The sequence below is a fragment of the Atractosteus spatula genome, chromosome 27, assembly GCF_055471065.1.
Source record: "Atractosteus spatula isolate fAtrSpa1 chromosome 27, fAtrSpa1.hap1, whole genome shotgun sequence".
Lineage (NCBI taxonomy): Eukaryota > Metazoa > Chordata > Actinopteri > Semionotiformes > Lepisosteidae > Atractosteus > Atractosteus spatula.
Genome location: NC_142732.1, coordinates 9,323,333 through 9,394,953, shown reverse-complemented (window position 1 = coordinate 9,394,953; position 71,621 = coordinate 9,323,333). Strand labels below are relative to the sequence as shown.

General features: G+C 45.1%; 1 protein-coding gene across 1 annotated transcript; it reads right to left on the bottom strand.

Moving 5' to 3' along the window:
* Positions 1-18,281: 18,281 nt before the first annotated feature.
* On the bottom strand, positions 18,282-42,431 carry wscd1a (WSC domain sialate O sulfotransferase 1a). The gene is made up of 9 exons (XM_088906790.1): positions 41,551-42,431; positions 27,170-27,887; positions 26,929-27,043; positions 24,202-24,386; positions 22,180-22,301; positions 20,842-21,016; positions 20,336-20,500; positions 19,668-19,868; positions 18,282-19,022 (listed from the first exon to the last, which is right to left on the bottom strand). The coding sequence occupies exons 2-9, from the start codon at positions 27,567-27,569 to the stop codon at positions 18,670-18,672; spliced, it is 1,716 nt and encodes a 571-aa protein (XP_088762916.1). The 5' UTR covers positions 27,570-27,887; positions 41,551-42,431; the 3' UTR covers positions 18,282-18,669.
* Between the last annotated feature and the right edge of the window lie 29,190 nt (positions 42,432-71,621).

The window sequence follows — 71,621 nt, the reverse complement described above, 5'->3', positions numbered from 1 at the left end:
GCAGCTCTCGAATTGTGCCTTGAATAGTCATGCAAACATGATCAGAAAGATGCTTTTTTCCTGCATCCTGGAGCCTGGAGTCCATCAGCACAGGGTGCTGGAGGCGATTCTAGCCTAGATGAAATGCCAGTCCGACACAGTGCAAATGCACACATGTACAGCTCAGAAACACCAGCTGAGCAGCCTGTCTTTGAGAGGAGCCTGGAGCACCCGGTTAGAAACGTGTGTGAAACTTGGGAGACCATGCAGCTCCACACAGATGGAGCCGCAGTCTGGAATAGAGGACGGGCCATTGGGCTGCTGATGGGGTGACTCAGGAAATGCTTTTTTGTCCTAATTACCAGAGTAGTACAATTTAAATAAAATTGTGCAGTCTCTCTCTGAAGGTATCATACTGACGGAACTTTTTTCCAAGGAACTGTTTTCACTCTTTTTTGTCATGTTGCACAAATAGACACGCGCACTCACTAAGCAGAAATTATACATATTAAATACTTTGGAAGTGTAGTGCGATAAGAGGCCCCTTAATGTTAAGTGCTTCTCATTATTTTATATCACTCAGTCCATTGGAACCTCACATTAGCATTTATTTGGTAAGTAGTGCAGTGTGTGTGACTTGAATGTAAAAGCGGTTTCCATATAACCTCTTCCACTATGCAGTTACGGTGTAGCAACCTGCATTATAGTCTTTAACAGAAGATCAAGTCAAAGATGCTGAATGTCAGTGTTCCTTAAACCACCTACTGAGAAGTGCCTATAAGAAAGCTATTGTAACTGAACTCCGTGTGAACTCCATCCATATTTCAGCAGACACCGTTATCATAAAAATAGTCTACTTTATCCAGACATCCTTTACACAAAGTGACAATTAGTTTTGCCAGTACTGTACGGATTAACTAAGAATAAGCACCCCACTTCCCCATGATTTTTATGGTCATTACTCATTTGGCAATATTCATTTTTTGTATTATGTTATAGAAACAAAGTAGCAAAAGATGCAGTTCAGATTTTTTAGGTTGGTTTCCGTTCTTCAGTTTGTCCCGGTGTTTGTGTGAATGAAGCTGCTCTTGCACAGATATCAAGATGAGTTTGTCATGGAGAAGCCGGCTTTGCTTTAATGCGATGTTGCCTTGATCATCTCAGAGAGACTTTGCTTGTGGGGAGAGAGGAGCTATTATGGGGTGTTCTGAGGGCACGCGTACTGAAAGATTAATTAAACAGACATTCCTGCGTATGACTCTCAAATAGCGCAAGGGGCTTTTTTTTTTTCCTTTGCTACATGAAACTCATTAAAAACAGGCTCATAGCTATAATTTGCATCGCAGAGAAAAAAAAATACGCAAAGCTCTCCAAAAATAGTTTCAGTTGAGTTCCCTGCTTCCTCCAGCGCTCCCCTTCCTCAGTCCCAGCTCTGCCATCATCATCATCATCATCATCATCATCATCATCATCATCATCATCTTTCGGAGGGGACTTTGAAGAAAACCTTGCCAAACACTGCACATTAAATTTATTTTTTGACTAAAGTTATATCAGGGAGACACCTCTAGCCAAACCCAAGGGATGAAAGTAAAACTCCTGTTGCACTGCAGTTGGATCCTGCCGAGGTTTTATGAGCTACAGGTTCTTAGTAAATACTTCTGAGGAACAGTCAAGCAGGTCTGCCTATGTACAAATGTGTGGATACTGTGCAGTATATGGCAAGTATACTGAAAATACTGTAGAGCACCAAATGGTTTAATCTGCAGTGCAGTATGAGTTTGATCATCATTCTTGGCTTAACACATAACTGTCAGCTGTTAGGGCAGCTTGAAATAAATGCTCCTTTGCTGGTCTCCAGAAAATCAGGATCTGACCTAACAGTAAACTATGACGTTCAATGGACCAAACAACCAACTCTTGCTTACGATCTTTCACGTGTAACGTTTAGTTCAAATAAAAGTTGCAGTGACCAAAAAGTAAGAACAGATTTTGAAATGGCTGCGATAGAAATTTGACTTTACAGTTTTACGTATATTGACCCTCTGACTTCTGAATCACTCCCTGTGTCACCGTATTTTCTTTCAGAAGTCAAAGCATTCATCCTCTCCTCACAGCTGTCTGGCAGCTCAGAGCAGTGAAAATGAATAATGACTCCTTCTTCTTCCATATTAAAAAAACAACAAGCCTTTAAACGGTGCTAATAAAATGTTTTTTTGGATTCCGAGCCCAGTTCATTTGAGTCTTCCTGTTAATAGATCATGCTTTGATCTCTTTTATATCTGCCTCTTTCAGAAATGATGAAAAAAAAAGAAAAACATTTCGCTCTGCTTTAACTGAGGTATCATTAGGAAGCACAGCGCCGCAGTAACTCTCCTGCCACTTGAAAAGTGGAAGGAGCCGGGGAGTGGATTGATTTTTTTTGTTTCATGCTTGCACGCAGGGTGCTAAACTGACACTGGAGCTGGAGGAGTGCTCCTTCATGGAGCGTTTGCAGTTATGGGCAGGGATAATAAATGGACATTGATCGGTGGACTTTGGCAGGCACGTCCGCGTGAATCCCTCCAGTGCTGGCCTAATCCTGTTTGAGATGGTAAACACTGCAGTAAGTGGCCCTCTTTGTTTAAACAATGAAGCAAAGCTGAGCAGAACTCGGCGACAGCCAAGCCGTGGAAGTGGAAGACCCACACAGAGAGAGCTCTGAAGCACTGCCCTGCGTGAGCCACTTCAATAATGCACATGGCTCGGCCTTTCCTGCCCTTCAGCATGGCTTCTGAAAAAGCATCCTTGTGCAACAGCAGTTTATTTCATCTGGTTTGTTATTTGGAACTGATTTATTCTCATGCATGTACTGGAAAACGCTGAAAGCGTCAGTAGAAGTATGAATGTCATTTATTGGCATTAACTGTAACTTATACCTGCACGATGGGGAAAGTGTAGTTTTCAGTGAGGTGGCACTTCTGAAGTAAGACTTAAAAGGTTGGTTTTGATGGAGGGAGTTTGTGGTGCGGTCCTTCGGTGTGTCTAGCTTGTACAGACTGCCATAGATATTTTTTTTCACATCTGCCACCTTCACTCTTCACCTCTCCTCAACAATTAGCACATCCGTATATATACTGCGCTTTTCTTTGCAGCTCTGGAGTTCACGTGCACTCTGTTAATTATGACTTTTCTGTGAAGTCCTGTGAAGCATTCAGTATCTGGTACACCCTAGTTCAGTAATCCCAAGCAACACGAGCAAAGAATTAAATGCGTTTTTGTTCGGAATAAAAAGCAGCCAGATGTCGGCACCGGTGTTAAAAATAGGATTGTCATTTAAACGAAGAGCTCAAACTGTAACTCAAAACTCTTACCCTTGGAAGATTTGGGGAGACATGATCAGCGTGTTGAAACGTTCGAGAGCTAGGGATCACCATGATGTGGAGTGCAGGACCAGAGGGTTCTGCACTGGCAGTGTGGTGGAATTAACTGCTGAATCATGCTGTGCGTGCTGAGTCACTCAACACAGAGAGAGAGAAAGCAGCTTCTGACAGCTCTTCTCGTCTGTTATCTTTCTCACGTTCCATCGTCCCGTCAAATCAGGAATTTGATCTATTTTTACCTTTTTCCATTACGTTTATGTGCAGCATACATCATTTCCATTGTATTTTTTCCAGAGATAAAATCCATCAGTCTGATGATGCTGTACAGTACGACTCCAGTTTGTATGGATACACTCCAAGTCTAAGTCTAAGTAGCCTCTGAAATAAATGCATCTGTCTGAACCAATTATGACTAAGAAAAGTAAAAGCCTCTGACTTTTAGCCAGACAGACATGCAGTGATCTTAATAGCCATGTACTACTGTATTTCGTAATAAAAGCTTTTCTTAATGCAAGGGTGCTTTCCTGCTGGGAGCTTAAAGGAGTCCTGTGAGACTCCAGGCTCGTCTTGGTGGTGTCTCTTCATTCAGGTGCGCGAGAATCCGAGATTGCTGCCCTTGAGCTCCCACTCTTCTTGTTTGTGAGAGTGAAGAGGCCACTTACAGTACATCCCACTGCTCTGTGTTTCACTGCTGAGAACAGGAAAACTCTGGTGCAGATTAATGCCTGAGAACCCTAAAGGTCAGAGGAACTGGGTGGACTGTTAGCACAGTCATTCTGACCGCATCTCCCAGATCCTTAAGCATTTGAATTTACCCCCCTGGTGCTATGCATACATTGGTTTATTTGCAGGCGTAAGCCAAAAACTGAATTAGCTGGATTTCGGATCTTTTTAGGTATCATCTTTATTTAGGATGCGGGAAGACATGTTAATCGTTGAACAGTAAGTTGTTCTCACTGATAGATGATTGCGGGCCTGTTTAGGTCATACATGCGAAACAGATTGTACAGTCAGTCTAATTTAGCAAGTGTGTTTTAACATATTGTCCTTTTTTTATGGCCAGCCTTTAAAGATGCTGGGTTAGGCTAATCAGGAGACTCCCCAGAGGTTTCCGATTGTTAATTCTTATTGCTGGGAGCTGCCTGCCCTTTGTGAATGGGTGACGAGTTAACAATAATGCAGCGCTGAGCTGTTAGACCCAGGGAGGAGCCAACTCATTAATCCCACAGACGCAGGAGCCCGTAAGCGGGGAGCAAGGGGCCTGCCATTGCAAACACAGCGCAGGTCCCAGGAGGGGTAGAAGAGCCCTATTAAAAGAAAATCGCATTATTGTGGCTCAAATATTGTTTTTATTCATTTAAACCCTATTGATGACCATGGATCTCTGTTTTCTTGGGCCCGTGCTGTAAATGTTCAGCTTTTTTCACCCTACTCTGTCTAAAGCTGAAAATGACAGTTCTTGTGTTTTGCGTGTTGTAAAATGATTGTTCATGTTCTCATCCGTCAATCAAGTCAGCCAAGTCTCAATCAAGCCAAAAGAATGATGCAGTCTCAAAGCTGTCATCATCTAAAGCAGGAATATTTTTATGTGCTGCCACCAATTGTGATTATATATGTATGTCAAGTTTTGGTGTATGCATAGAAAAGGATTCTCCATACGCCGTTGACTTGAGCAGTTTGTAAATAATTAAAACAAAGGGAATTCAGTTCATTATTTTAATGGCTTTTTCAAAATTAATACTGGTGTCTGTTTTTGATGTATGGTATAGGCTAGGTGGAGAGGGATTAGCTGTCAGTGCAAAGGCAGTATACAGTTGACCTGGATTTAAAGCTAACTGTTATAAAAACCACACACTGTTTTTTCTGTCTGATTGACTGTAATGGACAATGAACACTGCTCGCTGCAAAGGACTTTTATCAAGAAGCTGGGGAGTTGAGTTGTGAAAGGCTAAGCCAGTGTGTATCTGCCACATTGTGGAAGGAAGCCGTCTTTAACATATCATTTGAAGCCTTTCTTTGGGTTTTCTCCTTCTCTTATTCTTCTTGTCTCTTCTCGTCTCTTAATTTTAGGTTTGCCGGGATGCAGATTGCTCTGCTGAAGGACGCTTTCAGATTGCTCTGTGAGCAGTCCTCTTGTGTTCTGTCTCGGGCTTCTTGGGGAAATGTGACAAGTGTTATCCCTCAAAAGACATTTTTTTATCAAGAGACACGAGATTTTAGATTCCCTGTCTCTTTTTGATTAAAGAAATCATTTCGTGTTACTCTGGAACCGGGTGTTATTAATGACTGTATGTGGACCATCTAAAACATGCCAGCCACGATGATGCGGTCTGCACATTGTTTGTACATTTGGAGTTGGCTACAGAGGATTAATGACTGATCCTGGCATATTGTTCCATGCATATGTGCTGGAAATCCACTTTAAGTATCGTACAGACAGTAAAAACAAGGTTCTACTGCAGATTTTTTGTGCTAAAATGACGTCTGGTACATTGCTTCCAGATGGTTTCAGAGCAGTTGTACTCAGCAAGACAGGGGGGAGGCAAAAAACATTTTTAAGAGCTAAGGTGCGAATCAAGAGAGATAAAATTGTAGTTTTTAGTTAGCCGAAAAACAAAACAGCAAATCCACACAGAAACGGACACCCAAACCCCTCTAGAGTCAAGTACATTGAAATAATAGGCGCAAATGCCCTGGTGCTAGAAGGTCCGTTTGGCACAGAAACACTATGAAGGAAAACTTCTAGGTGTGAAAACCTAATTAGAAAAGGCACAGTCTGCGTCTCCAGAACCTCTAAGCTCGGATGCACATACTGTATCTGCAGTTTCCAGGGTGATAGCACAGTTCCTGCAGCTGAGAAAGCAATCTGTTCTTTTCAAATGCAGAGTTAACCTCTAAAATGGCCTCTCCTCCCTCCTAAGCTCCCCCTCCCCAGTTCTTTTTGACTTTGCCCTTTTGACTTTGGCTTTTGCATTGCCTGGAAGTGCTGTGCATCACCCAGCAAAACCCTCTGAGTTATTTACAGTAGCCGTAACCTCTGTGTTCCTGTAATCCTCACCAGTGCTCTGGGCGAGGCAGAGATTTTGAGGACACTGAGGATTTTTGTATGGCGTTGTCCAAGTTTTGTTGCAAGCAGGCGTAAATATAATGGTGTCCATTTAAGGCTTTGAAGTTGCGCTCTTTGTTGTGTCTTGTTTGGAAATCTTTTTTTCATTAGAGCGCCCTCTCTCATGCCCACTGACATTAATACATCACCGTTCATCAGGTGTTGAAAATGACTTGCCCCATTCCTGTGTCTAAATCAATAATCAAATCAAAGTTTATTTATCAAACGCACAACAATACAGCATGCAGCAGTAGTTGCTGGCAATGAAATGTCTTTTCCGCGAGCTCACAAAAATCACACGAATCGCAAAAATCACAAAAACACAAAAAGCACAAAATTGAGGTTATGAAAATAAGGTTACATAATAATAAATGTAATAGAAATTGAATAAAACTCAATATGAGTAGAGCTGCTATGTGTCCATGGTGTATGCAATATACTGTATACAAGTAGTGCGGTTACGCTGAGTACAGTGTGCCCTCTCCTTCACTCATGAGCATTGAGGCTAGGGCCTTACATCTCTCTAAGCAAGAGCCTGAGCCCTAAGGAGATGGGTGCTGCAAGTACAGAGCCCTGAAATATAGCAACATCAGTCACTTTTGGCTTTTCTTTTGAGAAATGATATAAAATTCTCTTATCAGTTACAGTCCAGAGGTGTGAAAGCTACGTACTGTATATATACAGTAAGAATTAGTCTTATAGAGAATGATGGGTTTTAATTAATTACTGGATGGCCTGTTTGTTTTGTCCACATGGGTTTGATACTCTGATCGAATGCACAACTGTCTTCTTTTTTCACAGCCTGGTTTTCCTTCCCCTTATCTCTGCCCCAACCTGTAGGAGACGTAACGTATTCCATTTTCCATGCTGTGCTTTTAAATATGCGAGTTGTGTATTCAGATTCCTGCCTTCAGACGTGAGAGGCTGTCTGCAGAGCTGGTGAGGAGTGTCGCCACACAGCCACTGTGGGATCTCAGATGCTGATAGCTTGTTGAATACCTTACTTGCCTCCTTGTTATTTGTCTTTTCTTTTGCATCACATGCCTTTTTTTATGGAAGAGGACGTTTCAGGATTGATCCAGTAGTAAAACATTAAAGCAACGATCAGCAGACTTGGTCCTTTTACCAGATTTCTTACTGAACTCAATTCGAGAAAAAATACAAGGGGCATAGGTTTGAAACTTTCAGGGCGCTGATGGAATCGCACAGAATCCTCTTAACAGTGATGTTCCGTTTTTCCTTTTGGAGCTCCATCTTTCACACAGCCTAGCCCTTTGAATCAGGACTTCCTGGTTTGTATTAAATAGAAAGGGACTTGACAAGGTCCTGGGAGAGGTGCTCATTTTCTAGGATTACAGATTAAAAACTGCCCTCTTGGAATATCAGTGGGCTTTAAGGTAATTGCAATTCGCAGGCTTCCTGCAAAATTTAAACTGCCTGTTACCATATGCATATTACTGGACTTAATTGAGACTTTGAAGAAAAGGTTTCCCTTGACCCATTTGCAAATATGATGCTCCAGGCAGTCTTTCCAGAAGCTTTTTTTGCCAGCGATTTGTCACACACGTGGAGATTACCACTCTGTTTTCTCTCTGCGAGAGCCTCTAGTGAAGGTTAGAATAGCGTTGCCTGTCGGGGCTGCCCATAAATAACCATTTTCACGCTCTCCTCCCATACCAGTGAATCTCAAAAGTCACGCGTCTGCCTGTGTTTGTGTATCGGAATCTGAACATAATAAAAAAGCGACACAAATGAAACAAGAAAAAAATAATGAATGAGCTTTATGTATCGCAGGACCGAGTTTATTTATAGCACTGCGTCTGTCAAAGTCAGCTCTAGCAGTAAACTACTTGTCAAGCTGACTCTCACATTCGGTCTACTAGACGTCTCCCTACAGAAGAAAAATATAAGCTGACAAAGAAATGGACATCAGTTTTGTAACAGGTACCTTGCAGAGTCTCGGTGTCTCACTCTGCGTCATCTTTTCTTTTGATTTGCCTGGACGGTAGACACTGGAAGTGGGATACAGGCTGTGGTCTAATTTTGTATTCGCTGCATTTGTAGACCTGATGATGTGCTGTGTTATGTCTCCCCCCTGCTCAGCTCCTCCCGATGTCACGTCATTTTGCACTGTGCGATATTTACTGAACAACTGTGCTGTAGATCCTGGCGTTCGGTTTAGGTGTCACTGTGGCATAATTGCAGCCTGACCTCACCGCAGAGCTGTGGCGTCCAATGGCGTATGGGTTTTAATTGTGCTGAGAAAGGGATGATGCAGGGGTCAACCCTGGACAGGCCAGGTTCCCAAGCCTTTTTCAGTTATGAAACACTTGCCACGACATTCGTGTGCATCTGGTCTGCAGCCTGAATAACACTTAGATTATAGGAGGAGAAGTTGCATCATATGGTGGTTCTTATAGCAGCTCTGCAGCATTGTGTAGTAATGAGCCTTGATCCCACCAGCTTACATCTCTTTTTGCTGCAAAAAAGCGTAAAACAGTTTCAGCGATGCTACATGAGTGTTGCCCAGATGGATTAGGAATAAGAATTCACCTTAATTAAGTTGGCTATGGCAGTAAAATGATTTTCACACTACTGTCTAATTACTTCATTAGCCGTTAATGAAAGATAAGGGAAGGGGACTGAGATTGTGCATTCCAAACACACAACAGGCTTCCAGATAATGTTTGTATTTTTCGCTCATGCTTTCTCTCGGAGTGCCTCTGAGACGCGAGACGAGTTAAATTGGCGATCTTGTTTGACAAGGATACATGCGGAGATTACAAGATACCTGCCACACAAATGGCTTTCCCTAACATATTCGATTAGGCAAGAGAGCGGTTTGTGTAGGAGCTATTTAGCGCGGGGCATGAACAGTATACACTGCACTGTGGCTCAGAAAATGACTAACCTACTGGGTGTATGTCAGAGTCATCCTGCTAATTGGCATTTATATTGTAACTTAAAGTTGTTTTTAATTGCTTGGTGATATCTTGCCTAATGATCTTTGGCAGATCGAAGTGCAAACACCATCATTTCTTTGTAAATTTGCATCCAGTAATTTTTATTGCCTTATATGAATTATCTGTCATGTATGTAGTAATTGTCATGCATTTCTTCTTTGTATTTATCAGTATTGTCTTGTGAAGATGCTTTTTGTTTTTAAAGCAGTGCATGAATTATTGAATGTAACATTTTTGTGGAAGACACTTAGCTGTAGGCTTTATTTGCATGTGGCAAGATGTCACCTTTTAACTGAATGGCCTTGTGTGATTTTGGCTTTAAATATTGAAGCCGAAGATGTGGCAGTGCAGAAGCACACCAAACTGCTTGAAGCAGCGGGCATCTATGTTGTTGCTCGGCAGCTCATCAGGAGGAGTTTTGTATTTAATGGCGGGAGGAAATGTGCCAACTTTTAAAGTCTTTATTTGTTTCGTTTCCATATTATTGCTGAGAAGAAGATGAAACATATTTGTAATTTCAGCCTTCATAGGAGAACAGGAAAGTAGAACCCAATAAAAGTGGCAATGGAAAGAAAACATTTGCCTTCCCTGGAGAAATAAAGTCTTAACTATTTTTAGCAGGTTGATTACCGTGCCTTACCGAGAGGAGAAAGTTGCCGTTCCCTTCAGTTGCTTCAAATGCGGGAGATGAGTAGCTCTCAACCGCTATAAAAATCAAATGCCTGTCACAAAGTTGTTTACCTGCCTGTTTCAGTTTGTCCACGAGTAGGTCCAGCTGCCTGTCCAGAGCTGGACAGTGGGTCCAGCTGCCTGTCCAGAGCGGGACAGTGGGTCCAGCTGCCTGTCCAGAGCGGGACAGTGGGTCCAGCTGCCTGTCCAGAGCGGGGACTGTAGGTCCAGCTGCCTTCCCTGCACCTGTTTGACAGCAGACAGCAGTCTGCCCTCTGGATCACGATGATGGGGGGTCGTCCAGGTTGGTCCAGGCGCTGGCTGTGAATCGATTCGAAGGGCTTGGAAGGATTCCTGTGCATCAGCAGTTGAGCACACCTGTGCAGCCTCTGCCATATGCTAAGGCTTGATCACAGCGGCGGCTGACAGCTCCGGGCCACGCGGCATGCGGGCTGGGACATGTCACCAGTGGGCTTGTCTGCACTTCCCAGGACCTGCAAGGATTGGCAAATCCAGCCGTTCCTGTCTCAACTCATCACGGTCCAGCCATCCGCTGCCGTCTCTGTTACTGCTTCTTTCAATCTGTGCAGTCTTTTTTTAAACAAAAAAAGTTTTGCAAAAATTCCTTTTTCAAAAAACACAGAGAATGCCATTTACTGAGTGTGTGCACAAATGGAGAGACCAAGAAAAACCTGTCTTTTTCAGCATAGGGAGAAAAATATGTGGTTTCATTAAGTTTTTATCGCCCCGTATTACTAGAATATTGATTAGATCAGTTCCACTCATTTTATTTTGTGTTTTGTGCACCACTTTCTTGAAACTGATCTTAATATCCTACAATTCTATTGCAAAATGAGGAGAAGAGCTGGGGCAGGCATGATCCCATCAATAAATAAACTTCATCTCCATTCGGGCAGCTCCTGACAGACGCGAAGCACAGCACGGCGGAGTTGTGTGCGCGTAAATTTGAAAAGAAGTCAGATTTGAAAAGAAGATGACACGAGGTCTCCGCTATTGATGTGCGCTGCTTTTCAGAAGAGGAGCTTTGAGGTGAAAGAGAGGCTCTGCTTTTCACTGGTCAACAAGAAATCTCTGAATGAAGATGCGGAGAGCAAGCTAATGGAAAAAATGACCAAACTGAAATGACAACATCCTGAGCATAACACTGCCACACGAAGATCAAAAAGAGACATTGGCAGGTATTTAAAAACCTAAAAGCGTTAATTAAATCTGAATGCCTCCGAATGAAAACCAACGATAATGTAAATGTGAAGGAAGAGTGGCTGGAATTTAAGGTGGAAGAGAAGGGCTGACATTCTTCCGGGAGGTGTTTTATTACTCCTCGGTGTACTTAATGTGCAGGATATGCAACAGCCATGATAATGAAACAAATAACTTACAGTACATTAAATTTTTATAGCATGGCATATTGAAAAGAAAATGTTTTAATTAACCTTTATTTGTCCAGGAATTCACTTGGAATTAAAAATGTCTCTTTCTCATTGTGTATCCATAAAGGTTTCCTAATCCATGCCATATATCCGTCGCATAAAACCTTTTTAGTATGCACTGGCAGTGTTTCTTATGGAATGACTTTTTACCTCCTATGTTGTCTTATTAAACCAGGATGATCGCACATAAATTGCCCTGTGGTGCAGCACAGCCTTATTAAAAGATGTATTGAGTTGGAAGGCCATAAATATTAAAGATGATTTACAAACTACAAGACACCTTTTACATTAACGAGCAATTAGCCTTGAGCTTTTAGTTTTATGAAGTGCTGCCAGTCACAATCCTGCAGTTTTAACTCTAATGTTGGTCCTCAGTATCTCTAATAACTGCTGTGTCCTTTACAGGTTACATGACCATAAAATGGGTATTTTTCTGCTCCTAATTACCAAGGTCGCACATCCTGCTTATTCGTGCGTTAGGAAGGCTGTGCATCACCTGTGCTTGTAATTCGTACACGGGCATCTGTGCGTCTAAAAGTAACACATGGCTTTATGCGTCGTAGTTTAACAGTCCTGTGTAAGTGCTGTTGTGGTGTCGGTGATTATGCCATAGAGATTGGATTACAGCTGTTTGGTTGAGTTTTATCAGTGCGCTATGCTGTATGCATTCAGATGAGATATTGATTATATTAGGTAAATCAAAGAACTGTACATATTTTATCCCAAATAAGCAGTGCAAGAGAACTTATTGTCAAGATTTAAAATGCAAGTTTAGTTTATGAGCTCCATGCTCGAGTGCATAACTGTTCTCTGTGGCTTAAATAACTTGCTGATTTCATGCTGTAGTGATTATAGGGAAAGTGCAGCAGGTCTGTCTGTGTTTTAACAGCAGTGTAGACCGCCTACAAATGCTGGAAACACTAAAAAGGGTTCAGAAAACACATCTGTCTAACCCATATGGTGTTTTCCTGCAGATATCGATGGACTAAGCCTGCCATGTTTTGCAAATTAATCTCGCCAAGTCCCGTGCCGCAGTGGAATGCTTTGATAGGCAGGTGAATGCAGTATTGCTTGGCAGAGCTTCTGTAGGAGTCAGTAGTGTTCATTAAGAATCAGTCCCCCCACCTACAATTCAGTTCATGTATAGAGGACATTAAGGTCCTGTTCTAGACAAAATCCAATTTAATTTGACATGAGGGGCAAAATGACAGGTGCTAATGCAATATCTAGTACAGTGTTACCGTACGACAACTGTGAGCTCCTAACATCTGACTGTGTCATTAGATACTGACGAATGTGTTGCTTATTTCAGGATCTTGTCTCGCGGTGGGCCGTCAGGGTAGTATGGGGAGCAACACTACCGTCTCACAGCTTCAGAGACCCGGGTTCGATTCCTCCTGCCTCCCAGAGCCCAGCAGATCGGGTGTGACTGGCTACTCTGAACTGTGCCCCTGGGGTTCATCCCCAAGAGGAAAGCAGTGGAGTTCATGGGGGGGGGGGGTTTGTACCACTCCCCGTTACGGGACGACCCCCCCCTGGGCCGCTGTCAGTCAAGCTGGAGTTGGATGATGTCCACGCTCTGACGGGTGGGAGGGGCCATTTCACGTGCGTCTCCCGAGAGCAGAGCCGTGCCATATTTTCACATGGAAAAACTGCAGCATGACCTCTACACCCTGATTTACAATAGTCAAGCACTGAGAAACGAGAGCTAAACAACATTTATTTCACTTTTTTAAAAACAGTGTTGTAGTAGTGCTGTGTGAAGGAGATTGAGGTTCTTTACAGGACTGAGCTTTCCAGTAGCGCAGCAAGTGCCACGGCCTCTAAACACCTTCGCAGTCTCTGGTAATTTGTATGTAGTTATGGTAGTTAGGTTCCTGACATAGCGCGTATAATCAGAACACCCCCTTAGACCATTCTATTCCCCTCCCTAAATGAGTCAAATCAATCGCAAGTGTATTAATATGTATGTAGTTTGAAGTATCATGAAAACAGTAATAGAACTTAATTTTTCTGGAGTTGCCTTTCCCCTCTGTATGTTGTTTTCGGTTTAAGAGCCATATCGTGATGCTGCTGGATGAAGAAAGCACTGGTGTGCTGTGGGCTCTGTAACTAGTTCAGATTTGAACTTGTGTGGTTTCCCGCATTATTTTAATTTTCATTTGCAGTATTTATATTTTTTCGTCGCTGACCACGTATGCACAAACTTGCATGAAAATATTTAGTGTTAAAGTCTGCTGTATATGTCTTTTTGTAGAGATCCTTCACATTCCCAGGCTTTTGGGGAAACAAGACGGGTGTTCTCCTTTTCGTCATCGTTCATTTTGAGAGAACGGTTATTGCCGTCTGCCTTTAAAGCGCAGGAAAGAGATAAATTACTTTTGTATCAATTTCGTATCTGCCCTTCACCCATCGCGGGGTTTAATACAGGGAGTAGTTTCCATTCTGGTGGCTGGGCGCGGTGTTTGAAGGCTGCCTGTGCCTCTTACAGATCATTTCAACCAAGAGCTTTCATTTCATCCGCTCTGCGGTGCCGCTGTCAGGCGAAGCAGTTGAAGTGTCTGCTCTGAATTACCATGTCCCCCGGGGGCATCGCATTTTCGTCTGGCGTGGCCGGAGGGGGTGGAAATACCCGAGGGCTTCTTGCCGAGCTCCGATTCCTCCCAGCGTAGCCCGTCGCTCCCACTGAGAGGGAGCGGAGCCTGGTTATCGGAGACCAGCTCCATGCGTATGCAGTGGGCAGGCTCCTCCTCCCCGGCTCCTGCCGACAGGCAGCCTTCTAGTCCTGGGCTACTGAGAAATGCCCTAATCACATGGAGAGCGCATGCCGAGGGAATGACAAGGGAGAGCGAGAGAAGGGACAGCTTTGTAATTACAGGCAGACCCTCTGTGTCAAGTGTTCACACTTGCACACTGGATCGTGATCGTCCACGCCCGCTGATAATGAGAGCCGTGCAGCGGGTCTTACCTGTGGAATAAGGTAGGCAGCTGCCTTCCTGAATGCCATGAAGTAATGTTAGTAGGTTAGATTTTAAAAATCAGAGCAGGATGGCCATCAGGTAATGACAGTCTAGCACAAAGAGAAAGAGTCCACTGTTAGCTGGGGGTACTACAGTACCATCGGCCCTCTGGCCCCCCCAAAACATTTTGATTGCACAAAAAAATCACTTCCCCCAACTTGTAAGTGAATTCCCCCCTCTCGAGTGGAGTTGCAGGGGTAAACCTGTGCATGCTGCATTAGAGGTCTGGGACGGTGTCGATGTGTTAGGAAGTTCAGACAGTCATGCCCACAAAATGTGCGAGGGGCCGAGGAGCTGGATAAAAGACCCTTCAAGCTTCTCGGGTGGCCATGAGGTGTGAGGAGCTCGGAGAGGAACCGGAGCCGGGCAGGGAAGCAGCCTGCGACAGCTCGGGAAGAGGCTCCTTCGAGCATGGACTAGCAGCGGAGATCTTTGGACTGTGTCCCCCAGCCCGCAGGCTGCCGCGCTCCGCGGGCGAGGCTCGAGAGAGGCTGCAGGCCTTTGAAGTTCTCCCACGGGCAGAACTGCAGACACGGGGATGGTATCGAATCTGGATCCTGACTGGCTCTTTTTTCTGCTGCTTTAAGGAAAGCCGGGGAAGTGGGCAGGGGGAAATAACACGCTCGGCATTTTCCATTCACCTGCCCGTGCAACTCGGGTAGTACTCTGACGTTGCTGTTTTCATTTTCTGCTTTAATGGACTGTGGCCTGACTTTCTGGTTATCAGATGGAGGTAAAACCAGTTAGCGAAGTACTTGTTTCTAGCTTGCTGTGTATTCATCTGCTGGAAGTTTCAAACCCTTTCAAGATCTCGGCAAACATCTGTTACATAAACTGAAAGGGTAAAAGCAAAAAGTAGAATTATACTTCAATTATAACTCCAGCAACTGCTTTAAAATCTATTTGCTGTCTTTTAATTAGAATATCTCTTTCCTTTCATGCTCACTGATTCGCTTGACTTCAGTTATTCACCCTGATTAATTGTGCCTTTCCTGGAACTGCTATGTAATTGACACACATTTTAATTATTACTTCCAGGGAGAAGTGGTGATTGGGTTGGGTGAGAAGTCAATGCAATTAAGCAGGAGTAGTACAGACAAAGTATGCTTCACACTATGGATTTGAAACATCAGTATTACAATACATGACTTTAAACACAGAGGACCTGCCCCTTTTAAAAAAAACTACATTTGATTGATTTTTGTAAGTCAAGCTTCACAAAGGACAGCAGGAGCAGTCGGCAAGGATTAGGAAATTTGAAGAGGCTTGATTAATGGTGAATTGTTACAATGGAACAGTTGATGCAACCTAAACACGTAGAATGGAGTTCTGTCAAAGCTTTTTCCAACAGTAGTCAAAAATACCGATTCATGTGAATCCATGTGCTAAATGTCCTCTGCTGTAACTTTAAGTACATTAGTAAAGGGCATACAGTATCTGCACCTTACAGGAATCTACAGTTGCTCTTACTGTGAGATGTTGAAGATGTGTGTAATAGAAACAATTTGTGGCTTGTGGTGATAGTGAAATCTGTCCCGTTTTTTAATCAAAATCTGATACGCAGTGTGAACATCCCCTGGGACACAGAGTGTGATACCGAAGGAGACGAGGGTGGTCATGTGGAAGCAGGAGGGTAAAACCCACAGAAGGGAAATTCAGGTTCTCCTACACTTTCAAACACAAGCTGGATCATTTGCTGAGCTGTTTTCAAGGAATGAGCTCCGGGTCACAGTCTGCCTGTCAGATGCATTGGATGTACTGAATGTCTCCAGAAATCACTGTGTATCCTATATAGTAAATTCAGAGCTACTTTTCCCTGAAACACATTCTAACCCTTTCATGATTTCATGGCTACTGTCAGGTGCAAAAATAAAGGTTGAATCTGAGATTAATGGAGCCGTCATAGTGTGTTCTGGGATAGCTTTTAATGAGGATAGGTGCTATTGACGAATGCAACTGCCTTGTTGGGAGGTTTTCTGAATTGTAGTTATCGAAAGTAGAGGTTTAGTGACGGGTGTTTTTTTTTGCAGGTTGAGTTACAAGGCACGACTTTGACATTTTCATTGATGGCATAATCTCTAATGCTGGGGCTACTCTAGCTTCCCTGCCACTATCTGCACACGACATAGTGCTGACCTTAGTCAGCCATGATCCTGAAGCAAATAATAAACATACAGCTATTCACTTCTATAGCGAAGTGAAACTAGAAGTGAAATTCCATGAGTTACTGCATTGAGGTTTAAAATCTGTCTTCATCTTTGAAAGGTCTGGTCATGTCCTCTTTCTGTTGTTTTCTTTTGGCTGTAGATGAGCTGACCTGTCTGGCCAAGCTGGGGCTGGTTTAGCTACTGCTGTTCAGCTCCATCTTAGATACACCTCAGGTAGTGCAGTTCAGCCCTGGGCAGAAATATGTTATGCTAACTGTATGCAGAATCGAAAAGCAGTGCCATCTTTTCCCCAATTTCCCTGACTTTACAGTCAGTAACGTCAATGCGCAAGGGCAGTGGCAACGTTCATAATAACCCGTCACCACCTCGTTCGTTGAGGTTGTCTTCTTACATTCTTTTCTTAACGAGGAACGTTATTAATGAGGTTTACCAACAAATGGAAAAAACAATCAAAATCCAAAATGCAACGAATATTTATTTTTCACTGGTGTGGATTTCTTTCTTGTGGAACTGACACTTCCAGGCGTTAGCCGTAGCTACAGCCAGGGAAAAACAGCTTGTCAGGTGTTATACACATCCAAGTGCAGGCAGTTTGCCTCCTATTTGCAAAGAGCGGCTAATAACCTCATGATCTGTTCAGTGCAGATTAGCAGAAAAAAAGCATTTTCTCTCACATCAGTATCACCCACAGGCATGCAGCGCTGCCCTTGTGAGACACGGCTCATGCCGTGCAGCCATAATACTGATAATTACACTTCCTGAGTGATGCACCTGCAGCAGCCGGCACGAGAGGAGGAGGACGTCTTCTTCCCTCAGGCGTGCTCTGTGGGAGGGATAATGATGTATTTATGTCTCTCCCTTACCCTTCGCCCTGCTGTAACATCCGAGGGAATCTGAAAGACTCGCGTGCTGAGGTCATGCATTGCGGCGAGCGAGCGAGACCCCGTGGTTGTCTTTCTAGTGACGGCCAACACGCTTCGGGCTCTCTACCTGTTGTTGCTCTCTAAATCGATTCTGCATCAGCATGTAACTCCTATCCCACACTGCGTAGATTGTACTGGTTCCCTGTGAAACTTGGGTTTTTGAGGTGCTTCTGCTTGCAGTAGGTATTAGGCACTGAACTGTGTAGTTTAAGGCTATCATGGGGTCATTAATGCATTAGTTTTTCCAGCTTCTGATCTGATGTGTGCTGATTCAGGCCTTGGGTGATTGAGCCTCCCATGTGCAGAGACATGTGTGGTGCAGTTCCTGTCCATAGTACAGACTCTGGACTAATGCAGCCCTGCCACGACCCAGGGGATGTTACAGTGCAAGATATACTGCAAGTAGATGATGTCACAGGGAATGAAGACCTACAGTATTTGAGATTCGATTTAGGCTTTTAGTATTCAGAGATTTCAGACTTCTCTAACACGAATCTCAGTTCAGGGCATGATTTAGCACAAAGATGACAAACGCCCGAACGTTGTTTTTTTGGGAAGACCCGATTGGGATTCAATGTCTTTCTGCGCGGCTGACGACGGAGACGCGTTTGAGCTGTTGAATCAAGCAACTGAGGCTTAATTTATTTATACTCTTTTTATAAATCGTCGAAGTCGGGTTTCATAGAAATTCCATTAGGCGACACTGAATGCTACATTTTGAAAAGGACAAGTGAGTTTTGGCACCCCGAGAACTATTGAAAGAACAAAAATGTATTAAAGTTTAAAAAACAATAACATTAAAAATAACTTCCCGTTGAGAACGGCTTTTATGCAGCGGCTCTGCAAATGTCGCGAGCCACATGTACTGCAGCTCCTGTGCTGTTGCCTTGGTCTTGTGTTGTGCCCTAGTACACCTGCAGAAGCTGGGCTCCTGCTGGTGTTGCCTTCGGTCTGCTGGTAGGGTTTGCCCCCGCCGCCCTGGAGCAGTACTCTGAGTGTGGATTTCAATCTGCCACGCCTCTCCATCATCATCTGGGCACGTACTCCTGCGGCAGGCCGGTGAAGTTATAGAGCCTGAGCGCCTCGTCCACGGTCTTTATGTAGCCGTCGATCAGCTGCTTCATGTCCGCGGTGAAGGGATCGAACGCCTTCTGCCGGGCGCCGGAGCGCTTGAAGTTGCCGTCCTGGTTGCTCTCCACGCAGAGCAGGCGCTCGTCTGTCACGGAGACGTTGACGAAGTCCATGATGAGCCGCAGCTGGGGGAACAGCGCCCTCTTCAGCTCCTCGTAATGCACCACCAGGACTCGCCGCCCGAACTTTAGCCAGTCCAACACGTGGGAGGCCCACCAGGAGGCGTAGCTCCCCACGAACTCCGGCCACTCTGGGAGAGAGGAGGCAGGGTGAGGACGCTTCCGGGCGACAGTTCCCACTGAATTCCTCCCCAGCGACTGATCTGCGAACCCTGATACCCGCACTGGTCTGCGAACCCTGATACCCGCACTGGTCTGCGAACCCTGATTCTGAAAGGATTAGTTGTACTGTACTTGACTTTGTTAAATATTGCAGGAAAGAAACAAGCTGTTCGTCCACTGCTTTTTCTACTAAAACATTGAAAAGAAATGGAAACTGCAACTACTACTAGTATCTCGACATTTTCCTACAAATTTAAGCACCATCTACATATTAAATAATCTCCCACTGTCACAAGCTGTTCCTTACAGTCCTCTCCCTCCCTATTTCTTATTCTGATGTGCTCCAGTTCTGTCTGCTGCGCTGCGATGTTTAAAGTCATCCAAAGTTTTTGGTATTCAGTCAAGTCTTGGGAGATGAGGTGCCAGCTCATGCAAGCCCGTGTGTACCGCGGAGCCTAGTTTAGAATGTCTTCAATGAATGTGAGCTGTTTTTTTTAAAAATTGTCATCTTGTTTTCCTCTTGCAGCATAGGAGAACGTGCGCGCACACACGCGCACACACGCGCACACACACACACACACACACACACACACACACACACACACACACACTACCTTTGCTCTTCCAGTGCTGCTCTGAAGCGTAGCCCAGGTGCCCAGCACACTTGCGGTTGAACTCGGCCACGAGCGAGCGGTAGGGGTTCCGGATCAGCAGGATGGCGGAGTCGTACATCTCGATCTCCCTCTTGCCGCTCTCGTGGGTCTTCACGCAGATGGTACGCCCACTCTTCCAGTAATCCTTCTCGCCCTTGAAGCCTAGCCGCGGGACACACAATCGCATTACGCAACGCGGCGCGAAATCGCCAGCGCACAGGGCTTAAGATCCCATTGCAGCTGTCTTCCTGGAAAATTCACCAGCGCCTGTCGTCAGCCCAGCTCCAACAGCGCCATCAAATCCAATAAGGGGGCAAGGGGCTTCCAAAGGCACTTCCTTTCCAGTTCTGAATTGAAATGGAAAGCTGCAATTCTTTGCCCTTTTCATGTGATTTCTACTGCAGCGTTACTAGTGTAGGAGCGAAAACTTCTAGTGCGCAGCCTGTTGTATTTGGACTGCAAAGAAAGCCTAAAATAGAACTGGCTGCAGAATGTTTTTTCCAAGGAAAGACACTGAAACTGCAGCGGCAGTGAAGGCAGTGTTTGACATTTCATAACATAAGCAAGCCTTTTTAACCTGAGGCCAATCTGTTTGCTGTCCAGGGCAGGGACAAAGGGCCAGTTCTCACCTTTGTTGTAGAGGGTGCCATCAAAGTAGTAGCTGCCAGTGTAGTAGCCGGTAGCCAGCTCGATCAGGTGCCGCACCCAGGTGTTTCCAGCGCCAGGGAAACTGGACAGGGCCACCAGGCTGCTAGACTTCTCCGGCAGGAACTTCCTCTCTGTGCATCGGGTGTCTGAGGGGTACAGTTGCGCAGACGTAGTCAAATTGCTAAAAGCTCAGTATTTCTGGTTTGTGACTGTATCAGCTAGCTTGATAAAAGATTAATGGTTATTCATTTTACCTGTGGGGTGACAGGTGCTATAATTTGTCTGCACTGCCAGCTATAGATGTGTTTGTGTTTACTCCATGTTGAGCTTGGTGTTTTATCAAAGCTGTACAGGCTGCTTGTTTCAATGCGTCAGGGGTTTAATTGAAATAAATCTGAATGTAGTGTTCCTGCACTCGAAGCACTCGCCGCTTGCTCCAGATGTCAGGGGACATGGCCACAGCCCAGCGGTGATTCTCGGGCCTCACCTTGTACCGGCGTCTGATACACAGCGTAGTGGTCCCGCGGGCCCGGGGCCGTGGCGTTGGTGCTGTTGGTCTCCCGCGCACACCGCCACTCCCCCGCCGGGTGGTGGAGAGTGAAGTGGGCGGAGGCGTAGCCGCAGAAACAGTCTGGTCTCCGGAACACAGCCAAGGGGAGCTCCTGTTGGCGGGACACAAGCAGAGAGAGCGCAATCCTTTTGTCTGTACAGTATGAGGCATAAGGCAGTAAAAGGTGTCCCAGGCTTTTTAAAGGTCTCCAGTTTCTTTTCAGTATTTAGCCTACAAACAGCACCAAGAAAAGAAGAAGAATGGAAAATACGAAGTTTTTGTTGGCCTGCGTGAGATTAATAAAACCCTATATACATCTTTTCCCTCTCTCTGTGCTTTAAAACCCCAGACTTTCTATTTTAACTTCTTCTGTGCGTCACACATTCGTAAAACAGAATCTGTAAATGGGTCATTAAAGTTTAAAAACGAAAACATTTCTGCAGGCAGGCTCACAGGTGGAAACTATGCAGATGCATTTCTCATCTTCAGAAAAGCTGTCAGTCTCGGGGCCTTGTCCCAGACATACAAATAGGCTCTTAGAACCTGACTTGCATTGCTTCTGACTCTGCTGAAGTCATCTGCAGGCTGGCAGGACCAGCACTCAAACCAGCTCTTAACTATTTCAGTACGAGCAGCTCTTTCTTCTGCCTGAGGATTGAGTTTGAATAATATAAATCCCAAATATATAGTAGAATCAATTGCACAATGCTATGTTATTTATGTGTGTGTGTGTAAAATTGAAAACCATAAGTCATCATTATCCCAGAGATGCAGCCTTTTATTGATGCTAAAACGCATTAAGGTTTTTTCCAAATGGAATTTGCTCAAAGTTGAAACAGCGGCTTAAACTGCAGGTTTCAATCTCCTATTAAAGCCAAACGTGTCTGTTTATTGAAGCTAGTTCTTGCTCAGTTTAATAAAAAAGAAAATAATTTCACAAGCCAAGCATGTAAAAAACAATACTGCTCACAGAAAAGGGACAGTGATTGTGTTTCATAAAGATTGGTGCATTGGCCTGAAAGATTGATTACAGGAGCTATTGATTCTTGTAATAAGAGCATTAAAGTTTAAAGAGCAAGATTGTTTTCAGCGAGTGAAAAATCAAATCCTCATCAGGGCTGTGCCGAGCGAGCTATTACTGAACACTGTCACGGCCGGGCAGAGCAATCAGTGGTAATCCGCGTGTGTGGAGAAGGCCAGGGAGCAGGAATCTCCTCCTGGCAGCGTGGAGATGGGGAAGAGGGGGCTGAGAGGGGCGGGCAGCCCTGCGTTTACCTTGTCCGTGCAGACTTCGACGCAGGACTGCGACGTCAGGTTGGGCTGGAAGGAGTGGACGAGGAAGGCGGCGCTCGTGTTGTCCGGCCCGTGGAAGCAGCCCCGGTACCGAACGTTCCTGTCTGGAGCCGGCGAGAGGAACAGGCCAGCGTCAGCACGGGCGCGGCCCAATGGGTGAAAGAAGACCCGCGAGCCACGCGAAAGAGACCGGTTCGTGCGCGAATTGAGCTGCCTGGGCACAGTGGGAGCAGGGACTTTGTGCACAGGCTCCTGCTTGTCATCTTTTAGACGGCTGGTCGGTAGGCTCTGAGGTGGATCTCGTTATAGCACCCTCGCATCAATTTAGTTGATTAAAAATTGTCCAGTGGTCATCTGTTGGCACGAGGACCTTCCTGTCAGTCTTTTAAGTGGGGTTTCAAAAATAGTCTAGCAGCACAAACACTTCATTAATTAGCTAATCAGTTATTGTTTATTTACATCTTTAATTAAGCCTTTAGGTTAATGCCAGCTTGCAAGTCAGCAGAACCTTTTCCAAGACTTCCTTCTAAGGATGTATTTTAATTGAGCTGCTAATTTAATAAACAGGATATTTGTCACATAGTGGAATGAGCAGATTTTCCCTCTGTCGTAAAGACAGAGCTGGCGAGTATTTGGTTTGAGCCTCTGATATTCTTGCAAAGCAGCATTATTTAGCTTTATGCCACTTGGTACTTAGTTTTGCATGGATACTGTTATATCTCATACTGCTCCCTGTTTAGTGGTTTTGCCTTAGGAACTGGGAGAGAGGAGTTTTGTATTCCTTTCATTTGTCTTCATGGGTAATTTCCCAGGGTGCTGAAGCCTGCCTGTTCACACAGTACTCTTAGTGTGTGAACTTTGTGCTTTAAAGTAACACAGCTCCTAACCACTGCCATTGCATACAATAAAGCACTGTACACCACTGAATAAGCTGTGTACAGTGCGGTTTAATTGTAATGAAGCACTTGAGTGCTTAATTTTGGTAGCCTTACTAGCTCACTGTTGTAGATGTATAAATAGTATTACTGTTGACCTTGCTCTTAGGTGTTCACGGTGCTTGCTACTGTCTGATTATTTTTTTACAAGGCTTCAAGTAGAAACAGGTGTGAAGTGTATTCTATGCAGATGGCGCTAGCCAAAATGCTATAACGATAGATGAGATAGAGAGATTCTGATGGCCTTATTCAGAGCACAGGATAAGATATACCATTCAGAGATCACCTGATGGAGTCTGGGCTGTGTCAGTAGCAGGCTGTGACCAGTATGACTGCGTGGGTTCGAGCTGGACAAGATGCTCTCAGCTACCTGTCAGCCCACCAGCCCTGTGGTTTGCTTCTCTGGGAGTTTGTGGCTTTGGCAGGGAAAGCCCTATGAGATCTACAATGGGGAAGCAGGCAGCATGGTGGCCTGGCATTTAGCGCTGCTGTGTCACAGCTCAGGGATCTCATGGTTCAGTTCCAGTCTCAGGCGTCTGTCCTGTGGTGAGTTTGAAGGATCTTCAGGGGTTCACCTGGGTTTCTGTGGGACACTCCCATCTCCAAAACAAAACCTGTTGGCCACCCTAAAGAATTTCCCCTTTCCCTGTCAGGGTCTGGCTTCCCTTCCGGGGGGAGGGCAGTCATGCCTGGTCTCCACTTTGCCATGAGCATCAGCTGGATACCTGCTTTCTGATTATAGGACGGCATGCTGACAAGAAGAAAGACAGTAACGCTAATTTCAGGAGCAGATTCTGAAGGCCCTTGGTTAAAATGTGCCCTGTGTAAATGCAATTCGATACGTTACTGTGTACAGTGAGCACGATCTTTCTTATCCTGTATAAACAGGGAACAGAGGTCCAACACAAAACAGTGGTGCAGGAGGCAGATCAGACAGCTGTAGTTCTGTAGATAGACAGGGTGGTTTTCAAGGTGTTTTATACTGGAGCAAGAGAGATGCCCGGTATGTGTTTTGCACAGCTCGGCTGCCTGCCTCTCAGGTCTTGCCAGGACCAGGTTCTACACTCACATTTCTTCGCTCCAGGATGCAGATCCTCCACCTTAAAGACAGACAGCCTGCCCACCCCTCCACACGCGGAGCCCTTCTCCCCCTTGCAGTCCAGGTTGCACTCCTCATCCCTGGTGCTGGGGCTGGTGATGCGGTTGCCGCAGTAACACTCGGCGCCGTACTCCAGCCCCGCGAACAGGTACCCACTGCGGGGAAGCAGACAACAGCCCGGGCAGACGTGACGCAACATCACTTTTGTGAAATTGTTTCTACTTAAGTCTGTCTAGATCCTGCTTCCTGGAAAATACCATTTTCTATAGTTCTTCATTTTTTACCAGCTCTGCAGCATGAAATAAATGTAGTATTTTCCATTCCAATTTCCCATTGTGGTGTTATAAGGCAGTGATGTAAGAAGGAGAAAAATGCAAGCGATTATGAAGCCCTAGTCTCCTAAGATCAAGAAGCCAGCACTGATAAGGCCTCTGGCTGCTGTCACTGTGTGCTGATAGAGTCTGTGTGTCCTTTCTGTTACACAGACTTCATTGATATCAGATACTTACACAGATAAAGGTTCTGTGAAGGGAAAAAAAAGACATATATCTTTTCTGTGCAGAGAGTTTTTTATATCTTTAATATATATACACTTTTCTGAATAGAAGGTGTCAGAGAAGAATGAAAGTCTCCTTAGCCTGGGTTAAATCAAAACTTTGACCTATGTGCTAATCACAAATTGCAAACCCCAAGTTCCCAGTGACAGGATTCCACTGGGAAACAGAAGAAAGCCTCTGGCAAACAAGAAAGGTCTGCCAGCAAATCTTGGCTTTGGAGTTTGAAATGAAATTGAACATCATCTAAAGCATTTTCCAATAAATTTTCTGCGCTCTTTGTGTGCTGAAAAGGTCCACTGATCTGCACTCTCCACTGAGAGCGCTCTCTGCCCTTGAGAGACCTGTGTCTTCAGGTTTGAAGAGTATGTGTTGGACTCCTGCACTGACAAAGCGCCAGAGGATAACATCTGGCCCGCACCACGCCTGGGTCGCTGGCTCTGCTCAGCTCACCATGCAAAACCAGCTCACCTCCCTTGACTACTTCTTAACAGAATCGCCCAGCTGTTATGTGGCTTTGTTCTGCATCATCTTACTGGCATGAAGAGCCTGTCTGACTTCTCTGAAGTTTCTGACAATGCATTAGTGCTACTAGTGTACTAGTAAATCCTCATTTCTATAGTGTTTAAAAATAATAATCATCATCATCCTTGACTACCCCTTCCCTCTTTTCTATCTGGTAGTTTTACTCCAATCCTGCCAATTTATTTTCATACTCTGTTTGAAAAGACCTGTTGGTTTTTCCTGTGCTGTATTGCTGAACCCACATTTGTCACATCTGTGCCATTAAACAAGCACAGTATGTGTTTCCTGGAGGAAGCACACATCTTCCAGCTTTAAAAGGGTAGATTTCAACCCCACTGCACCTCTGCAAATTGTTTCTCCCATCCAACTTGAGTGGGATGAACCTAACCTCTATACGCTACCATGGCAACCTTCCCAGAGTCTTGAGTCTGCTCCTCATTAATTTTTTATATTAATTGCTTCGCTAGGTGGCATGCACAGAATTGGAGCTCTTAGTGGATCTTTACTTTTAAGAAATGTGAGGCGGACAATTATATTTTGCCCTTCAGCTGCTACCAGCAGGCCTGATGTGTGGTGCTGCTGTGTCCAGGGACACCGGCCTCTCTTAAAGCAGAGATGAAAACTGGCAGGGACAGGACACAGCGGCTGGCCAGACTCTGAAATGCCTTTTTTGTTCAAACATTAATGTTTTCCCATTGAGCGAAGCTCTCCACCAGAGCAATGGCCGTTTTTAATCAATTTTAAATTAAGGGAATGAAGAAAAAGCGTCCCATCCCATTTCCCAACCTGCAGGATGCTTTTTTTGTGCATCTTTTCCATTTTTTTAAGTACTTTTTCTTTGGCAATACAAACAGATCTCCAGCAGATCAGACTTTTTTCGACTAGCTGGTGGGTCAAGGTTTTGATTTAGTCCTAACCCCAGGGTTTGGAAGCAGGATGCAAGGAATCAACAAGGATATTGCAAAAAGTCCTCAGTGCACTGATATCATGGCTCAAGCTTTCCAGACAATAGGCCAAGAACATTTCCAAGCTATATTGTGGTGGCTAACACACTGAGTTTTTGCTTGACTCTATCAGAAAACTATGAAGTGAACTGAATGTCTCCTCTCCAAACCTTAAACATTGGCTGTGGTCAAGATGTTCAAAGACTGAACCTTCAAGATCTACTATTTTTTAAGCACATACTTAAAAAATTACTGTTTAATAATGCTGTCAGACAAAAAAATACTCTGTTTATTTGTCTAGTTAGTGTAGAGCACTAGACTTGACCTCTGAGTGAATATTACACACACCTTGCTTCTTGTTGGTCAGTGAATGGAACTGCAAGCATTCAGACAGCAACTGGCTGCATTGTTGCTCCTCCTTCACCATACAGTCCCCAGGATCTCTGCCCTCAGAGCCTGGAGAGTCCACTGTCCTGCTCTGCAGTAATTGGCTGTTCTCCCATTTCCAGCCTTACTTTGCCAGCTGGCATTCCACAAACAAAGACTGTACTCTTCCTAAGAAGTGATTCCCTAATTCTCAATTCAAGTCACGTCTAGCACAACTTATGCACAGATCCGTCTGTCTGTCTCTTGAGCCTGCATCTTTATCTAATCTAGCGATCTAGGTGGTTTACCTTTCCGAACAGGCATCCTGACACATGGTGCTTGTCATTTTCCGGAAATCGTAAAACACGGTCCCTTTCAAAGCTCGTTCCTTGGAGTCGTCCAAGAAGCAGCCAACGTACGTGCCTGATCATTGTGGGGAAAATTAAAAAGAGGAATATTATTGGGAACAAGAACTAGAACACGCCCTGGCAGACACCTTTGAGGAGCATGCGAAACAGCTCGGGTTTAAGGCGCTAGGGAGCAACTAACCTTTGTGTCTGACTTTCTTCCTGGTGGGCCCGCGCTCGGCCCTGGGCTCCTGCTCCGTCATGAGGCTGTGGAACCAGCGCCTCCTCAGGTGGCGGATCTCCAGGTTGCGGGACATCAGCCAGCGCGGCCCGTTCCTCTGCCTCGCTGGGCCCTCTGGGTGCCCTCTCGCGCCCGCGCCGCCCAGGGCCTCGCGGGGGCCCTGCTGCTCGTGACCGGGCAGTGTGGGGAGCGAGGGCAGCGGCGGGAAGCTGGCGGCGCCCCGCGGAGCCAGCGGAACGGCGACGCCGGAGCGCTGCAGCAGCAGGACGCTCCCGGCCATGATGTAGGCAGCGCCCAGGAAGAGGAAGAGGAACTGTGTCCGCCGAAGAAACCTCTGCAGTCTGTAGAAGGGTTTGGCCATTCCTCGCTGTGCGCCGCCGCCCCCCTCTGGAGAAAAGAAGAAACGCCTCTACTGAAGCATCCCCAGCTGTGCCGTGTGGCCTCTCATCCTGGAGCTCTCTTGCTCTTTACGTGTCTGACGGCAGAATAAGCTGGTCCTTCCCCACTAGCTCGGAGGAGCACGGGAGCAGGTCTGGTCTGCAGACGCTCCTCAGACAGGAGAGAGGCTTGTCAGGATGTGGCGTTAAAGGGCAGAAGGTGCTGCGGCTCCATGGATCCCGGCCAGATTCCCACGGCACAAGTTGTGTGAGCAGGCTGTCATGGAGGCGGATCTGTAACCCTGAGGTATAAACAGAGGCCTGTCAGATTCCACTGCAAGGCTTTCAGCCTTTTGGTTTAGCGGCGTTCCGAAAAAACGCTTTGAAATTATGAACCAAGATTCGGATTTCTCCATCAGGAATCTTCTAAAACTTTCCCTTTTCATATCCTTGTCTGATACAGGACTACAACCTGCTGCTGTCCTGTATTCACCTCAGATTTATTACTGTTTTGAGTCTTTAAAGAATAACCAGTTCTATTGCAGCACACCCTATATCACTTCTGTATAATTTACATTTTGTATGTGTCTTTTTACGTCTCCGAATACATAGGTACTTAAAAAGTAAGTAGTATGTACATGTGCTATGCTGTAATAATCACATTATGGGTAACTCAGTATGATACTGGCAAGCATGCGCTCATGAAAAGCTACAGACATACACTACCCATGGAAGTCTGTCACATAAGGATAATATTGACACCCCGTACTGTATATATTCGTATAGTCCATAAATGCGGTATAGCCTGATTAAAAGGTCTTATGTGCTGTGTATCTCCAGGCAATAAGCAGTTTTAATGTAAAACCATGCAGACTTCAATCCATCTTTCAGCTGAGTATTATTTGACAGACCTGTCGCCCAGTAATCGAATTCTATCGTTAATGATTAATTATTAACATCGCAGTTATTCCTTAATTTAAAGAGGTTATTCTGGAGCGCAGTTTATTTCTCGTGTCTTTTTGAGATCGTTCGGAAGGTTTCGTTTAGAATCCGATGTGGAAACTGGACAGTTCCTGCCAGCAGGTGGTTCTTTCTTCCTGTATTGAGAAAGGGAGGAGGCAAGGAGGCCGAGCACAGAGGCACACAGTGTGTGCTGAAGGCAGACATCTCAATTACAGCAGCTCATGTCCTCCCCAGCTGGGCCAGAGTGAGCTACCTTGCTTCTCTGTAATGAGCCCCACAGTGGAGGGAACACTATGTCCTTCTTTATTCCAAAGTTGCCTTCCGCTTCCAGAAGAAAACAATAAGTATTCCATACATCAGGCCCAGGTGCGCGGTGAGTCCTTTCACTGTTTCTGCAGCTGCATTTTAAAAGCCAGGCAACTGATAATTTCTTTAAATTGGCATTGTGGTGAGATAGAAGAGTCACACAACCTACCTTGCAGCTATCTATAGAGGAGCAGAGCTGTGGCTTAAAGCCTCTAAATATCATTCATTTTTCCCCTACTGTCGAGTACTTCTGGGTTTGTTTTGGCAAAAGGTTGTGCACAGTATAACAGAGATATTAATATAGACACAAATACATCCACAGTGCAGTACTGCTGTAAAAGAACATTGTGTTCCATGTGTTATCACATCTTGTAGTTGTCTGCTTTAGTTATAAGACCCATTTTGCCTTTTGTACTGCTTCTCGTTATGAACAACATGTAAAATGCAAGAATATCTGTTCCCTGGCAACACAGTGTATCTAATCATCCCCATCATTTATTTATATTACCTTGTTTGTTTTACCAGATTGGTAAAGATAAGGCTGACACCTTGAAATGGAAGCAGAAAGCATCAGACTACCAGTTTATCTGCAATATGCTAATAAAACAGCAAGACTCATAAACTGTAGATATTATGCATTTTAAAAATGAAGCTGTACAAATCTAATATTTTCTCTTCCCGTCTTGGAACTGCACAAGTCCTGCTGGGCGTTTTGCATTTGACTCTGCATGAAGTGCCAGTTTTAAACTCTATGAAGGCTCTTAAAACCACAAATGTATCATTTCCTGATGCAATTAACCCAACTCTTTCTGCTTCATTAAACCCAAGTTATTTTTTTATTTGAGTCCTGGCGTGCATGTTGCCAGTGGTCTTGTACATCTCGCTGCCATGTTGGCTGTGTGCTCTACTGAAGGCACTCTTTATGTATAGAGAGTAACGTAATCATCTCTTGAGTTGAGGCACCATGAAAGGTGAGCTGTAAAATAAAGGCCATCATTATTATTTTTCATTTACACAAACTGGCAGTATAGACTTTGTTATGGAAATTAAACAGGCAGAGATCCAAGTGGGGCAAACCAGCCAGGCATTCACAGTCGACCTGTGAATGAGTGTGAATTCCTTCGCTTGGTTTTTCTCTTTACAAAGAAATAGTTTTGCCCCCAAAACAATAAAATGCAAATGTGACCAGTCCCTACCCTTCATTAACCCTCGCAGTGGTATCTCTCCAAAACAGTTTGTTTTGTCCTCCACCCCCCTGGCTCCTAGCAGGTGAGAGCTCCTTCTAAATAGCATCGCGGTTGGCCAGGCTCCAGCGGTGCCAGGCTCCTTGCATTTTGGAATTGCCAGTGAGGGGCTCTCCGTCAGTGTGGCACCAGTGGAACTGCAGTACTTAGACAGACTTGCCAGTTTTTTTGTGCATCCAGTCCATAACCCAAGTGAAACAATTACCATCGCATCTTGATGTATTATCTGATGAACCCGTCTTTTTAAGTGGCTGTGAAATTTGTGACCGGGCCATGGGGACCCCACACTGCTGCGAGGTGTTGGGAGCAGGGTGACCTTTCTCCTGCTCCGGTCTGGCAGCTCTGCTGGGGAGGGAATGGGAATGAAGGCATTTTTTTTGGTCTCCTTCCAAAACATCAAGCAGATTGCAAAATTGACCCCTGAGAGCTTTTCTCCAGCCCTTTTAATCTCTACCTGATGCTTTGGGGTCAACTTTAAAAAGCAGTTAGCCATGAATTAATGAGTTTCAGAGAAAGGTAATAACGGTATAGGGAAGCAGAGTCAGGAAAGCCATTAACAACTTCTTTTTATGCTGGGAGAGAACAGTGCAAGAAGAACTACAGTGGATTGAAAACTGCTTTAGAGTCTGTGCATGCTGAGAGTTTCATTTCAAGATTTTCAGTTTTGTAGGTTTTTCTTCTCCCTAAGATCCTATAAAAGTTGCTTTAGTTTTACACTTAAGTTGAAAAAACTTTGGATTGTAGAGGCTTGAGCACTGTATACCTGTTAGACATGTGCCATCTTGATATACACATACTGTACATACAAACACAGCCTTGTTAGTGATGCAGTTTGAGATGTAAAATGTGACGTTTTGTTAAAAGTCATTTATGATTCACCTGACACTGAGGGCTTTGTAAGTGGCTGAAAATAGCTCTGGTTGAATTTTTGAAAAAAGCCCAAGGAATTACTTCGCTCCCAGTCGGATAATTGGTTTTCTGGTGAAGTATCAACTGTCATATTGTTAAAACCGGCACTGAAGAATGCTGGCATGACTACTTCTCTAACTAAACAGTTCTTTTGTCACAGTAACCTCTCTCCTCTCATTCTCAGCCCGCCTGGCTAGGGGCCTGGATTCACACAAAAGGCCCTGAATTAATTAGCATCCTTGTGCACACTGTAGAAAATAAGAAGCAAATTGCTGAGGAATGCAGTCAGTGCTTCGACTTGCTCTGCTTCATTTACAGCTCTCCACTCGTTAAGGCTTGTCAGCTGAGAGTCTGTTTTGCAGGCTGTTCATCTGCTGCATTTACACTTGGAAGAAATTGTCAGAACAGTCTTGCGATGGACTGAATTTGACTATCGGCTGCATTTAGACTAGAACTGAGTGAACACATTTTTATATTTTCACATCATGCTGGCATCCTGCAGAAGCAGCACCGTGATGCCGTGTGTGTACGTCTGATAGATACTGTCCGAGCCTCCGCTGCAGCAGGCTACTTTCCTTATCAGTGGAAGCAGCACATCACACGCCAGACACAATCATGGTTGTATCAACACGTTGCAGTGTTTGTTGTTCTGGATGGTAATAGAATTTCCTTTCTAAACTGCCTCCTCTTTGCCACCACCTGTAAACCGCGGCCAGCAGAGAGCCTGTAGCATGTCACAAAGATCAAGAGCAAAGGCACTCTTCCTATAGCTGAGCAGCTGAAAGACCACGAGGCTGAACTGTCTCATCTTCTCTCAGGTAAAGCTCCTCGTGGGCTTAGAAGAATATCTGTCACAAGGTAAACAAGTAGGCTACTGGAGACAGAAGTGCCATTCCCATCAAGGTGTTTGTTTGGAATGCATTTAAGAAGGCGTGGGAATGTGGTGATGAGCACTGGTCCTCACTGATCCTGAGTTTGAATCCGAATCGAGGCACCTTCCCTGTGGAATCTGCATGCTCCCCATCCATGTTTTTTTGTGAGTTTGCCCCTGTGGTTGTATGATTTTTCCCAGCATGCTCTTTTTGCTTTGGCAGTCTGTGACAGGAGTGGAGACGCAGTGTGGCAGGTGAGCCTGTTGCGTCTGTGGTTAACATCCGGCCTTTGTGCATGATGTCTTTCTTCGGAAGCTCGGCGGCTCGCTGGGCTTGGGGAAGCAGCTCCACCTGGTCAGTGCTGTTAAAAGCCTTCCCTGTGCTGGCTCAGCGATGATCCTGTCATTTTCCTTCCCTTTGCATGTCTGTTATCCCCCTTCAAGGAAGTCTCTTTTCTCTGGAGACTCTCTGCTCCTCTTAATGAAGATCAGCAGCTGCCTGGTCTCTTGTCCTCCCACCGAGACAGAAACACGCCTGGTGTGTTACAGCCACACTGTGTATTTAAACCTCCTTAGTTGCCTTCAGGCCATCTTAAAAGTGATAAATCCGGTTTGTATTCACACTAAAGATTATTTAATATTTGACTTGGGAACTGGCCTGAGAGGTGGTGCACAGGTCGTCACTTAGGCTGCATTAAACTGTGTGTCAGAAGTGTGTAAAACGAAATGACAGCTTGTGTGTACTGCCTGCTATCCCCCAGCACTTGGATCCTTTCGGCACATACTGTAAGCATTATGAACACACACACTCAGCCCATTCAAAGCACACCTGGGTCTGTTCTGTTGCCGCTTTTCCCAACAGCGATATCTGTGTTTCTGTGAAGCAGAGAAGGCATGAGATTAGGGAATGTAATCCCAGCATTTTGGCCTTTCTTCACTACCAAAAAAACGGAATCCGAAACATAGAATCCAGTGATTTTCAGACACAGACAGGATATCATTCTTGGAACATTTAACAGCTCGCCTGTGTATCCGATTGCAGGGAGTGAGCAGCACAGTTTTGTAGTCAAGCAAGTTGGCATATCCAGCAGTCATCCTCTAAATATATCTATTTGTTTATTGCTCGTCTTCATTTCATTTTGATTAAATACCAGTTATGTTGAATCAAGTGCACCACTGCAGTGCTGTATTTTACATTTATTATACTGTGCAGTACTGCATTAAAGACTTTGTTTTGCAAGGTTACATATCCACTATGATTCACTCACAGGGATCAGTCACGATTAGGATAGTCATGAAGTATTTAAGCAGCCACAAATCTTTCCTCTTCCCTTCTTTTTTACTAGAATTTGTTCGTCTTTTTGCAACATTTCACAATATTTTATATTTTATTTGATTCTCTCTGCTTCTTCTAATTAATTTGAAATATGTGGACTGTCAAGTTCAACTCAGAAAATGGTTCTGTTGAATTTTATTCAAATTATTATTATTCTGATAATGTAGGATATTAGGATCCATATTAGGATATTAGGATCCATAGTTAGCATATGTATGTTTGTGAGAAATGCACAGTGGGACACTCAAAACTGTAACGGAGTTTTTTTTGATAACACATTAGTCCCGACTGAGCACAAAAAGACACTACAGGGTAGACATGATCAATAGAGCGTGTTTGACCACAGTTCACTGAATGCTGGGTGAGATATTGCATCTACAGTCTACAAAAAAAAACAGATTTAAAGAGAACTGCAAAAAAAAAACAGTTGCAAATTCCACAAGGACATGCAGAATCATTCTCAGGCCTCCAGGAAGACGTACAATGCCTGCTGCAGGCCACAGATGAGGGTGAGCTATGTTCTCTTTATTTCTCCGTGTGCTGCGCAGTGTTAGCCTGAGTTTAAAGAGCTGCAGTTTGCGCTCCTCAGCCATTCGAACACACAAGTAGCCCAAGGCAGTAAGCAATGCTGCATTTTGGTAGCAGTGTGAAAAAAGGAGTCTGTACTTTGTAGGCATTTTGGAGGGATTTGCTCTATTCTCCAGAAAAGGTCTCGGATTAAAAAAAGCTTCAGGTGTTCACCTGATATTCACTTTTCTTTCTGTTTTGTTGTTTTTCGCCAGATGCTGGTGGATTTGACCCTAGAAGCCTTTCATAAGGTACCCCTTAATACGCCTGCACTGTTCGTTGAACAAGGAAATTCTGCTGTGAAAAATCATTCTGCTGTATTAAGGTTTTTCCTTGCATGTGGAGTCTAATTAGCAACCAAGCAAAGTTCTTTATGGCAGAGACCAGCTCAGAGCAATCATAAAAAATACAGTAAGAAAAAGGAAAATTGATATACTGAAAATCTTATTTTTAATAACTTAAGTGATATGGGCAAAGTATCTCTCTCCAGAACATCCATATAGCTCAGCAAGCACTGTGTACTGCCAGATGTTAAAAACAGATATTGCAAATTGAACTGGTATCATAAATGTGCTCCTGGTTTAAAGCAGCCCCTTGCCTGATCCAATGAAGTTTCACAGACTATACCAAGAAAAACCAAGCACGGGCCAATTTCTTAAGAGGAGGGTGAGGGGGAAATATATTAAGCGCTGCATTAAAATTTTGTTAGGAAATTGACTGTCTGTAGTTATTTATACTTTGTGTTGCTTTAGGCACATTTACATTCGCAGATTTATAGCCAGACCATAAACAAGCCACTATAACTAAAACCAGGTCGATAAATGCCTGCTGAAAATGATCACAAATGCCGGCCTCTGGACAATGTTTTATTGACCACTAAAATAAAATGGAAGGGTGTAGAAAAGGCTGCTGCACTGAGCCTGGGAGGAAGGAGCCCAGGGGAGACAGCATTCCGGTCCCCGGGATCTGCCGACATAACCGCAGCCTGTTTTGCATGCAGTTTGCAGGAAATTAATCTGCAGTTACCGATTTAGTTGTTGTTATTGTATATCAATACATCTGTGTCAGACACTGCTTCTCCTTCATACTGCCTCTGCTGGTCCCTTTTTAAAGCACAGAGCGGATTACCGTGCTGCCATTAAAAAGCAATGACTTTATGCAGTGTTTGTACCGTTCAACGTCAATAGATGCAAAGGGTGCAGAAATCGCTGGAGCATTGCACAGTAAGCCTTTCTGCTAAAAGACATTAAAACCAAAGATTAAATGTGTGCCTTTAACTTGAAAGTACATTGCTGCTTGCAAATAAATGTAGGACTGCATAGAGCCTCTGAAGCTGAAGAACTCAAATTAATAAGACCGAAAAACGAGAAGTATAGTCAAGTTATCCTTCTTCTACTCGAGATATCCTATTACTGCCCCATCAGTGAAAAATAATTTGGGGAGAGGGAGACTACAGGGGATGGCAAGCACAACTGCTGCGGCAGGATTGATTGTCACATTGTTTCAGCTGCCCTGGGGCTCTGTGCCCCTCTATTCTCTCTGCTTCCGCTGAAGAGCGTGACAGACGCCAGCTCTTCTTCCACGAATCACAGCCCCCTTCCGCCAGCCCCAGTCCTGCCGAAGATGTCAGCAGCTCACAGTAAACTGACAACGCAGCCCTGTCCTCAGATGATAGGCAAATTAATCCACGCACCAGATAGCCTTGAATGGCTGCAACCAAAGCCCTGCCTTTAACTCATGCTGCAGGACTGCCTTGGAGTGAATGATATGTAAACGCCGGCTCCTGTCGAATTCTCTCCAGGTTACCTGTAGCTGTACACAGCATTGTGTGCCTCAACCATAAGCTCTTGTTATTGCTTTTGAGACCAGGCAAGGAAAAGTGTGCCTTTGTGTTTTTTGCCCCGTCATTCAAATTGGATGTTAACTTTGATTGCAGATAAGTGTTGCAACTCGACTTTTACGCTGCGTCTCATTAGTGCCTTATCAGGACACTGGCATAATCGGTTCGGGACAAAGCACCTAGACCTTTACCGTACTGGGGCACACTGCCAGACAAGATGCTGGCCGAAAAATGTGAAAAGAGTAATAATAAGGCAATGGAAATGGTCTGATATTTTAATTACCGTGACTACTAAAAGATGTACTAAAACAAAGGCCTGCTTTGCTAGCTACAGTATGTACTTGCTATGTAACATATACTTTATAGTATAATACAGCCAACTGAAGGAAAGCGAACATAGTAAAAATATGGTAAAAGCATGGTAAAGCATAGGGAGGTGTGGTAAATGCTACAAGCCGTGTCAAAACACAGTAAATTTATCGTGTAACAGCCACTGGAAAACTGAAGGTCCCGGGCACACTTAGCACTGGTAAAAATGCTCGACAGTCGATTTAATTCATAATGCGCCGGTAACATGGTGCTCATGGCCCAGCCACGGAGCCAGCTGGGATCTGATTTCTGCTGTGGATGCAGTCCGGCGCTTGCAGCTCAGAAAATTGAATAAAAACACGAACACCAAAAGGAACAAGCGAACTGGATGTAACAGGGGCTCAGGCCAATCAATTATTAATGGGAGAGATTATTGCTTCTTGCCTCGGATGAATCCGGAATGGCAATGTCGGGGAGAAACACCTCTGTCTCAAGAGGGTCAGGAACCACTCAGGTGGTCCAGACAATGTAGCTGTGGTCCCTGCTTAATTACAGCTCCAGCTCTCCAGGACCCCAGACGGTGTCCAGGGGAGGGCCCCAGTGTCGGAGCCTCCTGATGTGAATACCTTATTAACAGGATCCGCAGAGATACAGAGCTCGTCTTCTGGACCAGGGCAAACGTGTTTCAAGTCACGTCGGAGCCCCATACCTGCTCATTAGCTTAAAAAGCAGAGTCTGAAAAGACTTGATTATTCCTGATTATTCTGTTCAAATGAGAGGAGAGCGAAAGTAAAAGAAACGCCTGGCAGAAGAAGCTGTGACTATGAATCATACGTCATGCAGCGTCTCTGACTGGGGACAGTATCCGTGTATATGGTACAGTATGTGCATGTCACCGCTGTTGGGAAACAGTGAGGAAACTCATTTGGGAATTGGGTTCTCTTCCCGTTACAGTAACTGAACCCTGAAATGAGCTGTACACCCAGCCCTGCAGTTCTGGATCCTTCTTAAAATATCTCCTTCCTCCTTGAGTGTGAATAGATGATGCCTGGGGTTCATGCCTAGCGTGATAACTGCTCTGTGAGGGACAGTGCCTGAACCAGATTCGTACAGTTCTGAACGAGAGAATTCTGCTCAGCACACCCACAGTGGCCTGTCTCCTGGCTTGCTGGCGGGTGGGCTGTTCGAGGGGCGCGCCGAAAGACGCAGGGAGTTCCAGCTCGAAGAGGCTGGGCTTACTGGCGCTCGGACTTCTGGTTCCGCCCGTCTTGAGGGCACAGAGGGAGCGAGCAGCTTAGGTGTGGGACACCAGGAGGACACCGGCTCGCTTTTGTCTTCGAAAACGGATGTGGCAGGAAACAAAAATACCAGCTTCCAGCCCAGATATGGGATTTGACCATTTTGAAGCGGTATTCAATTTGGCACACGCCGAAGAGATTCCAGGTGTGACAGATGTTTGGAACTTTTTTTATCCTCCATCTGCAGTAAACAAAATGTTGACGTTTTGTTTTTAGCTAGTTTAGTTTCGTACATTTGCATTTAGTGCAGAGGGCAGGTTTTGTTTCTGTCGCTGCTGTTTGTTTTGTGCTGGGGTCCAGGCACCTGGATGATGACTAATATTTGCTGGAGCCAGAGGAAGGTGCTCCAGTTCACAGGCATCACCGAGCTCTGCTGCCAGTTACATCAGAGACCCTGTGTAACATTCAGCAGCTGTTCCTTCTGTCCTTTCTTAACTAGGAGAGGCTGAGTCACCTGAAAGCTTCTGTTTGCACCTCGCAGCTTTGTTTGTAATTTCCTCCCCAGTGTCGACATTAAGGCAGTCAGAAGTTGTTTTGTTGGTTAGGTCTCCCTGAGCGCCCCATGTACACAAGGCATCGCATTTCAACATTTTGACAGCCCCTGTTTATTTTCACTGGATGTGTCGCATTAATACAGGGGTTAGATTGCTTGCGATTGCTTGCTGGCCCATTTCAGCCACTGTGAGTAATGGAGTGACACTGCAAACACTTGTCACCTGATTTCCCCATTTAGACAGCAGCTCCCAGTGCATTTTCATTACGTTTTGGTAATGTACTGAATTTATGCTTTACCACCTCTCCAATGTGCATTAAGGGATGAGGTGCACTTCGAGTCCCTCATTACTGAGAAATGCATTCTGGGGGTCGCTGGGTTGCATCTGCTGTCTCAAACGTGCTCTACTGCTTAAAATAAGCTTTTGTTTTACCCCGAATACAGTTAATAATAATGGATCCATTGCTAACAGCATAAAAAAAAGTCCAGTACCGGCAAAAAAAAGCTGCTTCAAATCTTTGAGCTCTCTCATGCTAGTCTTGTCTGGGAGTCTTCTGAGTGCTTCATTGTTGAGCTTCTCTATCATCTGTAATCCAGCCGGCTTCTCAGGGTGGATATGGAGTACTGGATATAGGGTACTGTATCGAGTCAGCTGCCTTCAGCTTTCATGTTTCGGCTGTCGTTCCTTCCCCTGGCCCTGTGGCACGGCTAGTCAGACTCCAGCAGGCTTTCAGACGTACAAACCTGAGCAAGAGGGTTCCTGGAGGGCCCCGTATCCTCTCCGTTAATAATTTAACTGTATTACTATAGACGGCACAGTGGCGCAGGGGTTAGCATTGTTGCCTCGTAGCACTGGAGCCCTGGGTCCAGTTCTGGACCTCGGGGTACTGTCTGTGTGGAGCTTGCATGTTCTCCCAGCGTTTGTGGGGGTTTTCTCTGGGCGCTGCAGTTTCCTCCCACAGTCCAGAGACACACTGGTAGGTTCATTGGCTTCTGGGGAAACGGGCCCTGGTGTGCGTGGGTGTCTGTGTCTCTCTGCCCTTTGGGGTGTACCCCGACTTGTGCCCATTGCTTGCAAGGATAGGCTCTGGCTCCCCCCAGACCCTGAATGTGAAGAAGCAGTTAGACACTGGATGGATGTATACAGTGCCTATACTGGAATACTTCTAACCACTGTACCGTTAGTGAAGTTCATATTCTGAGTTAAAGAGTGTGAAGAAAGGTCCTATACATCTCTGAGGAATAATTCGCTTGTTTAATTGACGACTGGGGTTGGGATACAACCCAGAAGCCACCAGGTCGTCCAGGAGCTGGGGGTGACAACTCTCATGTAACAGATCGGACCAGCTGGTCTCGTCTGACGCAAAACGCCATTAGACATTTCAGCTTCACGGCGATCAGAAGCGTGGAGCTGCTGCCTGCCTTCCAGAACAACAGCAGTTGGTAGAATGCTGTATCTTTCTCTTTTAACTCTCCGAGCTGTAGCGCGCAGGTAGCTGCTCTTTCCCCCGGTAGTTTTAAAACTACTGTAATTTGGTACGCCGGGAAAATATGATAAAGTAGCTAAAGGGGAGTGCGCTGTTAAGACACAGTTAAGATCGTGCTTTTCAGATCATATTAAAGGAAAACTTGTCTGCCTACCCATGGCTATCTGACAGTATAAAATCACCTCCACCTCCCTACCCAGTATAGTTTTGTTACCAGCATGGTGACGCGTGTAACAAGGAGCTGCTGTGCGCGTGATACAGACCCTGGCGATATGTTTGCTGTTACATTAACATTTACTCTTTTCAGAAACGTTGCTACATCGAGAGAAAGAGAAAAGCGCAGGCACACGCAACCGCTATTAACTTGAAGCGGTTTTTTTTTACATCGTAAAAGGCGATTTAGCGTACGCGTACCTGTTTTTCCCAGACAATCCAAACCGCTAACTTTTGATCAAAAACCCCTGCAGAAGAAACCGCAAAGGGATGTGCGAGGCATCGACGAATGTGCAGATGTGTGTCCGAATCAGCCGAACGGACCTGCAGTTCGGCGTTGCCAGCCTGCACGTACAGTACAGTACTTACTGCTAAGCCGCGTCTGTCGGTAGCGCTCCGAGTGAAGGTTTCACACGCCCGGAGAACTCTTCCCGGAGCTACAGCCCGACTTCTCTCGTGTTACTCCAACAGCGCTGCTGTTCATCCGTTTACTCTTACAGAAAACTGAGAGAAGTATTCTCTCAAGGGGTACTTTACGTGGAACAAGTAGCAAAACCCATCTGTTTAACATCGCCTCCCTCTTCGCTATTACGATCTGCAAATCCTTAAGTAAGAACGGACCGTGTGGTATAGTCACACAGTGATACAGTGTTGGTGTACAGTAGTAACAGTACGGTACGTGCCCAGTCTACCGACTTGTACGGGTCGGTATGTAATCGGGCACGGTTTTGCCTTCTTGGTTTTCAAGCAGGCGATGAAAGTGTAATTCCAGACCCGTCCCTGTCTGAAACGGCTTGAGCGCCTCTTCAACTCCAGATTCGTGCCCGTTTTGAGAAGCGACGAGGAATTTAAATGTGTTGAAGAAGTTAAATGTGCTTAATAATTCCTCTAAAAGCAGCACAGCAACGTCATGTTTTCGGGTTTTCACGGTCCTGGTGCTTTGGAGTGGTCGCGGTGATCAGGGATTTGCACTCTGCTGTGAACGGAGGTGGCAGCGAGGGCCGCCGATCGCTGCAGGATTAATGCGCTTTACTCCACCGTTACAACGTCGAAATCAATCTCAAATAACGGCGCAGGGGCATCGATAGAGGAATTTGGTCTCTTGGACAAAAAAAGCAGCTTAGAGTCTCACCTATAACGAATCGTTCTCTCAAAAACGGCGATCTGAGTTTTTTTTTTAAAGAACTTACAATTTGGTTATTTTTTTAAAGAGTTTTCAAATCGCGAGCGCGGCAACTCGGTGCTTTTTTTTTTTGCTATCCGACACTTTGGGCGATTCTGTTCACCGGTAAACGACCATTTGCAACGACACCTTGACAGCTTTCCAGTCAGAGCACTCACGAGTTTAACATGCAGACCGGCATGTTGTAATATCGATGGTTTTACATCAACACCCCACGTAGCGAGTGATCAGGAATAACCGTGATTATTGTGGCGCAGAAGATGGTTTTTTTCCCCCCACGTAGTGCCCAGTATCATCACCGGAGGGGTCCCTTTGCAACCCCGTTTTCCTAAACTTCCCGAGCCGCTTGCCCACCGTCATTGAGAGCCCATGTGTTGCTGCCTCTGCGCTTGCAGCTCTGCGCCGCGCCCGGTATCCCGGCTCCTCACCCGGAGTTTGGAGGGGTTGGGCGCCCCATCGGCACCCGGATCCGGCTCGAATACGCGTGCGCCTTGCTTCGGGACATCGGCACCGGGCAAGGGCGCCGGTGTCTTTTCTTTCCCCCTGACACGCGTGAAATGCCGGCAGCGACCCGGTGAGAACTCTTTCGCGGTTTCAGAAAGGGGAAGGGTACAGTAGGTACAGTACACCGCCTAGCTCTCTTCAGGCTCCCCAGCCCGAAACCAGTATCCCATCCCGCCTGGGCAGCGCTGTAGCCGGCGTCTCAGCGGGGTGGAAACTTCCTGGAGATTCGACGCTGGAACCGAATTTAAAATAAAAACGAAGGTGACCACAGCAACTCAAGTCACGTCAGGTGGAGCATCGCGTCGCACCGCGCTCCGCTTGTTCGGCTCGGTGCCTGGTTGTGTGGCTGGGATTTGCGAAGTATTTGATGCGGAAAACGTTCACGGAGAAGCGTAACGTATAGAATGTGGAAACAGCAGGAAGGACGTGCTGGGCTGCTTACCTTACAGCGAGGCATGAGGGAAACAGTCACCACACGCTCTACTCTTGGCCAGGCTCTATAACTTTCCCCGTCGGGGATCCAGCTTCGAGCGCACGGGCTCTCACTTGGGCTGGGTGCCTTCTCCGCAGCAACGCCGCTGCCTCTCTGCCTCTCTATCCCTGTGTCACTAATCCTCTTTCATTTTCTTCCTCCTCGTCGCCGCGCAGCGACTCGAGCGGCGCTAATCCCCACATCCAGATCCTCGCCCGTCTCCCCCTGCCTTGGCAGCCCCACGCTTCTCCCGCAGTCACCGGCAGCCCGGCCGCTTTTAGCTCGGCCAGCGGCGGCGTCTGCACATGCTCAGTGCGCAGGAGAGCGTGGAGCGCCCGGGGTCCGCCGTCCCCTGGGTGCTGGGCGCACCCCTCCCTAATCACCCCGCTAGCACCTGCCCCGGGACGTGTGCTGAAGGAAACCCTCCTAATGCCACTCCACATTCACTGGGACTGTCAGATCCTAGCCAGCACATAGGAAATCATTACAATCCACATAATATTGTGCATGACAGCGTCGTTGTTAGTATTACTTTTATTATCCAGACAGGTGTTTCTGCCGTGTGCGCTCAGAAAGCTAAAATAATGACGAAATCGTTTTTTTTTTCAATACTGCCTGTGATAATCCGTCACACAGTAACAGTTGAATTGATGTGCAGCACACAGGATTTCTGGCTCGTTGCAGACGGTCAACACGTTTAAGAGAAACACGGTCACGTAAAGACACGTAGAGACAGGGCTTCTGGAAAGTGAACACGTCCACCAGTTAGACTGTCCGCCAGGCATTTTTTTTACATTTTCCTGCAAACCTGCTCATAGTGCTCACCATCACAAATCACATCTCAGTCAAGTAACCATCAGCCATAGAGGCAGCACTCCAGCAATATAAAATCCTGTATGTAAATTTGTTTACAGGATGCACTGCAAATAGGAAAACCCCCATTTTGTATAAACAACCTCTATTATCAAAAATACAGGATTAATGTAATTTTTAAAAAAAATTCCAGTAATTTTGCTTACTATGGCAGAAAGCAGCTGTCTTCCAAGCAGGCAGGTATATTTAAAAAGTAGATGGCTGCTGCATAGCTGAATTAAAACATGCAACTTATCTTCAGTACCAGGGAACAACGAGGGAAATCAGAAATTTAACCGGCAAAGGGTTCTTCCTGTAGCTGGACCTTTGTTCAGCTCCCTGATGTCAAATCCCTCGCCAGCCTGCAGTTTCGTTAGCATGCTGTGCCTTCATTCTGGGCCCCCCTACTCGATTAAAGGTACATAGTGAGTGAATGAAATGCAAGGACATATACAGATTCCGTCACAGACATGAGCCCGTAAGGGCAGAGCCAGACTTTCCCAGCTGGCGTCCCAACTGGACTTGCTGGAAGTCATACAGCAGTCAGAGCCACGCCGGGCACCTGGTCAGGCAGTGCTAATCTGGGCTGCATCTGAGAGGCTGAGGGGGTCGCTTGGCGCTGTGACACAGCCTTGCAGTTGTGTGATGTGGGTCTCATTCATTCAGCATGGCCAGCCCTAGGCCTGCAGGCTTCCTCACTCATCAGCTTGGCCACATTGCCATGCAGTGTCAGGCATGGGCAACACAACTCCAGTCACTGTCTTCATTTTTACAAGTGGATCTTTAATGAGGAAATAGTCCCTATGCATTTTTGATTCTAAGGTGGCTTGGCATGAGCTGATTTTAATGAACGTTTTGCCAAACATAGGATGTGCGATTCTTTGCTGTTTCCAGGAGAATAAATAAAAGCACAACTTTTATAACTTCTTCGCTGTATACTGTACGGTATGTTGTAGGCTGGATCAGGGTTGCTATGAGACACATTTTCTTTAATACTGATGCTTATATACATTTTATCTGTACCTGAGGCAACTGCAGTTGTGTCAGATGTATGGGGAATGATGATGTAAGTCTGTGGCACAAACAACTAGAAATGAAAGCTTTGTACTGCGAATGTAGCCCAGGCATTAATTCCGCAGACCTCTTCACTGTTTATGGCGTAGAGAATTTGTGTAATATCAGTGGCAAAGTGGCAAATCACAGGGTTCTGCTGCATGGAAGGATTTAGGTCTGGAAAAGCACAGATAAAGCATTAGACTTCTGATCGTTTAAGCAGGCAATAACATTTGACTGTTGAAAACATCAGAGGAATTAATAGTGTGGGCTTTTCTTCTTATTTCATGGTGCTTTAGAGCTGCACCTCATAGGTCAATTGACTTTTCTGTGTTCTTAAAGAGCCTTGAGGAGGTTGTAACGAGGATGGAAAAGGCTCTTACACGACTGTTGTTTTAATAAAAATACTTACGGGCGTTAGAGCACATCCTTTATGGGCGTTTTTGTAAAGGCTTCTAACCAGGAAGAGAAATGAATATATGGACAGCTTCACCAGGAGGGTGCAGTTAGTCACTGTCAGGCTGATTCCATGAGTGTGAGAGACAGAGGGGACCAGCGCAGTGCGTTCCAAGAGGAGCAGGACTAGGCCCGTGACCACGCTCTGTTCTCAGTCCTGAAGCCACAGCTGGGGCCGCCAGTGCTCTGTGTTCTGCGCTGATGTTTCCTGACACACGGTGCGTGGGACAGATTGCACGGAAATGAGTTGGGAAGGTGTATGGGTGCCGGGAGGTTTAGGGTTTTTCAAGGCACTGGGAGAGGTCTGCCAAAAGTAACTTTTGAAATTATTTCCTTTAAATCCTTTCACGCTGTTTTTTTTCTCCCTTTTTAATCATATCACGTTTAAAGTAAGTGGCATCCTTAGTTTTTTCCTTTGTCAGTATTTGCTTTTGTCTCATCCTGGACTGCTTGGTCTTTAGTCAGTGAGGAAGGCCTAAGAATACTATATGATGTATGTCAAGTGATCTCTTTTCCCATCCCAAAAATAATGCTGCACTGATAAAGGCTGTTTAACTTGTGATGTATTTCTCCAGTGCAGGTTAAAAACAGTGAAATCCATACGTTAGATCACACAGACCTCACATTCTGACTGCCGAAAGTGCTGGTGAGAGCTCAACATTGAAGTGGGCAGGAGAAAAAGATCTGATACCTTAGCTTTTTACCAATTAAACATCCGAAAACAGCTATTTGATGCAACAAAAGACATGCAGAAAAAATAACCCATTTGCTTGTCCGGCTAGATTTAAAACATTTTTGTCTAGTTTTGTCGTTTGGTTTTGATCTGTGTAGCAGAGAAGATTTCAGTGTTTCCCTCTCAGTCTCAGGTCGCCTGGTTGCAATGTGTCATTAATGCATACTCAAACAGGAAACTTACATAATAGCACACAGCATCCCTCCATGGCAGTTACATCTGTGTATAATGCACAGTTAATCATGTGTAAATTTATACACGTATGCATACACATTCACATGCATGATCATGTGCTTGAATCCACAACATCATCCATAATTCTCCTGCATTGCAAGCATTGCATCAGGGTTGCTACTATGCAATATCAACAAGTCCTGTTCTACCCAAAATAGAGGAGTCAACATTTAGACCTATACTGTATATATTCCAATAAATGTCTTCACATATCACTTACCAAGCTTTAAAAAAAAACAGAGGCAGGGTTTGAAATTCAGCTGGGATCCATTCGGCTGTGCAGAGGCTGCCCTGTACATCAGCGCTTGGGCAGTGAAGTCAGTGAAAACAATAGTGTTGCCGAAGCCCACTGAATGGAGACTGGAAACAAGCCCTCTGCTGAATGTTTGCTTTGTATGTTTCGGTGTGCTTGTTTGACCAAGCAGGCCTGTTTCGGCCAGGCACAGAGAGGAGGCTCTAAGTGCTGTGGCATTTCCCTCCCTCTGCACTGCAACACTGTCATAACTCTTTTAGTACCTACAGTACCTGCTAAAAGGGCTGCGTGACTGCTAATGTACTTTTGTTTGTATTGAGTAGGAGAGTAATGAGTGTGAATGGTAATGAATGGTTTTCAATCTTACAAGCTTAAGATGCATGGCTAAATGTCTTCTAGTGAGTGCCTTGGCTCCCTACCATCATTAGACTCGGGTTCCCTTCCGCATTTTCTGTTTTTCTTTTGCACTTCCTGTAGTAAAAGAAGCTGCCGCGATGGAAAGCAAAAAGATTAAGCACTTACAATACAATCCAGCTCAGATCTCAGCAAGTCATAGGCTGTCAGTACTGTACAGGAGCCAAACACCGTGTCTCCCAGCCACTGTTCAGAATTCCTTGTGCTTTGGCAACAGGAGTCAATGACCTCTATTACACATCGTCAGTAGAGCTTTTATTCTATGATATAGAAATTGTTTTCTTTCCCCTCTTTTTCCAGTTGATTTCCTGTTAAGCAATCTGTCACGTTTTCTGGACAGGGCTTATTTTTCTTCACTCACCGCAAGCTTATTTTGCTCTAATCCCTCCTCTGTCCCCCTCCTCTCTCTCTGCCTGTCCTTCTGTCTCTGTCTCGTGGGCTCGGAGCGGTTTGCCAGCTCTCTGCCAGGTCCTGAAGAGGCAGAATGGACTGTTGGGAACATAACGTTGAGGTGTCTGATTCACAGACGATGCAGAGTCATGACTAATGATCAATGCTTACAGCCATCTTACTGTGTGAGGCTTATTTTCTGTATTTTTCCTTTCTTAGATGAAGTAGAGGGTCTTTATTAATTCTTTCTCCTCAGTTCTTTATCTTTTTATCCCATTTTATATGCATGCCAATGTCTGGATCAACTGTAGAAAACTGACATGGGCACCAATGAATTATTTGTTAATTTAAGTGGATTAATCATACTCACTCCTGTGTGCTTCATACCAGAGTATTAGAAACTTCTTTTTACTGTTCTGTACAAAGCTGGTTTTCTGCAGCTTTTTTTCCTAGACAGAGAATAATATAGATGCTATTAGAACTTTTTGCTGGCAGAACGACAGATAGCGATGTCATTCTTATTAGAACAAACGGTCTTGCTTGTAGGTCTTATAAATGACTATTCAGAGTTAAAGTAGACTGCTCTGTAAAAGATCTATAATACATTTTGGTAGTTTAAGATATACTTGGAATAGTCAAAATCCATACTGTGTTTGTGACAGCACTGCAAAGTAATTACAAGTAATCATTTACATTTTCATCAACAGCACCGCTGTGATCACCGTAAATCCTTACAGCTTTCAGGCGAAAGAGAAAAATACGCAAACACACAACGTGGTGCTTAACCCGTCTGACCCTTTAGGCATACTTTTCTGCAATTAATTATTTTTCCTCTGCCTTGTTAATTGCTCTCACTGGAGAAGAAAAAACAAACAGGAAAGCAAATGACTCATTGGCTGGTGGTGTCTTGTGTGGACGGCACCCTTGAAGAGTTGTTTTTTTCTGTCTTTGTCGAGGCGCTGCTTCAGCCCTCTGTTTCCTGACTCATCCTGCCAAGAGGTTCCAGTTCTCTGTTGCTGGGATCTGTCCAGCTGAGCCGAGTTCGAAGCCTGCTTGGGCTCAGCAGAAAGGACTTGCACGAGCTCCAATCCTAAATGCCTCTTCACCGAGTTCTATACGTCTATATACAGATTAGCAGAAAAGAACTTCTGATGAGGCTGTGTCAGTAATGGCCCTTCTCACAAGAACTCTCCTTCTGAATTGTGGCATTATGCATAGTCTTCAGTGATATTTTCTCTAAGAGAGGGAATTGATTTCTACAGTAGGTAATGTACATTCCATTAAGGCAAATATTTTCCTTACAAGTGGAAAGGTAAGCTTTGGCCCACTGTGTCCTGACTCTTAATATTTGTCCATTCTCAAACATTGAGCTCTGGTATTTAAATTTCTGTGTCTTTTCTGCTTTATATAATGCCCCATGTTGGTGCAACTGGCTAGGAAATCAGAAATACATTTGTTTATTGCTTGTTTATTAAAAGAAAATGAATGCAAAATGGCAGTTTGATTTCACCTTTCAATTCAATATTAAAGACGTTGTTTTTTTCCTTCTGTGATATGAAATTCAGATTGATGATGGAGGAATTATCAATTCTGTGATCAGAGTGCAGTAAATTTGCTCAGTAGTTATTGCAATTTTCCTTGGTTTTATGGGATTTCTTTGCTTTTCTACAGTTAATATTATGACTTACTATACCTTTGTGTACTTTATCATGCTTTTATTGTAATATCACTGTGCTGTATTACGATATTGTGTTTTGACATGCTAAGCTGTTACAAGGGAATCAGTTATGCACGGAAAGTTAATTCTTGTGATTGGAAGAAAGGGGTTTGGGTTAACTCTCCACATGTGGAACCAAAGGGTCAGATGTACAACTGTGTGAAAGTGCCAAAAACAAAGATTTAATTTTCTTCTCGTCACTTACATTGACAAACACCTGCCAGCAGGCACATCCTTCCCTGGGCTCGGTCTACCCAAAACAATTCCTTTCTCGCCTAGGAGAAGGACGAGCACTTCTGAGTGGCTACACTCCATCCAGCGCCCGCCTCGTGTGACAGGAGGAGCTGTCTGGTCTTGACACGTTTTCACATCCAGTGGCAATCACGAGCGACGCCCCAGTAGCTCTCACAATTACCCACACGGTCTCCATCCCCTGAGTTTTCACTCTGCCGTTCCTGCTCACGGCTCTAATAAACCGTCTTCCTCCTTTATCTCTGGGAGGCACAAACCTAAGAAAGGGCGCAAGTGGAATTTGAATTCTCTTTTTTTTTGTCCGCTGCTGGCCTGATCTCTGCAGTTTTCTGGGTATTGCCACCAGAAGCAGGAGCTTGACTCAGGCGAGGGTGGAACAGTGAAACTGTGAAGCGCTCCCGTGAAAACCGGGTGTGGACCCGCCAGGGTGTCCTGTGTTCATAGGAGGGAATTGCAGAGAGCTGGTGGTCATAAGTATTTGAGGATTTGCCTTCTGATTGCACTGCAGTGCCAACTAATTCACAGGTACTGATTGGCTTGGGCCTATTACATTATATGTTGTACAGTACAAGTACTTTGCCCTTTAAAAACCTGACGTTGCAGTAAATTTGGTCAGTCGGAGTGAGAAAATTTGCAGCTATGTCATTTCCCAGTTTGACTCCCAGACTCCAGCTCCTGCAAAATCACTTTAATTTGTGTGCCACAACTACTCAGTACAACGGCAATTATAGCATTTCCCAGAAGCTTCCACAAGCTTTTGGTTTCATACACAATCTAGTGCTGATAAGTGCAAATAGTAATTTGTCAGCATCCAACAATGCTGAGGCTGTTTTTCTCCTGACCCACTGGAATATTTCACTGTGGTCCACTCGGTGCTTCACAGACCTGAAATGGTCTTCAATAAGTCATCATCGTGCCCACAGCTCCATCAACCCCCTGCAACCCAGTGGAACTGTATAAATCACAGAACAAAATGGGGAGAGAGAGAGAGAGAGAGAGAGAGCAATCACGCAGCATTACATCTGAAATTTCAGTTGAGCCTCCTTGTTTCTGCTTTTCATCCTGGAATTAACCTCTGCTGGTTCCTTTGCAGCCAGCCTGCCTGCCTGCACACTGGCGCTGATCCCTCTGTATAATCCATCACATACCGGACTGCAAAGAGCACCTGTTCTACTGAGACACGTATGCACACCGCCGCCCTGACACCCTTTCAGTTCATGGACAGTGGAAGTGTGTGGGTGTGTGGGTGTGCGGGGGGTTGGTGTACCGTTCAAAGTGAGCTACGCGATGTGTTCTTGCATCTTTTCTGTGCGTGACAGCGTGGTTGCAGCGCCCTGAGATAGAGTTACCGGGGTGGGGGGGGGGGGGTCGAGACTGTTCCTCCCAGGGGGACAGAATACAGAATCTTACAAAGGATTCAAAGTTTTCTGAACTTGTTGTTTTCCCTGCCTACTCAAGGTTTAAAAAACTCTGGTCAGGTTACCTGACAGCCTTTAATGTAGAGGCTGGCAGGGGGTTTGCAGTGGGTGCAGCACAGTGGCTCTTACAGCTGTCACATATACGTCTGTATTCATCTGAGCTGCACATAAAGCTGACATGGTCTCTGTACACACCATTTAATCGGGAGTGTAATGAAAACCCCCCAAGGGCCTGGGACCCTATTACGGCTAGGGCTTCCTTCCATTGTTCTGCAGGAGATAAGGTCAGGTCCTTAATAGCTTTAGCTGCCTTGATACGTGCCTGTGTATTGAGTTTCAACCATCTCCTGCTGGAGGGAAGTCAGGCTGAGCATTGATTTCTGGGGTTTAGCTTGCAAGATTTTTTTCCTTGCGTCTCGCCGGTTCTGAGCGCTTGAGATAGAGGATGCTCAGGAAAACCCAGGGGAATAATCCTAACCACTGTCTGGAGTACTGTTCTTACTGATCCTAAATCTTTGCACAGTGATCATGTCACAGGGAGCGAATTTGGGAAGCCCCCTTTATCATTTATTTATTAGTACTGAACTAATTGAAGTGCACGGTGCTCTGAATGAATTAAATTATTAACTAGCCAATTATTTTTCCATGCAGTTCAACATCAGGTCACAAAGCTCAAATGAAAACAAAACATTTTGAACCATTAATCATTTACAAGGTGTCAGTAAATATTTTTGAGGATATACAGTATAAGGTTGTTCTAGATGGTGCTAAACTAAAATGCGCAGATCTTTCAGTGTTGGAAACATGTTTTTTTATACCTTAGCAGGCATCATTTGTGAATAGAGAAGGCATAAATAAATGCACATACACACATCTTTCTCCTCTAGGTATTTTTCTGCATATTCTCTTTTTCACATCCATTAAAGATCCCTCCATTCTTCTGGAGTTTCTTCGGATCAGCAGCAGTGGAATAGCTTCGTTCAGTGCCTAGTAACAGCAGAACAAAGCTTTTGTGCACAGAGAACCATTTCTTTAGTCAGCGGCACACACACACACAATAACGCCATAGTCGCTAGCGGCCTGGAGCAAGAGAGACCATGGGGAACGTCAGGCATGAGAATAAGCACAGCAAAAATAACAGTGTGTGTCGTTTTTTTAATTAAAAACCCACTGTGTAATTGCCTAGCAAAGGCAGAGCCTAATAATGTGGTGGTGCGCTTACTAGGTTAGGAAGGCACTGTGTTTGTGATTTGTTAACCATGCAAACATTTAAGTCCTTGAAGACTGCATTGTGCTGGTTCTTGAATAAAGACGTCTACTATCGTATTGCTGTGTAAACACATATGGTCATAAATAACCTGTATTATTGACATGATTGTGGAGGTGTTTTCTCACACTTGATATACAGTACATACTTGTGTGGGTAGACTTGTTTGTGTGCCCATAACCAAGTGTTGGAGAACAAACGTCATGTCTTTGCCGAGGAATCTTCCTGTTTTAATAAAGTCGCATGCACTTCTCAGTGGAATCTCAGGGTGGTACTATAGTAGAGTGTGGTTCACTGTAGTGTAGTTTATCTCTGTGCGTCAAGTATGTTTTCCCCATAACACTGTAACAATTACAGTCTTTAAACTCAGTGGCTGTTCTGCTCTAAAGATAATGCAGATTGGCAGAAATCATTGGGCCAGTGTTGCCTTCTCAGTTTCTAAATTACCTGGCAGTCTATCTACAGCCATATTGATTACCCCATAGGCAAACTAGAAATGGGCCTCCTCTGCCTGTGCTTCTTTAGGGCGCATCATGCCTCCCCTGAAGAAGCTAGGCTCTTAAGCTTGAGCTGTGTGTTTTTTTTTCACTGGATGTCGTCTCAACATCCAGCGGGAGCTGTTGTTGCCTCATAAACATTTACGAGGCAATTAACCAATTACAAACAATGTATTAATAAAATGATACAGTTCAGTTAGTAAAATATGGTAATTCTGTTTAAAAATCCTGATCTTTCTGTAAGTTGTCTAGAAGGACAGCCTTATTCAGACACTGTGCTTTGTGTGATGTCTGGGATGCTTTATTAACACAACAAATATTACAAACTTAATTTGTAGTGTCTGCTTCATTTTAACAACTGCTGAATGGTTATAAGTGACAGCAAGACATGGGTAAGAGTTTACATCAAGGGCTACAAATAAATCCTACATAACCTGCATTATTAAAATGTTCGGAGAGAGAAGCAGCAATCTGGCTGGAACTGATCTCTGCTGAAGAATTACTGAGTTTTTATTAACAAGGCTTTGATTGTGCTTGTGCAGAGTGCTTTATTATTGAGCAGTGGAGCATTATGTGCTTGTTATACACTTATAAAATATCATTTCCAACCCCCAACCCCAACATCTAAGAGCAGATCTGGAGCCGAATGATGGATTTTTTTCAAGCATGGTACTGTATATGTTCCCAAATCTGCATCAAAACATCAGGAAAGGAGATGGATTTTTCGCATTTCAGGTTATAAGAATCATAGTATTGGCATTTTTCTCCCCTCAGGACAGAAAGATTGAATTCCCAAAAGCGCTGCACTCAGAAACACGGCTGAAAAAAAAATTAGGAAAGCCTTTTGCTCTCCCCCTTGGTTTTTGTGCTGAGCTGTGGTGGAGAGCAGAGTAGATTAATTACCATTTTCAGAAGCAGGGGACAGGACACTTTCCCTGTTCCAAAGCACTTTTTGATCTTGATGCCTCCAGCCTTGAGAGCTGAAAATAGCCAGGGAGCCCTGACTCTGACAGACCCGCCACAGCTCTGCAGTAACTGATGGACCTCCGCTCTGATTACTCCTCCGGCTCCTGCTAATGAATGCTAAGCATCTCCGTGGCAGCCAGCCTGTGAGTGATGGAAGAGAGATGGGATTTTGTGGGATTTTGTGGGATTGATAGAATAATGCAGTCAGGTCTGTTTTTTTTATTTTTTTGGAGTCTGGGTTGGGGGGAGGAGGCTGTGGAAGACATAGAAATAAAAAAAACACATGTGCACAGTTATTAGCTCTCCTTTCAAAGCTCGTTGGAGCCACTTAGTTTGTTTTGTTTTTTTAAATTCCAATCTCCGTTTCAGAGTTAAGAGGCATTAGAGAGGTGGGCGCTGGGTTGGACCTCTGTCAAGGGCTTTTACTTAACAACACATTTGCAGCGCGTTGTCATGAACTGTGGATCCCGGGGTTAATGCAGGAGGCCTGTTATCTCAAGAGCAAGAGCAGCTGGAGAGCAAAGAGCTCGTGGTCCCGGCTCTGCACTTTCCTGCCCTCTGACATCGAGACCTCGCTGTCCCGGCAGTGGCTCAGGAGTAAAAGCCTCCTGCTGCTGTGCAGTGTTTTTATTCCGCCGAGCAAGGTCACGGTCCGGTTGTTGAGTTGATCCCAGTGTCCGTGCTCGCTTGGAAACAGTGCATTGCATCTCACAGATGGATTGAAGCGTCTGAGTCTTTATTGTAATAACATGAAAAAACTAAAGGATGAAACTAAAGGACTAAAGGACAGCTTTCTCTCTCCGCAGCGTTCTAGTCCGTATCACATCTTCAATATCTTCAATATCAATATCTTATTTTCCAGCTCTAAATAACATGGTTATAATCCATGCCAAATGGTCCATGTGTCAAGTGGGATAATTCTTTCTGTGATGTGTGAATTCAGCTACATTTTCATCAAGAACACACACACATTTATATCAATTTTTTTTTTCTGGGATTCTTCCCTTAAAATGAAGTCAGTGGCCTGTGACTGTAAAATGGGAGCTTCCTGCATCTTTAGGCCAGTCTGATGGAGTGGAAAGCTTGCTCCTCTCCACAGCACAGCGTTTCAGAGCGGCTCGAAAGAGAACAGCGGAGAGCGCTACCGCATCCTCTAGCATGTCGGGGGGAGATCTCCGCGAGGGAAGGGGCCCCTTCCCTGCGGTATTGCAGCAAAGAGAGGCCATTGAAGAGGGCACATCAAAGGGTGGACACGAGAGCTTCGGATGCAGGTAATCCAGCTGGAATTGCTCGGAAGCGCCCTGGTAGCGTGGCAGAAGGAGAAAATGGCCTGCCTCACAAAATACCCACATGAACACGGCGCATGGAAAGGGCAGCTTTGACCTCTTTCGCTGCTCTCAGGGATGCAACGCGCCGGCCGCCCAGATGTTCTGATTGCTTGTGTTAGAGAGAACACAGCCGCCTGGGCCTCTGCCACAGGGCGACGGACCCCGAGCAGGCCTGCCCCGCCCGCTCCACTCCCCCCTCAGCGGCCGCGCTCCATTGGAAAAGGCGCCCGTAAACTGGATGTTTTGTCCTTGCAGTTATCTCCGTTTTCCTCCCCCTAGTGCTTCTGCAGAGGCACTGTGAACAAACAGACACAGAATATCAACCTCCGCAGGCACGCGCAGGGCTCCTCCCTGGGACCTTGTAGAGGTAGCGAGTCAACAGTCTGCAGCCATGAGCGGTCAAGAGCCTGGTGGCTACTCACTAAAAGCAGCATAGGACAGCAGGGAATATTCTCTTCCATGTAAGTGGATAATGTCAGGCTCTCCACCAGCAGTACTAACGTATTGCTAATGTAAGAGCCTTGGAAAACACAGAAAACTGCTATGGTTCTTTCAGAGCCCCCAGTTTGTTGTGTAGCTATTTGCTTCCAGTGAAACAGCTGCTTGTAAATAAAGAAAATTGAAATTAAATAATTTAGCTTTTTAAAAAAAACAAAAACAAAATCACCTTAGTTTTGTATCTGTATTAAAGACTTCAGTACGGGGAGATTTGAGCAGATGGTGTCCCCAGGTGGGCTACCTGCGAGTGATGGTGAGTCAGGCACACAGGTCAAGGGTCAGAGGTCCCCGGGTCAGGGAGATTAACTTCTGTTGTTTTAATCTTCAGAAACCCATTTCTGAATATGTGAACTAGCACAGCTGTTATACGTGGATCAGGAGGGATCTTCAGCTTTAGCTTGAAGTAGAAATTGGAGCATTCTTCCACGGTTACTTTTACTGTCACAGCAGAGCATGTGTTTTTTCCTTCATATGTTTTTTGCTTCATGCTGCAGTTTCAGTCACGTTAAACTTGACAAACGGGCTCTTTGCTGCTGTTCTATTTACAAAGCACTTATTTGACTGTTAACAGACTGAAGACTTTAAACGTTCCAAGTTTGCATTCGACAAACATTTTGCAGCAAAAACATCACTGTACTGTATGTTTGCGAGCAGGAGCGAGGCTGTCCTTGGCTCTCCTCTTTAAAGAGCTCTCTGGCACCCCTTCTCGTTCTGCCCCGCCTGGCTCTCCGCTGAGAAATCACCCCGGGTTATTAAACCGTCAATTAAAGGCGGATTTCCTGCACATTGTCAATGGGTAACGATTTCCACCAGGCTGAGGGCTGCTCGGAGCCGCAGAGTGTTTGAGTGCATCGTACAGTGGGGATGTCCAGCCAAGCATTAGACAGCAATTTAATCATTATTACTGCAGTACTTGGGGTCTCTCTGGAGAGGGTGCAGAACAACTGTGGAAGGGAAGCAACATAACGAGTCTGACACAGATCACCGGGGACCTGTTACATTCCACTTAATGAATTCAGATGAAACGTTAATGTTAAAGTAACAAGCCTGGGCAGTGCTACTACAGTAGGAGAGTTTGTTTCCTGAACAACATCCTTCGGTGGCTCAGGATCTGCGCCTGTGGCTGGAAGGTTGCCGGTTCAAATCCTGCAGCCGGCAGAGGAATCCTACTCCGTTGGGCCCCTGAGCAAGGCCCTTCACCCCAACTGCTCCAGGGGCGCCGTACAATGGCTGGCCCTGCGCTCTGACCCCAAGCTTCTCTCCCTGACTGTGTGTCTCATGGAGAGCAAGCTGGGGCATGCAAAAAGACAATTCCTAATGCAAGAAATTGTAAAGGGTTAATAAAGTGATGTTGTTATTATTATTATTATTTCCAAGGTAGGCTGTGGATATATAGCGCAAGACACTCCATGCAATGCAATGATCCGGCAATTCGAAATCTCCCTTCCTGGCAAGAGGAGCGCCATGCCGTTATGTTCCCGTCAGCTGGCGATACGATGCAATCTGTGCGTTGAAGAATAGTGCAGCAAGAAGAAATACAGTGTGACACCTCTTGGATATTGGCTTCTGATGAACTTGGCGATAGTGCTGTGGCAGGGAGCCACATTATCAAGTTCAAATGTGTAATCACACTCGCGGATGTTCGAGATCTTTAATAGCTAATGGAGGCTGGCTAAAGTCGCCATCTCTGGGGAAAGAGCTGTTGATAAACTGAATCTATTCAGTTAAATAGTCACATATCAAACAAGCATATTTGTAATAATTATTTTGTTGACGTTTTCTGTAACTTACTTCACCAAATGTACCCCCCCCACTTCTCGCAATATCTACTGCCTATAAATTAAAATGTTTTGACAGTAATAACAATCGTGCCAGATGTGTAGGCAGCTGGAACGGCAGCTGTTAACGAGAATAAACCCGAAAACATTTTGAGACGTCCGTTCAGGTCTTGTTGGCTTAGAGAAGAACGCGGAATGCTTCACTTAGCTTTCTCTTCATGGCCCACAGCATCTCTCTTGGGTTTGTACAAGATGTAAAGAGTACCTGTAAATCCTACCGATTAGCAAGGCTACAAATGGGTAATAGGAGCAGTGTACTGCATCTGGGGGTCTGTTGAGTGTTGATCTCAATGTTGCTGTTACAGAACGTTTGTTTCACTTAGAAGCCATGAGGTCATCCAGAATCAGGATAGATAGGCTGTATTTAAGGGAAACCTTTAGATCCTTCTTCTCCCTCAGGATGGATAAAGGGAAATGGGCAACATGGCCAAGATAAAGAATATAATTAATAAAACGGTTTTCTTTTTCTCTTCTGATGCCTAGCGGCCTTTTCTTTAAAATGTGTGCTCCAGAATAATGGAAAGAAGAAAAAAAAGATCTCTTCAGAGAGTTTTGTTTTTTTCTGTAAAGTGCTTTGCAAAAAAGGGTTTTAAAGATGAGGTAAAAGGTGTGACATTTCCTCAGCTATTCCTCTTCTGTGTTAATAAAAGATTCTAATAAGAAGGCGACCTTTTCACAGCGGATTTGTAAATGTCAAAAATCGTCAAGTTTCTGTCTTCCATTTCAATCCAGCGTCTTCCCCCCCTCCCCCTCCGGAAGCTGCTGCACCTCTCTTTCACAAGCTCTTGGTCAGTCTAAACAAATACATTTCTTTTTGCAAACTTCAGCCATTCACTGACCTGATGGAACATTGGACTGTACATGTCAGTCTTTTATGATGTAAAAGTATTTTTTTTTCTGTTGATTCATTATCGGATCAAAGAGAAAAGTTACCTTTTACTAACTGACTATAAGATAAGGAGACTTGGTCCGTGATGATACTGTTGCTGTGCTGTATCATTTTGCAATGTGCGCATTTAAACATTTTAATAAAGCTCTTTACTTAAAGAGTGGAGACAGAATTACAGGTAGGACGTACAGTAACATAAAGGCAGGTTTCAAAGAAGGAAAGTAGTATCCTTCACAAAAACGTAAGTACAAATAAAAGTTTGTATTTGCTTCGCCTCCAAGGGTATTCACCCCTGTGTTCTTTTCAATGTTGACGAAGGAGGGAATATCAGCATTCCTTGCACGAGTGCTTCAGATGTGGCTCTGATTAATTATGCAGTGGGCTGGCTTTGATATGTGGGAAGCTGCAGCTTCATGCGGCGTCTCCGGAGGGTTAGAAACTGGGGGAGACTTCAGGTCCTGTGCATCAGAGAGAGTGGTGCAGCCTCATGGCTCTGTGCACTCAAACTTGTCACTAGCAGTTTCCGCGATACTACAAAACATGGCTGAGACCAGCTCTCCGCTGGCACTGCAGAGCCACCTGGGCTGCTGTGGATCTTGTCTCCATTTTAGCGTCCTTATCTACTCATGGATGAGGCAGGATTTTGATGGTTTGATGTTAGGGGTTGGCGTAGCGCTGCACTCCAGAGTGCTCATGGGAAATGCTGGTGATGTCAGCTTGAATCCCAGGCTTCACACCTGAAATAACATTTTCCGAACGGTTCCCTGGAAAGCCCTGGGCTGCCTCTCCCAGGCTGCTCAGTCGGAGGCCGGAGCAGGTAGGAAGAGGCTGGAAGAGGACCTCCAGCACGAGAGCGAAATTGCCTCTGTGGCGTTGTTTGATCGCTTGCGCGTCTCCAAGGCGCTGACAGCGGATGACCCACAGAGTCCTGAATTGAAGCGAGTCGGTGGCAGGAAAGGGAATCTGATGATTAAAGTGAAGCTCTCGGGACTGCTGAAGGTTTGTGAGAAATCCTCCACGTGTGCATCCTGCGATGACAACACCTCACGATGACAACACCTCGCGTTGTTCTTGGTGCCTTTTTCCCCCCGTGTTTACTTCGCAGCTCGGACCTTCCTGCTCTCCCGGATCTCCTTCTGCTGGCGCCTGTTGAATAACACAAGCGGGACACCGTGCAGACGATTTTCTTCCAGGTTTCCCGAGGCCAGCCGCTTTGCAGTTCAGAGGCTGCGAGTCATTAACGAGGAGCCCCCTGTTCCTGCAACGCTTGCTGTGCTTTACAAAAGTGAAGAGGTGGCAGGAGACTCTGAATCTGCTGGAAGCACTTCTTCCCCCCCCTGCCCCCACGCGTTGTAAAGACTGCACAAGGAGCTCAGACTACTCTTTTCTTAATCGGCCAATTTTTACAGTGCTTCTTAATGCATTAAGGCAAAACTCTCTAGTGGTGTTTCTCAGCAGGTCCCCAGTCAGGAACTAAAGACCTCATAGAGAGCATGCGGTATGAAAAAAACAGACCGTCATTCCCTCTCCTGTTTATTCACTATACTGTGCATAGCTGTGATTCCTGGAGTGCGGTGCTCTCATCAGCATCAGTTCTTGCGTTGGCTGACGCCCTGCTTGCTCTCACCTGGCAGCAGGGTTAAAAAAGACAGAACCCTTTTTCCAGCCGTCACCTACTCTGAAATTCAAGCTCAGTTCGGCCCGTGTGACTCTGGGTGTGTTCAGGTCAGGGGCCAGACACCCAGACAGGGATGTGCTCCTGAACACTGTGCACTGTACCTTTATTGTGGATCAATTGGGGCCTGAAGTGTCATCTATTCAAAAGCACTCCTGAAAAAGCCAAAATATATTTCAATGTTTTTAAAGTCACTCCGAGCTTCGCCTAGCAGAGAGCTGTACTGTGTGCGGTGCAGACTTCTGAGCTCGCTGCCCACAGCTTGTGTTGGTTTTCGGTTTTTGGCAGGGTTTCAGCTCCTCTAGCCTCCCTGATCAGAAAAGAAGCGAGGTGCCCGGACCTGTTTGAAAAATAATTTTCATTCACTCCGTGTGAGAACAGAGAAGGGAATTGCATTTCCATTGCTGCCTAGAGCTTGCGTTCAATTTCGGCAGCTTTAGAGCACAGATAGGCAAAGCACCTGTGCTCAGATGTGAAGTAAAGGGAGACTCGAGCAGACTTTTACCTGCAGGCAAGCTGAGAAAAGATCAGAGAGGGCACAGGAGAAATCTATGGAAATGTTTTTTAAATATCAAGCCATTGCCTGTATATGTCTAGAGAGAGGAAAGCGTAAGAGCTACAGTGCATCTGTGCATCTAGGCATTGCATCTATATATGACATGTATTAAGCAAAGTATATCACTGATGAAAGGGAAATAGTTTCATTGCAGGACACATTTCAAACCTCCATTCTGTTGCGGCAGAGAATTTATAGTTTTGGACATAAGAGCTTTTTGTTAACTTTTTTAATTTAATTCCACTTCTCGAATGCTGCTCTTGTGAAGAATCTGTTTACCTCTTACCTTCGAGCAGGGCATCAGAAAATCTGCTCCCACACTTACTTCTAGAGCGATGTTGGGCTCCTTAAGAGCAGAAAGAAAATAAAGCAGATTTCAGCTCTGAAAGGGAGATTTCTAGCATGAATCTAATGGAGGTGCTCCTGGAGTACCGGTACAGTAGCAGCTGCACAGGGGCAGAGAGTTTGTTTTCTCACGGCATTTGTTCGTGTTTCTCGCTGTAATTTATCTGAAAGCATTTTCAGGCTGTCTTTGATTCTTTGTGCCCTGCTCGGCGGCTAGAGGAGAGGCCATTTGGATAGCAACAAATGGAGACAAAAACGCCATGGAGACCAACTGCCCACGCAGAACGAGTGAGAATTAAAGAGCACAGAGCAGAGATGCGTTCAGCAAGAGATACGTAACATTTTGTACTGAGTGCCCTGTGAGCTGGGAGAGCTTTGTGTGAGCAGCCTCTTAGGACATGTCGGTGAAAGGAGAGGAGTGATGATCACTCTTAAAACACTTTTGTTTAAACAAAAGCATTAATATCCTTTTAAATGCTTAATAGGTTCTACGATCATGTTTTAATTCAGCCTTAGCCACGCACATTTTTAAATCTCCAGCCCTGGTCTTGGGGATCTCCAGTCTATTCATAAGGGATTTTGTGAGTGTGATACACTGGTCAGTGTTAGAGATCTAGTAAAGAAAATCGGATCTAAAACGATGGGTTCTAAGACATCACTCCTGGTGTGTTGTGTTTTGTGTGTGTGTAGTTTCTGCATTTTGTATTTTAAGTTATTGATTTTTAATTCCTTCCGCAACAAACAGTCTATGACAAATTAAAGGATCCATACCTCCCTTGGTAATCACTCTTATATGTGAAGCTTACACTGTGTAAGTACAGGGAACAATCATGTTAAGGAAAGAAGAATAAATTATTGAAATGACAATAAGGCCAGCACAAGCTGAAAGTGCAGTGCAAGTTCTGCAGTAGATAAAATACAGTAGTGAAAATTAAGCCTTGAACTTTGCCATGCTAAAAGATGTTTTTTTTTGTTGCTTTATGCTATTTATTCATGTATCATTCATAAAACTATGCATGTATAATTAACTGATGTCAAGAGAAGGCTGGAAAAAATCGTTTCCCCTGGCCACGCACCAACGGTGCGCCGCGCCTGTCGCGGTAAGTCGGCGTGGCGGGCGTGGGCAGGCGTGGCGGTCACTGGGCGCGCGGAGGGAGAGGATGCCAAGCGTCTCTACCGCCCAGCCAGACAGCAGGTCTGTTGGCACTCTTTTCAGTGGCTGCTGTACCTAGACTGCGGCATGAGAGGGCTCTTTGTGCGCTCGGTCAAGTGTGAGCGGTCAGTCACAGTGAGCGTCTCTGCAGCATGATGAATAGTGAGCATCAGAGTCCGATTATGTCATCTCAGCTGTTTTAATAGGAAAAAACACAGCACGCAAATTAATGGGGCAGCGCTTCAGAGCTTAGAGCCAAACCTTTGATTCCTGCTCCTTTTTTTTTTAAAAGATGATGTTATAAATAGCTTTTATGCTCTGGACTTGGCACACCAACACAGACAAAACGCCTTTCAGAAGACTGACAAAGAGAGTAAAAAAACAGAATGTACTGAGCTCTGAACTGTGTAATCACTGGGTTTTAATTCCTCATTTCATAATGGTTGTGACATTTTTTAATTCTTATTTATATTGATTCCTAGAGTCTTCCTATTCCAGGCTCTCTCTGTGGTCCTGTCAGAGAGACAGCAACTGGTGATTTTAATTGAGTGCACAAAAAATGCATGAGAAGTAAATGTCCCTTCGTGAGGCACTCCTCACTAAATCAGTCATGAGCCGATGTGTACAGCACAGAGAGTGCCCCTGAAGCTTAAATATTCGACTTAACTTTTCTCTGTTTATCACTCAGTGTGGCTGGGTTTATCTATTGATACCTACAGTATTTATTATGTTGAAGATTTGTCTGCCGTTGTTCCTCTGTCAGTCTGTATTCATTTCATTTTGTGCTGGAGAAGCTCTTAGTAATTAAATATTTCCAAAGAAGATAAATGCTTTCATCTTTTAAAACGCGAAAATAGATCAATAGTATGGCCACAACTGAAAGAATACAAACTGTGTTATGTTTTATTGTGGCTGAAGCCTGAAGGATTTTTAAACTTCCAGCTGAAGCCTTCAGTACCTTGTCTAGAGAGTACCAGTGGGTGATGCAGTATTTTCAGAATCTGTACAGTTGTTTTGTTTTCTTGTCTTAAATAGCTTAAATTGCTATCTTGTTCCCTGACTGATAATATCAAGCCTGCACTGTGGTGAGATGATTCTAGCACGGGTGTTATTTAGTTTGTGATGGCGTTATTGTCCCCTGGGTTGCTCGTGGGCTGAGTTTGGCTGTGACCCAGGACCGGTCTGCTCTGCACTCAAGCTCCATCTGAGCAGCCCGACTTTAGCGCTGGTCCATTGCCCATCTCTGTGTCCTGGAGCCAGTATTGGAGAATTGCTAAGCCCCTTCTAAAATGCCCTGTGGGCCAGCTCCAGCTCGCCCCCTGCTGGTCTACACTGTCATGACACCTGCCCTCAAGAGACTCTTGTGAAAACGTGTCTTGTGAAATTAAATTTCAAATTAATTCCAAGAGAAGGAGCATCACAGAGACATGTAAGGTACACTATACAGATGCACAAAAGTCCCCCTTTTTTGTTTTGCTGGAAAGAATGGCTATTGCATCATTTGGGGGTGCAATTCGCTGTCTAGGAAGGGGGGTCCTTTTTCTTAAGTAAACAAGGAGCGAGTAATTCTGGTCTGGAGCGGTTCTTGAAAAGTGTCATTATCGTTGATCAGCTTGAGGTGCAGTGCTCCTGCGTCAGAAACAGCCTTCCCCTTGCCTCCTCGACAGATCCACTCCACTGGACAGTCTGTGCCGGCGAGGCTCTTATGTTTTGGGATGCTTTTTGAAGACCGCGGCCAGCTGTGCCCAGGAGTGAGACTTTTATCTGGTAAACCTACACGTGTGCTCCCTGTAATGAGGTCAGAGCTGGAAGCCCATTCTTAGCCATCGGGCTTCATCTCCGCTCGCTGGGGCTGACGTCTCCAGCCAGCGCGGGGAGACGGCGAGGACCTGGGGCGACTCTTAATGACAAGCGTTGAGCCGCGGCCGCAACGCAGCCCCCATATCCCCATCTCTCTGGCTCTTCGGCTCCAGGGCGAGGAGAAGCGTTTCGCCTGTCGTTAAACCCAGCACGTATATTAAACTCGTGGATCGTCTTAACAGTTTCAGTTCCAAGTAGCTTTTGCCTTTACAGCCACGGACGCTGGGATTTTGTTAGCTTCAGAATGACGGGCGGCAGGATTTCGATTTTAAATGCTTTACAGAGCTGAGCTGGGGAGACATGAGATTTTATTATTTTGCCGTAAACTTTGTGGGATTGCATTTCTCCTGTTAGGGAAAATGACATCCAGTAATTATATGAGACTGTCAGCTTTGCGTGGTGGAAAAGCAGAGGGATTGAAAATCCGCGAATCCCCTCGGCTCAAGATTCAGATTTTCGAGGCTGAGGGGATTGATGCGACAGTACAGGAGCTGCGGTGTGCTGGAACAGCAGTTGTTTTAGTGATTTGATTGTAGAATGAAAAAGTGAAATTATGCGACGTACAGTAGTGGAATTCTCTGATCTCTCTCACGGAACGTAGCCTGTCGGTTAACGAGCCAGGAGTGGGCTCTGCTCCTCCCGAGACGTCCAGATGTGGGCTTTTCAGGACCGCCCCCCCCGCAGGCTTAATAAGTTCAGTTCAATTATTAATGACTGTGGGATCTGCTCAGGGGTTGAATCGGTTTAATTTAATTATTAAGATGTTGATGAGAGTAAGGACCTGAACTGGAAAGCCTTCCGTTTTCCCATGAAAGTTATTAGCCTGACGAATGATTAACGTAGGAGCCAGCAACTTCAGCAGGGAATGAGCACTCGGGTTTTGTGGATGCATTTCTTTCTGTAGGTGTAAAACAGTAGTGTCGCAGTGGATGCACAGACATGCTGAATAATTAATCTGTTAAGGGTTAAGGCTTGAGTTTTGATCGTACAAAATAGTGATTTGATATAGTGTTAGGCCTTGCACAGGGATACATTTAAAACCTACTGCCAAGCATGGACAAGGAAAAGATTAAGCGCCTTTTTAAAGACGAGCCAAAAGTGAGGATTAGAACAGTTATGATTTGGGAAATATTTTAGTTTGCATTAAGAAGCAGGGGTAGCAATGCTCCTGAATACAGGGACTTGCTGTCGTTTAGCTAACTAGCTGCAGCATTTTACAGGAAACTCTGGGATTAAGACTGAGATCGCAGGCGGTTGTGGCCATTAGTTATTCTCCCTTATGTGGGAAAACTTTTGGAATATGAATTTTGGAACATGGAACCAGTGGCGATGTTATATAGGACAGAAAGTTTGTTAACTTGTATGAGGATGGGGGAACAGGTTCATCACCAAAAAATACATAAATCGAGCATTTCAAATTTGATGTTCCAGGATTTAGATTCAGTTCACAAATCAAAAATAGAAAAACTTGAAATTGCAAGCTAAATTTCAAATTCCACATTTCCTTCAAGCTCTTTACTGCCGTTGTTTTATTAATTCTCAAGGATTTAGTTTTACCATCTGCTGTATCTGGGGCAACCTACAAAAGTTAGTAAAAGAAGTAAAAATAGTAAAAATCGCACTATTAGTTCTTGGTTTACCAAGAAAACTAGGGCATCAAATGACAGACAGGTGAATGTATTGGCACGGTAAGCATGCAAGGCCATGATAAATCATCACCTTCTCTCCCTCCCCCTGTCTGCGATGGGCTGTGAGCTTCTCTCACTCTAGTTTTGCATCGAGCACCCAGATCAGTGCAGCGCAACGTGCGAGTTTGATAGAGGTGTCTGTGATCGCTCCCTCACAGTGCCCCGCCAGTCTAAAGCTGCGTGCTGTTGAGCACATGTGGTCTGAGCAGCACCACAGCAGCAGGTCTGAGCTCCCTCAGTCTTGAAACTGTCTGTCACCTTACTGAGATTTAGAGTCAGATTGCCTTAGGTCAGCTAGGCTTAAAGATGCTTGCAGACTGTTTAGTCTGTTTAAGTAGAAGCATTTGCTTATAGCCCACAGCCCACAGTTATAGCCCACACAGCAGTGCCCAGGTCTTCACCTCTCTTCGTGATGTGGAGACCATAATGACTGATGGCAGCCTGTGGGATGTGGCACCTGCACAGATTTGTTTCTAAAAAATAAACCGAACGCGAAAGCACAAGAGCCCCAGATGCGAAGCGGCGAGCTCAGTATCTTTACCGTGGCCTCCAGATGAAAGATGGCGCTCTGTCCTGTTCTTGTCGTCCCGTGCAAACAAAATCAGATCTTTCAATTTGGAACGGCTAGTATCGATTTTAAAAGGAGGTGAAGCAAAGACACCAAAAGATGATGGTGCGATAAAAATGATAGAAGTAATGTGTTTTTTACAAAAATCTCCTTTCAGCCTGGCCTTTAGAGCAAAGGCAAGCAGTTGTAATGCTTTGCAGATAACATATTGATTGAGGTCAGGTGGCTTTGCTGTGTGTGTCTGTGCGCACTCACTGGGCACTTTATTGTGCACAGGTGCTGCCAGTCCTGCTGTCTTTTATCTTACAGAAAAGGCCTTCTTTGTCCTTGGAGTCTTCAGATAGTTAGATAGTAATCTCTCCTCATCCCTTCTCTTTTGTCATTGCTGTTTGTCTGGCTTCATACCAGTGCTTCCTGTATATGTAACTTTCTCTGACCACTCATTACTATCTCAGTAGAAAGTGAAATTGGACCAGTTACCCAGGTGTTTCCAGATTTAACAGAGGTCAGTCTGTTTGTAGCAGTGAGTGCAGAATCTGTACATTTTTGCACATTTGGTTTTGTTTATGCTGGGAGACTGGCTCCCGAGTGCCTTACAGAAGGGAATTATTCCATAATAACCCCAGGATGGGTTGAGTAGAGATAGGGAAACAACATGATCAAGGGAAATAAAAAGAGTTATAACTGGGCTTAGCAGTCCAGAGTGTTTCCGAGACGGATCTGTCAGGGGGAGATTCTAAAACTCATTTTTACACAATCGATCCGCAACAGCCTCAAGGTTTGATCTGTTTTTTACAGCAGATTCCTAATTTAAGACGCTGACTGAACAGCACCATATTTTCTAGCATGCTTGCCTTGCCAGAACAAAAAATATCACCCAGAAAGGAAGACAGCAGCCTTACCCCAGACTGGCATGGTGGTGTGGCATATGGTTAGCATTGCTGCTTTGCAGTTCCCAGGATGCTGTCTGGAGTTTGTGTGATCTCCACTGAGTGCTTTCGTTTCTTCCTACAGTCCAAAGACATACTGGTAGGTTAATTGTTTTCTGGGGAAATTGCTCCTGTTGTGTGTGTGAGTATGTGTGTGTGTGTGCCCTGCGACGGGCTGGTGCCCTGTCCAGGGTGTAGCCTGCATTGTGCCCGTTTCTTGCCAGGACTGGCTCAGGCTCATCTGTGCCCCTGTATTGGATAAAGTGCTGAATAGATAGATGGATGGATGAATGAAGCAGCGCACCTGAGCTCATACTGACAGATGAGATAACTTATGTACATGTCATGAGCAATTAAATCTAATACACGGTTTAATTAATGTCAAAGAAAAAACAGTAGGTATTGCTCATACAGAAAATAAGAAGTCTCCTCTTATTTTTCTTTCATTCTTTCATTTGAAACCTCATCCCTGCTGTTTCAAATGGACCCATTGTCCTTCAAGGGAGTTCTTTGACAGTTCTGTGAAAGATTGCCCTTGATGCCTGCACTTCTCTGACTTGACTGACATTTCTCTTAACTGTTTTGTCTTCCTTCCATGTTTTTCTGATCCTCTTCCCCTAACACTGATTGAGTTTCAGTTTGAGTTCCTGAAAATGTATTTTTCAGCCGTTATTGTGACACTGAAAAGATCTACGAGGTTGACTGTGAGACACAAACCAGAGAACATGAATCAAAACTACACAGAAGTGCATATGATGTTGAGAACAGGAGGCAATACTTTACACAAAGGGTTGTGGGAGTATGGGACAAACTGTTCTGTCATGTTGTTGAAGCTGATAAAAGTGAATGATCTGATATGACATGGAAATGCAAGCAAAGCAATTTATGGGGTTTGATTTATTTGAAGGTACTTATGGGATCGTATCTGATATTTCGATACTAGTTGTACTGGATTAACGCATAATGTAAAACTGTATAAGAACAGGACAGTCACAAACAAATGGAGGCGATTCAGTCTATCGAACCTCTCTGGTAGTTTGTGTGCTCTGTGCATTGGCCTGGATAAGGGCTTCGGCTAAGCAAACTATTAATAATTATCACCAATGACTTAAAGGTTGCTTGTTCCTATTTGGGAGAGATCCAGTTTTTAAACTTGTTCTGCACACAGCACTGTGCATCCTGTATATTCACACTGCACATGGTTCATCTGCTCACTTTCTCATGATTCCCAAAAATATCTGTTTTAAGGAAAGCTAAAGTAGGAACCTGATTGTGCAGGTTTTATACTCTGCGAGCTGAGTCTCTGGCAGAGGCGGAGCTGGTAATTAACGCCCGTAACGTTGCCGGAGCTCTTCGCTGTCCCAGTTCAGGCAGTGTAGTCTTGAGTGCAGGAGAGGGAGCCCTTATGAATATGAATGAAGAGATGACTTCTCCCGATGAGCAGTGTGACCCAGTTAGAGGAGACATTAGTAATGACAAAAAGAGGCTGTGCGTAATTGTAAAACCTTAGCATGGTTAAGTTTGCACGTTTGTTTTTTCCTTACGTGCATATGCTTGCACTTCATTGCATTTGGCAGAATTTGCAGGTGATATTGTCTGAACCTGCTGCCTTCCTCTGTCCTGTTTTCTGCGGTTTTGTAGCCACACGGGCCCTGCAGCTGAAGTGTCGGTGCTGGACGAATTGAAACCTGGCCGTGTTCCCCAGTGTTTCTCCGAGGGGCTGCACGAGGGGCTGCCTGTGTGTTTCTTGTGGAGTTGGGTGACCTAGTGAAAGAACTGTATAGAGAGAACCGAGCACGGAGGAGTCATGCAGTTCAGTAGATGATAGGAAACACATTCCCAGGCACAACAACAGTGGACACTAAGTAGACCACGTCCATCCACATGCTAAAGCCTTCTTTGTTCTTATATGAATGTGAACCTAATGGCATTGCTCCATAGTGCAGCTTCCACAATAGATTGTGGAAACCCCATCGTTTGAGCATAAGAGCAGATAATTATATTAAGAATTCCATTTTATTGTCTTGACCGGATGTAGCCTGCAGATGAAGGAAGTCAGGGCTTTATTGCAGCCCAGCCCGGTGGGAAGCATTTCGAATTGTAGGTCTTCTTGAGCTGCAGAGCAAAAATTGGGCTGCAGATGCCGCAGGGGGAAAAAAAAAATTCAGACAGATTGTCCTTCAGAGTGAAGTGGACCGGGCAGTGGAGGCTTTCGATGACGGTTGTCCAGCCAGGCCTGAGGGGACATTATATTAGGACCTCCCAAAAAAATGTCAGGAAAAAACTGAATTGAAGTGCATTGGTAAACAAGAACGGAAACCTTAAAAAGTGTTGCTCTGAGTGAAGGGCACTGTTTGTATTTGATATACTTGGCAGCGAAAACCAATATTAGTTTCCACAGCTGAGGTTCGCTGCAGACAAGGGCTGTTTTCACAGTTAGGGCTGTAAAGAGCCGAAATGGTGAGTCTCATCACGTTTTTTTAATGCAGGCAGCGCGGGCTGTGTGTAGGGCTCGACTGCCAAGACTCTCCGAGAATATGACCTCAGGAAGGTCTCCTATCATTGGCTCGCTGTTCTTGCGTTCTTCAAAGCTGATGTCGATTCAGCAAAGATGCAAAGATGGCTGACCGGTGAAGTTTGTGGTCTTGAAGGTTCGAGACAGCAGCCTGAAGCACACAGCCTCCCTCTTAGTCTCTTAGCAGCTGTTTGTTGAAGTTACTCATTATTCAGATCACAGTTTATTGAGACCCATCTGTCGCTGGTAAAAGTCACTGCAAGTACAGCATTTGACTCGCAAAGAAACATTATTATCCCTGAGGCTACATATTCAATTTCCTTGTTTTGCAGTTTAGGTTTTTCTGCTCGTCTTGCCAACCCCCACCCCTCCCCGCAACAATTCACAGAAATTTAAGAGCCATAACAAATAATTCCTTATGCAGGGATTGCCGTTCCATCACTGTCTCCGAACACACAGTTTATATTAATCTCTCAGCTGCTTCTTGTAGTACATTGAAAGTTTGTTTTAAATATGTAATTTTGTTTCTCCTCTGCTAAGTCCATAATGCAGTTGATGAATGCTCATGTCTACTGTGAATGAACGTTTCGCTACTGTTAATCAGTCTGCCTGAAAGGGCTGTTTAAGGGAGACTGGAGAAGCTGCCTTGTTTTTTCTTAAGACTGAATGGCTTCCTAATTACCTGAAAAACAGCTGTAAGATGCATTCTCCCTTTATGAAGATTATTGTAACAACCTTCAGATTCAACCTTCAGAGGCACATGTATGTATTGTTTTTCTTTCTTATTCATAAATCTTTACTTGCATTAAGAATTGCAATTTCCTAATTTCCCAGTGTGCCACTTGATAAGAGCATGAGAACATAAGAAGGAGGCCGTCTGGCCTCTCTAACTCGTTTTTGTAGTTAATCGGTAGCTAATTGATCAGAGGGTCCTGTCTAGTCGTCACTTCTCCACTTGTGTGTCTCCCGGGTGGGGCTGCTGTGTGTCTCCCGGGTGGGGCTGCAGTGTGTCTCCCGGGTGGGGCTGCAGTGTGTCTCCCGGGAGGGGCTGCAGTGTGTCTCCCGGGTGGGGCTGCTGGGGGTCTCCCGGGTGGGGCTGCAGTGTGTCTCCCGGGAGGGGCTGCTGTGTGTCTCCCGGGTGGGGCTGCTGGGGGTCTCCCGGGTGGGGCTGCAGTGTGTCTCCCGGGAGGGGCTGCAGTGTGTCTCCCAGGTATGGCTGCAGTGTGTCTCCCGGGTGGGGCTGCAGTGTGTCTCCCGGGAGGGGCTGCAGTGTGTCTCCCGGGTATGGCTGCAGTGTGTCTCCCGGGTGGGGCTGCAGTGTGTCTCCCGGGTGGGGCTGCAGTGTGTCTCCCGGGTGGGGCTGCTGGGGGTCTCCCGGGTGGGGCTGCAGTGTGTCTCCCGGGTGGGGCTGCTGTGTGTCTCCCGGGAGGGGCTGCAGTGTGTCTCCCGGGTATGGCTGCAGTGTGTCTCCCGGGTGGGGCTGCTGGGGGTCTCCCGGGTGGGGCTGCAGTGTGTCTCCCGGGTGGGGCTGCTGGGGGTCTCCCGGGTATGGCTGCAGTGTGTCTCCCGGGTGGGGCTGCTGTGTGTCTCCCGGGTGGGGCTGCAGTGTGTCTCCCGGGTATGGCTGCAGTGTGTCTCCCGGGTGGGGCTGCTGTGTGTCTCCCGGGTGGGGCTGCTGTGTGTCTCCCAGGTGGGGCTGCTGGGGGTCTCCCAGGTAGGGCTGTACTACGCTGGTGGATGAAGTGGGTCTCTTCCTACTGTATGTCTGGGTGTCTGACCATATTCATCTGAGAATCAGTAGACAAACACTTCTGTATACAAGGTGTTTCTGGAGAAGAATGAGAATACTATGTAATATACAGTATACATAATGAGAGTCTGCTATGTGTTTTGTTGCCCATCTTTGCTCTCATTTAGTATTGATTGTGTTAACCATTTCAGCCTAGCACCGTTTACACTGATGAGTGTACACTGGTTAATAAAAGCGTATGGATAGCAGTTAATTATGCTAATTGGATAAAGGTAATTTTAATGGGTAAAATTAAAACAATCGTTTTTTGTCATCTCTTTTTGCCCGTTTATATTTTTTCCCATTTGTGATTAGGGATTTATTTTCCAATTCCAACTCCCATTGTAAACAAAGACAAAATTTGGGGAATTAAGATTAACAATTAACAAAAGCAATTCCTTTGAGACTTCTACTGGAGTGAGACTTGTTACTGTTAATCAGTCTGCCTGAAAGGGCTGTTTAAGGGAGACTGGAGAAGCTGCATTGTTTTTTCTTAAGACTGAATGGCTTCCTAATTACCTGAAAAACAGCTGTAAGATGCATTTTTCCCTCTATGAAGATTATTGTAACAACCTTCAGAGGGACATGTACAGTATATAATGTTTATATACAGTACATGCCACCTTACAAACAGTATCTAATGCATTAGGCCACTTTGATTATAAGGGTACAATAATCAGCGTACTTAATAATGTGTCAACCATCAGTTCACATTACTCCTGTTATTCTGGAGATCAGGAGTATTTGTATTGTAAAGAGCTTTGACATGATTGCTTTTAAAGACATGCACTTGTGTGTTGCAGCGTAGGGAAACTCACAGTTCGTGACATTGCACCGAATGTGATGTGCATGTGCTGTATGCACTCTCTCTTATGGCATCTGAACTGCAGGGCTTGACCTGTATTCTAGATATATCCTGTACAGGGTGAGGTAGTCTGGAGCTTTTGCAGTGATGTTCATAGCTGTTCAGGTTTTCGTTTTGTGAAGTGCTTCAGATTTAAGCACAGGAACCACTCTATAAAATGTTGACAATAATGGGCTTTGTGAATCACAGACAGATGTTTCCTGTAATGAATAAAATTATGATGGCCTTGTCCATCCTTTTATCATGCCTGCTAGGTAATTTGTGCATTTTCCTGTTCTTGCATAGGCATTTTACAGGATGCCTTGGGCAGCTTCTTATAATACTTTGCAAACATTCCTCACTGCTGACATAATTTTCCAAGCTCTTTTATTGCAAAAGCAGGGCGAAAGCTTTTCTTAAAATAAAAGATTTACTTTTTGAAAAAAAAACAAAAGGGAGAAAGAAATTGTCAAGATTAAAACTATAATTTGACAGTGACAAAGGAGCACACTGCAGCGTTATCCTGTTACTACAGATCTTAAATGAATAGATGTCTGCTGCATGATTTCTTATCCTCTTTTCTATTAGAAAGGAGGAACCCTCTGTGCTGTGTGCTTTTGACCTTGTGGAATGACTCCTGATACTTCCAAATGAGGGACTCTGACCTCAGAATTGCTAAACCGAACATTGACACCTGCTGAACAGTAAAGATAGGCTTATAAATAACACTGTGGACATTATCTCAGAAAACAGAAACATAGCAGTATGAGTGGGAAAAGGACAATAAAGGCCAAATACAGCAAACAAGCTGTAAGCAGTGAGCAATTACCCATACATTCCAGATCTTAGGGACACATTTTGACATTAAGCTAACAGAACCTGAAAGACAGTTTTAGTAGGTCACTGCAAAATAACTTCACTCACTTGAGTAAGTGATCTCTTCACAGGAGGATTCTGGTCTCAAATTCCAGCCGCAGGAACAGTGATGCCGCCATTACGCATGTGCTGTCACGGAGGTCTCCATCTTCCCTCCAGCAGCTGCGCTCAGCCTTCATCTGAGCAGC

Bases quoted from the DNA above. Each gene is read 5' to 3' on its own strand.
- wscd1a (XM_088906790.1), bottom strand. From the start codon at position 27,569: ATGGCCAAACCCTTCTACAGACTGCAGAGGTTTCTTCGGCGGACACAG. The intron at 22,302-24,201 runs GTGAGTGTAGAA...CGCCGGCTCCAG, and splicing joins GCATCCTGGAGCGAAGAAAT to ACAGGAACGTTCGGTACCGG. The intron at 19,869-20,335 runs GTGAGAACTGGC...TCCCGCGGCTAG, and splicing joins TGGCACCCTCTACAACAAAG to GCTTCAAGGGCGAGAAGGAT.